This window comes from Pelodiscus sinensis, chromosome 18 (genome assembly GCF_049634645.1).
Source record: "Pelodiscus sinensis isolate JC-2024 chromosome 18, ASM4963464v1, whole genome shotgun sequence".
Lineage (NCBI taxonomy): Eukaryota > Metazoa > Chordata > Testudines > Trionychidae > Pelodiscus > Pelodiscus sinensis.
The window spans coordinates 1,905,983-1,973,912 of record NC_134728.1 but is presented as its reverse complement, the minus strand read 5'-3'; the positions used below and the strand labels follow the sequence as shown (position 1 = coordinate 1,973,912).

General features: G+C 60.1%; 3 protein-coding genes and 1 long non-coding RNA gene across 5 annotated transcripts in view; 2 read left to right on the top strand and 2 right to left on the bottom strand.

Moving 5' to 3' along the window:
• SOX12 (SRY-box transcription factor 12) overlaps nt 1-4,928 on the bottom strand; it is a 6,688-nt gene extending 1,760 nt beyond the window's left edge. Inside the window, exon 1 of the mRNA XM_075900880.1 lies at nt 1-4,928. This exon is cut by the window's left edge and continues 1,760 nt beyond it. Within this exon, the coding sequence (XP_075756995.1) occupies nt 3,439-4,428 (990 nt within the window). The 5' untranslated portion in view covers nt 4,429-4,928 and the 3' untranslated portion in view covers nt 1-3,438.
• A 21,233-nt stretch (nt 4,929-26,161) lies between these two features.
• Nucleotides 26,162-36,920, bottom strand: LOC142818816 (uncharacterized). 2 transcript variants are annotated; one of them, XR_012896463.1, is made up of 4 exons: nt 36,620-36,920; nt 35,572-35,758; nt 34,341-34,467; nt 26,162-26,299 (listed from the first exon to the last, which is right to left on the bottom strand). It is a non-coding gene; the product is annotated as an uncharacterized LOC142818816 (long non-coding RNA). The 2 variants fall into 2 exon arrangements; XR_012896464.1 differs by having other exon boundaries at nt 35,634-35,758.
• On the top strand, nt 31,620-47,517 carry C18H20orf96 (chromosome 18 C20orf96 homolog). The gene is made up of 11 exons (XM_075900879.1): nt 31,620-31,719; nt 32,564-32,637; nt 33,028-33,154; nt 33,778-33,908; nt 34,333-34,491; nt 35,666-35,765; nt 36,915-37,072; nt 37,198-37,299; nt 38,548-38,634; nt 41,769-41,887; nt 46,552-47,517. The coding sequence occupies exons 1-11, from the start codon at nt 31,644-31,646 to the stop codon at nt 46,610-46,612; spliced, it is 1,194 nt and encodes a 397-aa protein (XP_075756994.1). The 5' UTR covers nt 31,620-31,643; the 3' UTR covers nt 46,613-47,517.
• Nucleotides 47,518-49,318: 1,801 nt separating this feature from the next.
• REM1 (RRAD and GEM like GTPase 1) lies at nt 49,319-58,839 on the top strand. The gene is made up of 5 exons (XM_075900878.1): nt 49,319-49,565; nt 50,219-50,737; nt 51,461-51,543; nt 56,634-56,838; nt 57,792-58,839. Exons 2-5 carry the CDS (start codon nt 50,398-50,400, stop codon nt 58,067-58,069), a joined length of 906 nt encoding a protein of 301 aa, XP_075756993.1. The 5' UTR covers nt 49,319-49,565; nt 50,219-50,397; the 3' UTR covers nt 58,070-58,839.
• Nucleotides 58,840-67,930: the final 9,091 nt, after the last annotated feature.

Below are 67,930 nucleotides of genomic sequence, written 5' to 3'. Positions count from 1 at the left end.
ATGCTGCTGCTCTCCAGGCATTGTCGGGATCTGCCAATCAAGTCCGGGCAGCGGGGGTCCCATGTGGCCCTCCGGGTAGGAGGGCCCATCGTGAAAGTCACTGCATGCACCAGCTGGCGGGACATTCCAAACACCCAGCCTCTTTCAGTGGGGCTCTGCGGGGATACGGGGCCCTGGAAAAGCTGGCTGGATGGAGGCCTCGGAGGGCAGCGCAGCACCACCCGGCTCGGGTCCCAGGGGATGTCAGGGTCCGAGAGAGAGCAGGGTGGTGCTGGCAGCCAGGACAGGTGGCAGCAGAGCCTGACTATCAGGCACGCTCCTGACCAGTCAACGCTCCCTTGGAAAGTCGCCTGGGAAGTGTCTGATCCCTGCGCGCAAAGAGACCGATGCCCCGGGGCCTGACACACCCAGAATCTGCATCCCCTGCTCCAGAGCTAGCAGCCCGCCCTCCTGGCTCGCAGGAACAGCAGGAGCCTCCCCAGGGAGCCCCGTGCCCGCAGCCCCCGCCAGGAGCACCGGCTGGGTGCAGGGGACGTGGCTTTCTCACGCGGCTGGCTGGCTGGCCTCGCCGTGGGAGGGCTGGCCAGTGCAGCGAGGCTGTGGAGGCTGGTGGCATCTGGAAGCAGGCTGGCAGAACCAGCCCCTTAAAGGTCCAATGGAAGCCCATTTAAAACACTGGGTAAGGACCGGCCCAGCATAGGCCCCTGCGGGCAGCAGGGCACGCCCAGGGGCTGCCGCTCTTGGGCAGAGCTGAATCAGCACAGGACAAGGGGCAAATTCCAAGCCGGCGCTTGGATCCTAAAGGCTCTGGGCAGCCTAGAAAGCACCGGAGGAGACGGCCCTCCTTCAGGCAGCATGTGTGCAGGGCGAGTCAGCGGCTGGATTCCTGAGGATCAGAAGGGATGGGAAGGACTGTCTCCAGGCTGCTTAAAAGGACTGTCTCCTCTGTGTGAGGCTGAAACCCTCTGAGATCCGTGGACCTGCCAGGTGTCCTGCTGGGCACGGAAGGGGGTGGGGCTTTTCATTACAATGAGCCTGGGGGGGGGGGAAGCTGCGAGGGGGGCGGGGAAGAGCTCTGCATTAGGACCTCGGTCCCCGCCTTGCGCCACTGCAGGTGAACGGGCTGCCTGAAGCAGGGGATTCGAGAGCATCTGGAACGTGTGTGGCTTTCCCCGGGCGGCTTGGCTTGCGGAGGTCTGTTCCGAGCCGCTCTGCATTGTCCCGGCTCGCCCGCCTGGCTGGAGGAGAGGGGAAGGGAACATGCCTTCTGCTCGGTCCGGACCCCCTGCTTTGTGCATCATTTGCATTATGGTCTCAGTGCTCTTTGAACCTAATTTATAAACTGGAATCCATAGACACACACACACACAGACAAATCTATCCTATTTCCCCAGCATACCCCGGGAGCTCAGCTGGGGGAGAAGGGGGTGGGAATGTCCTTGGGAAAGGGCTTCCTGAACACGCCCACTTGTCCCCGTTCAAAGTCTAACACCTGGGCCACTGAAAACCAAAGCTGCGGAGCTCACGGCCGGGCTCGGACGCCCAGAGCCGTCTCCGGGAGGCCCTGCACTGGCCTGATGGTCAGGGGCACCCAGCAGAGGTCCGAGGTGCTCGGTGTCTCTGACGATCATGCCGGCGTGAAGCCCCCGGACGGTCGGAGCCCGCTGGCTCCTGGGGCCTGACCGGGTCCTAGTGAGAGTCTGAGTGGATCCCGCCCCCCTCCTGGCTGGGGGCAGGGGGGAATTCTCACCTAGAGTCACGGGGCCACCGTGGAGCCCGGAACAGGGGAGGCAGCGCCACTGAGAAGCGAGGGGGCAAATCCGGCCCTGACTTCTGCAGCAGCTTTCAGGGTGCTCCCTTTCCTGCAGGGGCCTGCCTCCCGGGGGGCAGACGCGGCGTCACGCCAGAGTTCCCAGGCTGGGGGGGCGTCTTCAGGGCTAAGCCCCGTCCCAAGCTGCCAACCCGTTGCCATGGCGGCCGTATGTTTCCAGGCAGCAGCGGGAGGAGGCGGTTTTGCTGCAGGAAGGAGACATGAGCAAGACAAGGAAACACCCAGCCACAGAGCCCTTCATCTAGGACACTCCCTGCCCGGAAGCTTCAGGGCATTCATCTGCAGGGAATCCTGCCCCACGGCCCAGCTCCACACAGGGATGCGGGCTCTGGGAACAGCCCCATGCAGCGGGCAGGGCAAATTTATTCTTCCTTCCATGACAGACCCAGATCAACCAGGCATCTGGCTTTGTTGCGGCTGCTCCCTTTTGGGTGGTCGCTAAAGGCAGATTTCCCTGTGGCTTCCTTCCCCAGCAAGCCCTGGATCTGCACCCTCTGCCCGCAAAGCTGCCTCCCCCGGGCACGCCCTCGGAATGGGGCCCGGGCGAGACCGGCACGGCTGGCCAAGACCAGGCAGGGCTGGCGTGGGCGAATCGCCAGCCACGCCAGAGCTCCAGGCTGGGCCGCTCCGGGCTAGAACCAGGGTGCCACGCTGAAGGCAGCAACATGTGCCCCTTTCCCCTCTGCCTTGGGCTCCCTTCCCTAGGAACGGGCTCCCCACACGGACGGTGCCGTTGCCGGCACCAGCGTCTGGAGAGAGGGACAGCAGCCTCTCGGATCCACGTGCAAATCACGTGCGTGCAACTTCGCTCTTTCCCAAAGTGAGGTGCGGGGAGCGCGTGCGCGCTGTTGCAACCGGGCAGGGACGGCGGCTTGTCCCCCCCCCCCCCCGAGTCCCTGGGTGTCGGAAGGGTGGGACGGCACGAGTCGGGCACGCTCCCTGACATCCCTCCGCGCCCAGGGACGGACGGACCCGGTGGGGCTCTCTTCCCAAGGGCTGTCGGAAGGAAGAGCAGGAAAAACGAAGGCCGGTTTGGAAATGCACTGAAATCAACGCAGAGGGAAGTGGCGCTACCCGGGCAGGCAAAGGAGCGGGAGGGAGGCGGGAACCGTGCCTGAAAATTCACCAGGAGCGAGGAGGCGGCCTCTGCTAGCAAGAGAGGGCAGGAGGAAAAAATATGGGGTAGAAGCGAGATGGAGTGGGGGAGGGTCTCTCGGCAGTGGAGGAAGGGATGGCGGCAGAGCTGAGCAGCAGCTGGAAGCAGGGGTGGGGGAAGGGGAGACGGGAGAAGAGGTTCACAATGAAAACCTGATTAGACAGTCACATTTCATGGCAAGATAAAGGCCCCCCCATCCCCCCCCAGGCTGGGGGAGCGCCAGGCGAGGACCCAGCCCAGCCCCCGCGCTGCAGTCCCGGGGCGCCCATGCGAGCGCCGGGAGAGGTGGGTGTGTGCAGCGGGGGAGGGGTGGGCAGGGGAGCGTCTGCCTTTGAATGCGTTCAAGGCAAAATACCTGATTCCTGCATGTAAACAGCTGGTTTTGTGTTTTCCTTCCTGTGGTTTTGATACGACCTGATTGTGGAAAAGAGTCACCTGCCGGGCGCGGGACTCAGTACGTAAAGACCAAGTCCGAGATGCTGGACATCAGCCAGTCCCCGGCAATCATCTCCCTCACCTCGGGGGTGCAGTAGTCCGGGAACTCAAAGTGAGAGGCCACCCCCAGGGGGAAGAGGTCAAGGTCTTTGTCGAAGACGGACCAGTCCAGGGCTCCGCAGGCCGGGCTCGGCTGGCCTTTCCCCGGCAGGACACCCAAGAACTCTTCCTCCAGCTCTTCGTCAGAGGAGGGCGGAGGGGAGGCGGTGGACATCGGGGAGGGGGACCCGCTCTCTGGGGAGCTCACCTGCTCCGGGAAGGGCTCGGCGGGGGTCTCGGGGTCCTTCGCCTGGCGGGGCTCAGCGGAGTCGCCCCTCTTGCTCCTTTTCTCCCCAGCCGCCCGCCCGGCGGGCACCAGGTGCCAGAACTCCTTGCCGGCTGCCTTGGGGCGGTCCTCGAAGGGCGTGTCCGACAGCCGCCCCTCCAGGAGGTCCTCTTCCATCTTGAGCGTGGCCTCTCCCACCGGGCAGCCGGAGTCTGCCTTGGCAGACTGCCTTCTGCTGGAGGGCACCCGGCTGAGGACGGAGGGTTTTATCTTCACGGGCAGTCTCGGCCGGGCCTTGCTGGCCCCTAGTTTGCCCTTTTTCCTGGGCCGGTACTTGTAGTCGGGGTAGTCGGCCATGTGCTTGAGCCGCAGGCGCTCCGCCTCCTTGACGAAGGGGATCTTCTCCGAGTCCTGCAGCAGCTGCCACCTCCTGCCCAGGCGCTTGGAGATCTCGGCATTGTGCATGTCCGGCCACTGGTCCATGATCTTCCGCCTCTCGTGCTGCGACCACACCATGAAGGCGTTCATGGGCCGCTTGATGTGTCCGCTGGGCGTCTTGCACCAGGCAGGCTCGCCCTTGGCGCCGGCATCCTTCAGGAGCAGCGAGTCTTTGGCGGCCAGCTGGGGACACACCTCCCTCTTGGACTCGGCGCGGCTCCTCATGCTCCTCTGCTGGACCATGCTGCGGCGGCGGCGGACGGCTGGCTCCCGGGCGCTAAAAGCCAGGCTGGGCTCCGTGCATTGTCCGCACGACGGGGCGGAAGGAGCCGTCTGCCTTGCTGCGGGCTGGGGAGGGTCTTCGGCCCGTCCGCCCCCTTCTGCGCGCCCCGCAGCCCGCGAGGCGACGCGTGGAAGCGGCGTGGCACCTCCTCTGCCCGGCCTCCCGGAGACGGGGCGCGCCGCCGGCCGGGCTGGGGGCCGTGCACACGGCAGGCTCGCTCCGGAGCCGGGGGGCTGTCCGAGGTCCCGCCCTGCAGCACGCGAGCCCCCCGGGGCAGGGGCTGGGCGCACGAGGAATCGGTCCCCGCAGCGCCCGCCTCGCTCGCCAGCTGGAGCCGCTGTCTGCGCGCCCGCCCCCTCGCTCCCTCTCTCCCCCTCCGGTGCCTTCTCCTCCGGCTCCGCCGAGCTGTCAGCTCCCCCAGACTCTCCGCCCCTCGCGTGCCGTCTGGGGGCTGCACCAGCCGCCGCCGCTCGTGTAAACACCCAGGTGCGGATTCTGTCAATGGGAGGCCCCGCCCCGGCCGGCGCGTCATTGGTTGCAGGGCAGGCAGGCCGGATTTGCATCCCCCAATAGGCGTGCGGCGAGGAAGGGGTTGCTAGAGAGAATGTCAAACTTTCTCCTGCCCCCCTCCCATCACTTACCTGGGAGCTGCACCAGCGCTGGGCTGGCCTGGGGGGGGCACCAAGCCCCAAACTCAGGGGGCCCCTGGCGAGCCAGGCCCAAGCCTCTGCTTGTACAGCGCTGTGCGCCGGGACCCTCGGGGGGAGGGGAACGGTGAAGGATGAGGCCAAGAGACTCTCCCTCGGCGTCGCTGCCCTCCTCGGAATGACCCCAACGTGGCGCCGCTCTTTGCAGAGATCGGAAGCCGGCCCAGTGCCTGCCCCAAAGAGCCTGCCTGCTGCCCCAGACAGGGACGGGGCAAGGCAGGACGGCTATCCCGAGCCACACCACTGCCCGTCAGGGTCTGCTGAAGCCCTTCGGGGGCCTGGGCCAGGAGCCGAGGGCCCAGAAGAGGAGGGCGGGGTGCGAGGTGAAGACGGGGCCTGGAGCATGCCTGGGAGAACGGCGTCGGGCTGCGCTCCCGTTCCGGTCCATGCCGGAGGCCGCTCTCGGCACAGTCAAAGCAGCAGGCACTCGCGCCTGGCGCGTGGTCAGAAGGCTCTGCGAGCGCTGACGCTGTTAGAGTCCTGGGAGAGCCCACGAGGTCGGACTGGGTCTACAGGGTGATGTCGCTGCAGCCAGCGAGTGACACCCGCGACACGTGTGGCCTGTTGTCGTTTTACAGATGGGGAAACTGAGGCACAGCAGGGCAGTGACTGGCTCGGGGTTGCACTGTGAGTCTCTGGCAGAGCAAGGGCTGGAATCCAGAATGCCTGACTCTTGATCCAGTGCTGTCACCAGGAGCAGCTGGTGCCCGTGGGGGGGGGGGTGCAGGGAGGGGCACCCCATTTGGCAATTAATATTTTGGCAGGGGCATAGGGGGGCAGTGGAGCTCCTGCATGCTACCACGAGTCACCTACGACCCCCCTACACATGATGCTCTTGCTTCTAGCTCCCCATGCATTTTCCTTCCCTGCTCCAAGGAGTCACCCCTTGCTCTTGGTCTGATCCTTTCTGGAGGAGCTGTGCTGCTCGGTCTCTGGCCGGGTGTCACGATGGCACTGCAAAGCACCGCCAGTCCCGCGCAGGAAGCGAGCGGCAGAGGTGGTAACGCGCCCCCTTTAACTGCATCCGCAGAACCCAGCTGTCTCCCGGGCCTGAGCCTCCGCGGCAGGCGTGTGATGTACAAAGAGGCCGACGCCACGGAGTCAGGATCCCTGCATGCTCCAGGAAGGGCAGTGTTGCTGTGCTGGTCTTGCATTGATAGTAGCGGTGCTCTGACCAGGCTGCAAGCCTCCTGCAGCTCCGGCTGCCCTTCTTCACCCAGGCCGGAGGCAGGCCCAGCGGGCAGCTGTGGGGTGCTACTTGCGGGCGCGGGGCGATGGATACAGGCTCAGAGGAGCCCCGACAATGTCTTGGTTTTAGGGATCTTGTTGCGAAATGATGCTCAGTCCATGTTGGGGCTTTAGGCCGCTGGAGTTTCAGGGGCCGAAAATGGGCGTAACCCGCATCGCCAGCCCCAGCTGTTCCAAAATCACGAGTCAGGCCCCAAGGCCAGGAGACTGCTCAGCCAATCTGGGACTTTGCAGTGGGTAGCCGCGGGTGGGCCTGAGTGGGCCATGGCCCACTCACTTTGCATCCAGGCCCACTCACCCATGCAGCCGCCAGCCCTCCAGCCCGGGTTGCCCACCTGCCCAAAGTCTGGCTACACCACTGGCGCTTCGGCCTCGCCTACGAGTTTCGGAGTCTTCAGGGTTAGTGTGGGCAGCCACAAAGAGTAGAAACTGACTCCTGGAAAGGAATGTCAGCCGAGCGTCTCAGGCAATCCCCCGACTCCAGGGGCTAGGACTGTCCCGAGACATGCGATAAAATCACTAGTGTTGGGCTCCCACTGTGACCCTCTGGCAGCCCAGCGATGGAGCAGCGGTGGGCCCCATGCCGCCCATCGGGGCTCTGCGCGTGGCCCGCGAGATATTTCGTTTATCGGTGCTTACCCGCAAGGTCCCCTGATTCCGTTTTTTTCCTGACTAGTGTTCCTAGAGTGACAGGCAGGTAAAGCCAGGGAAGGGGGGCTGGTAGCACACAGCACAACTGGGCGGGCTGCGTTCTTCCTCTGCAGCCAACCCCAGCGCTGCGACAGTTTAGGCAGGCCATCCCACGCATCCGAGGGACGCCAGCCCGGAGAGCAACGCTGCCCTGTCCCGGGAGACCGTCTTGGTTATGGCCTCTGAGATGAAGGAGTCCTCTCTTGCGGCCCACTCGCTAGCCTGGCTTGCCCAGCTCTGCCACAGTGCGGGAATACAGGGGGTCCACACATGGGGTCAGCAGGAATGCCTGAAAATCACACGTGCAACCGGCCGGCCACCTACGTGCGCCATGTAGCACCGCAGCTTCCATGAAATCACACGTGCAACCGGCCAGCCACCTACGTGCGCCATGTAGCACCGCAGCTTCCATGAAATCACACGTGCAACCGGCCAGCCACCTACGTGCGCCATGTAGCACCGCAGCTTCCATGAAATCACACGTGCAACCGGCCAGCCACCTACGTGCGCCATGTAGCACCGCAGCTTCCATGAAATCACACGTGCAACCGGCCAGCCACCTACGTGCGCCATGTAGCACCGCAGCTTCCATGAAATCACACGTGCAACCGGCCAGCCACCTACGTGCGCCATGTAGCACCGCAGCTTCCATGAAATCACACGTGCAACCGGCCAGCCACCTACGTGCGCCATGTAGCACCGCAGCTTCCATGAAATCACACGTGCAACCGGCCAGCCACCTACATGCGCCGGGTAGCACCGCAGTTTCCTTGCAGTTGGGCCACAGACAAGTTTAGCCCATTGCACTTGGCACAAAAATATTGCCTTTGTAGCCAGGGCGTCTCATTTACATATGTAAATTGAGTAATGCTGCTTGCCCTATGAGTACTTTACTACTGCTTATCTGCAGCCCAGTAGACAGCAGCCTGGAACTCGCAGTCCATGCAGAATGTGGCAGCCTGTTTGGCCAATGGGGTGAGCATGTAGGACTAGATCCCACCTGCTTTTCACCGTATGCAACAGAGCCACTGCTACATTTGAAAGATGTGGAGAAACTGGAGACGGTCCGGAGAAGAGCAACAAGAATGAGGAAAGGTCTAGAGAACACGAGCTGTGAGGGAAGACCGAAGGAATTGGGCTTGTTTAGTTTGGAAAGGAGACGACTGAGAGGGACCTGACAGCAGTTTTCATGTATTTAAAAGGGTGTCACAAGGAGGAGAGAGAAAAATGGTTCTTCTTGGCCTCTCAGGATAGGCCAAGAAGCAATGGGCTTAAACTGCAGCAAGGGAGGTTTAGGTTGGACCTTAGGAAAAACTTCCTGCCTGTCAGGATGGTCAAACACTGGAATCAATTGCCCGGGAGGTTGTGGAATCCCCATCTCTGGAGATATTCAAGAGCAGGTTAGATAAATGTCTAGCAGGGATGGTTTAGACCAGTGGTCCCCAATGTGGTGCCCATGGGTGCCATATGTGTGCCCGCCTAGTGACCAGGGCCGGCCCTGGCACATGTGCAGCCCCCGTCCTGGGCACATGGTGCATACACGGTGCTGCCCCCGGGCGCGCGGCACACGCACGGCCCCATCCCCGCGCAGCCTGGAAGCCCCAAAAGGTTGGGGACTACTGGTCTAGACAGTCCTGGGTCCTGCTGTGAGGGCAGGGGGGTGGACTCGATGACTCTCGGGGTCCCTTCCAGTTGTAGGATTCTATGATTCTATGCTTGGTTTGTGGGCCACGCTTACGGGGAGCAGGGGTCTGAAGGACCCTTGGGTGCTTGGTTGCTTTCCTTAACCAGTCCTTAAAGCCCTGTTTGGTGAGCCATTTTGTGTATCCACAGTGACACTCCATCCTGCTAGCGGCCCTGTTCCCTGCTGGTCTGGGAAGGAACTTGAGCGCCACGTTTCCAAGCAAGTCGTTCGGGGACCGTTGGGGACCCCCGATTGCACATGGCGGCTGTTACCCTTGCGGATTGGAAACGTGCTCTTGGACCGTTCCCTTCCTTTCCACGGGAAGTGACCGGGTCTGCACAGGCACCATAACGTCGCAGTGACAAGGGCATTGTCAATGCACGGTAGCCAGGCGGAATCCGGTGCCAATCTGGCCCGCTGTGGCCAGTGCGGTGCGGGGGTAGGTGCTGGAGGTACTGTCGGAGGGAGGGGGGCAGTTCCTTTCGGGGGTTTTATCAGCCGCTGCTTGCATCCTGTAATTGCACTTCAGCCTGGGAGGGGGTCTGATGCATATGTATTACCATTGCTATTTGCATATGGCAGCGCCGGTCGCCTTGCAAACGCAGGCTTTGTGCTGGCAGCATGGCTGCCCCATGGCCGCTTCCTCTGACACCGTCTCTCCCGAGCGCATGTCGCCGTCGTGCAAACGCGGTGTGCACAAGTCCAGGTGCTCACGGGGACTCTGGCTACCAGCGAGCACCTAACCCATCAGCTGCAGCACTCCCATCCTCCAGCGGAGAGCCTTCCGCACAGGCTCCGGGCTGTAATTGCAGCTTTTTATGGCTCTGGGAGCGTGACTGGGGTATAATGAGAAGTTGGCTCCCCCTCCCCCACCTGAGAAAGGCTAGTCAGTGATTCCAGAATTCCCGGCTCCGCGCCACGTGTGCAGAGCAGAGGAAAGGGGCCGCGTCCGGCACTGACGAAATGCAGGGCGGTGCTGGCGGCGGGGCGCTCTGCTGCACGGCTCCATGGGAGCTGGAGGCACATGGGGCGGGTTAGCTTGGTGTGGGACTAGGGCCTGGGGTTTGGGGTCCTGTGACTCTGCTGCTGGGGAGGCGGCCGTGTGCCCCCAAATCAGATGCTGCTCTAGAGCTTGAACAGGGCTGGAGGCAGGCGTGGAACATCTGCTTCTTTCCCAGCTCTGACACTGACTCAGGGTGCAGCCCTCTCTGCCTCAGTGTTTCCATCTGTAAAATGGGGATAATACGACCCGACCCCCCCCCCCCCAGGCTTTGAGAGCCTTGGGTGAGGCTGCTAGGTCCGTGCCCAATGTTTGTGATGTCTCTCAAGACAAACTGCCCACCTCGGGGCCAAAAGAAAATCAGGAAGGAGATTTTCCGGCCTTGTGGTGATTACTCGGCCTGCCTGCAAAGCCTTGACATTGGCGACAGCTGAAGCAGCCGTAGCTGCTCCTCAGGGCATCCGAACCCCTCGCTCCACTAGAGCGTGAATCATCCGCCTGCGCCGGGCTGGGTGTGTCCCGGCCCTGACCGGCGCAGGACAGCGAGGCTGTCGGTCTGTGCCATCATCCCCACAACGCCCCTGTAAGCGGGCACACGCGTCCTCTGCAGACGCGGCCCTCCACGTGAGCCTGCCATCTCCACAGCCGCCAGCAGAGCCAGCCTGCCAATCCGGCCCCCGCCCCACACACGGGCACCCACACAAAGAGCTACCCGCTGTGCGCGACGGCGAGCTAAGCCCACGCCAGCAGGCCAGCCTGCCCGGCCATGGGGAAGGCCTGCCCCGGGGACTAACACAGAGAGCGCAGGAGATCACTTCTCCCAGGCACGGGTCAGGCCGAGGGCGTGAGGACCGGGGGAGGCTTGGGGTGGCTCAGCCCGGCAGGCGAAGCACCAGCGCTCAGAGACGGAGGCCGCAGGGGTCCGGGCCGAGTTGTTGCACGGATGGGCCCCCTCTTGGGGGCTGTGGCATGGCCCCGGTGGAATTTGCGGGGGCAGAGCATGCTCGGGCTGGCCCCGGCACAGGGATCTCTGATGCAAGGCGAGGCAAACGTCGAGCGGGCCCGGCTGGGGCCAGGCTTCCTGCGCGCGATGTCGGCCCAGGCTGATGGCGGAGAGACGCAAACCAGCATCCAGAGCTTGTGCGGGAGCTGCTGAGCCATTTCAATGAGGAGGCAAGCCAAGAGGGGTGGGGGATGGGCAGGGGGGCAGAGAGGGGAGCGTGGCTCTTAAAGGCACAGGAGCCTACATCTGGCGCTTACTGCAAGAGGGGACTAGACAGAGGGCAGGACGGAGGCTGTGACCTTGGCGTGGCCAGCGGCAGCCTGGGAGGCTCCTCAGGGCTCACTGTCCAGCCGTGGGAATTCAGTGTGTGAAGGGAAGGAGGTAGGATGGATGGCGGGTGCATAAATGGCAGATGAGCCCAGCCAACATCAGCTGTCTCTGGGATAGTCTGGCATCTCTCCCCCTCCGATTTCCAGAGCCACTCCAGACTGACACCAGCGAAACTAGAGTGGAATGTGGCCCCGCCTCTCTGGCACGGGCCCATTTATATGGTATATCCTCAAGCCAGTGCCCTGCAGGTTCACGAGGCGTTGACATGCTTCTAACCAGGGGATCCCCATACCCAGAGAGCGAGCTGCCCGACTGACATCCTCAGCCTCCATTTGGACATGGAGGGGTGGAATTTTGCACGCACACGCACGCGTGCGCACACAAACACACCCGTGTGCACATGCCGGATTGCAGGCCTCGGTTTACCGGCTGTGTTTGGAAGCGTAGCCTGAGACGCGCACAGGGATCCTCGAAATGTAATCCGTTGTTTTAAAACTCGTGTTTGGAACTTTGCGATCACAGGGCTCATGTTTCAAAAACGCTCTGTGCTCTGCGGCGGGGTGTGCTAAAAACCCCACCCCGCACGAAGCCCTCCAGAGCCAGCCGCCTGGAAGCAGTGGAAGAATGCACAAAGTGCTGTCAAATGCACAAAATAAACACAGAGGAGGGGAAAAAACAGAGCAAAAAGATCTTTGTCGCTAATCTCTTTCAGTTCTAGCAATCGCAGGTGTTTCTTATAGCAACCGTAGGTAAACCGTTTCCAGAAGGAAATGCGATTTATGAATTGACTGTGTCCCTTTAATATTTCATAAGCTAACAATAGCGCTTCTGTGTGGAAAACGGAGAGCTTCTAGCCTATGGGCCTCATCCAAAGCTCACTGAAATCGATGGAAACCTTCCTATTGACTTCAGCCGGCCTTCGGATCAGAAAACAGAGCAACCTGATGTTAAACACCCAGGGGCAGGAAGCAGTTCAGGAAATGAAGACCCAGAATAAAACTAATCCCAGTCTTTGAGGAACGGCTTGTCTGTATTCTCGTGGGATCCTGGAATCCTGTTCCGTGTGCTTTGTAACCGCTCTGAGTACCAGAGCGCGGGTGGGATATGAAAATCAAATAGAATTTTATAGTGTGACGTATGACACTGGAAAATGCAAATGCCAAAGCTCTTTGAAATGTACAAACACCTTCGAGGATGCCAGGCGTATGGAAATACGATTCTCTATCAAATTTAAAATTCTCACGAAAAGATCCCATCTATGGACAATTGTGTCTTTGTGTGTAAAATTGATTTTCCCAGGATCCCAGGGCTAGTGCTGGTAAAATGTTACTTTAACTCTTGTTTTATGATGTATTTTATTAGACTTAGAACTTATAGTGCCGTTCATCAAGGGATGTCAAACTCAAGCACTTGGGAGGAGGATGGGCTAGTGGTTACAGCTCAAGACTCCCGGACTCTATTCCTGGCTCTGCCACATATCATAGGACCTTGAGTAACGATGTGCCTCAGTTTCCCTACCTACAAATTGGGTTAACTATGCCCCTTGCCTCGTGGGCGTGCTGCGAGGCTGAAATCACTCTCTAAAGCCTCTTGACATTCTTGAACTGGAACCAGACAACACCTGCTGGGGACTGTTACGCCAGCCACAGGGACTGTTGGTCGGTGGCCTTGCCCCGGGCATCATGTAGTGACGATCCCAGATCTGGCTCAGTCTTGTAAATGAATGAATCCCTGGGGTGGCCCCCGGGCAGGTCCGGATATGTACCCTTCACCCCTGGGTGGAGATGCTGAGAGGGGGTCTTCAAAGGACAGCCAAGGCTACATGTACGACTGTCCCTTTCACAAATGCAGGCTCCCGGGGGGAAACAGGCGACTCGCTGACACCTGGAGCCGGGTACAAAAGCCAGGAGTTCTGATTGCCAGTTCTCTGCTGTAACCACTTGGTCCACCTGCCCCCCATGTAATGAGTGCACCTGTTCTCAGCACGGAGCACACAGCCCCGGGGTTACTTCGGACAATGCTCCAGCTGGGGCATTGCCCACCGCCTCGGAGACCTAGTCCCTTCCAGTTTATTTCCAGCCGGCTCAGAGGGCTCAGGTAGCCGCAGCGTGCAGTCGGCGCTGGGGAAGAGGGCGCCGAGCTGGCAGCCGGGCCGGGGTGCAGAGATGCCGGTGCGCCCCGGGGAAAGGACGCTGGCTCGGCGTGTGGAAGAGGGGTGGGTGGCATCACTCCAGGTGAAGGGGCACAGTGACCATCACAGAGCCGGGCTAGGCTGGGCTGGTTAAAACGGGCCGATCAACCTGCCGGGATGCACCTGGCGGAGAACCAGGGCCTGGGAAGATGGGCAGGGTGGGTAGATCCCACTGGCTTCCGGACACGTAGATGTTTTTCCTACCAGCCTTCCCAAAGTGACAGGCAGGGAAAGCCGGGGCTTGGGAAGGGGGGGGCTGACCGCACACAGCACAGACCGGGCAGGCTGGGCGCCCCCCCTGCACCCAATCCCAGCCCTGCGACGGCTCAATCCGCCCAGCCCGTGCCTTCCGGGAACACAAGCGTAGTTGGCAAAACTGTCCTATCCTGGGATTGTGCCCATCTTCCAGTGCACTGAGAGGTAGGGGCCCCCCTGTGGCCCACTCAGCAGCCTAGGCTGCCCCTGGCTGCTCTCAAGAGAAAGAGATGGCTGGGGCAAGGAGGGGCGGGAGGGGGGCAGAAAGCCCTGGGCTGCTGCTCTGTAGAGTCTAGCAAGGAGGCAGGGGAGAGGAGCCATCGGAAGGCAGGCAGCTCAGTGGCCCACAGAGGGGTGAGGTAGCAAGGAGCCCAGGGTCAGAGTGAGCAGAGCAGCGTCTCCCGGCCTGGAGTCTGGGGCAGCCGGCTGCTACCAGCCACGGGGAAAGCGGCACTGGGCTGGGCTGGGACCGGACGACTGCCTGCCAGGCACAGGGGCTCTTGGGAGGATTGACTAGTGACCCCAGGAGGGAGCGCCTGCGTCCCAGCAAGAGACACCAGGCGGGTTAATGGCAGCCCGGGTGAGGAGGAGAGGCCGTGGAGGGAAAGGAGGAGAGGCCGGGCGAGGAGGACAGGCCGTGGAGGGAAAGGAGGAGAGGCCGGGCGAGGAGGAGAGGCTGTGGAGGGAAAGGAGTTGCCACCAGTGTTGGGGCAGAGGGTGCGGGAGACTGGCTACGTCCCCCGAAGGTCGGTCAGAAGGGGGCACGCATTACATGCCACCTGGGCACTTCTGCCAGGTTTTCTCTGCAACGAGACCCTTGGCCATCCCAGGGCTGCCCAGCCTGCCCGGCCCTGCCTCCCCGTGGGCACGGGGCTGGGGTAGAAACTTCCAGGCATTTTTCAGGGAGAGAAACAAATTTGTAGAAAGAAGGGGGGGGCCTTCGCAAGAGAGGCCGTTGTCCCCCCCACATCCCCATTGCGGTGCAGTCTGAGAAGGGGAAACTTTCCTGCCGCACGTGTCGCTGTCTGCCTGGCTCCCTGGGGCGCTCGGGGCTCAGCGCTGGAGGGGAGCGGCCGGTCTCCCTCGGGTAGTTCTCTCTGCGGGCCGGGAGCCCTCTAATAAGTGTCTCCCAGGCCATGAGCCCGGAGACATCCCTGCCCGGGCCAGCTCCGAGGGCAGGGGGGTGGGAAGGGTTAACCGCCCCGCGGTGACAAGCAGGGAGGCATGGAAACAGGGCAGCTTTTTTGAACCCAGCTCCCGTGCGCAGGGAGACGCCAGCAGGAGCTTAGGGCAGCGCGCAGACAGGCCCGACAGATGTCGGCGCTAATCGCCCCGCGCTGCCCCTGGGCTCTGCTGCACCGGGCGCAGGCCGGGCCCGCCGGTTGCCCCAGTGACACGGCTTCCCCAGGCAGGTGACGTGCCCATTGGTCGCCCGCGCGCCTGAGAGACGCAGGGAGCGCGGCCCCGGCCATTGGCTGCCTCGCTGACTGACGGGTTATCAGAGCATCCTAGCCAGGCAGCTAGTTGCCGTAGCAACAACAGCGGTACAGGGAAACCAGGGGCCTGCTGCCCTCCCGGCACAGGCGGCTGCAGACCTGCCAAGGGTCCGGGGGTTCCTGGGACTGTCTCGCTCTGACCCCCCTGTCCTGGGGGACCATTTCCTCCATGCAGGCCTGCCCAGACGCCAGGGGAGAGGGGCAGATCAAAACCAGCTCCCAGCCCCCAGCATGGCCATCCCCACTGCTAAATGATCTGCAGGTATACTTTGCATTATTTTAATTCACGCGCTAATTAGCATGTTCTAAGCCTTGCGCACAGGGCTGGGTGCAAAGTCATCCCTCGTTAGAGTAAATAACCCAGCACATCGTCAGGGCAGGGCAGGCCCGGGTTCAGAGTGGGGCTTTACAGAGTGCGGGCTCAGCAGGGGCCTCCGGAGTACGCAGTGTAAACGCAAGCTCTCCACTGGCACCTGGGATGCCGGACACTTGATGCCCGCCAGCGCCATGTCCAGTTTTAAACATGGAAGGGCTGCTGATCAGTGGTCCCTCTAAGCTGAGCACTTGGACGGCCAGCCGGAAGAGATTCAAATGCCACCCAGCTGATTAGCAGGGCGCCCAGGGCCGGCAGCTGGTGTTTCTACTGGTGGTGCACTTCCACGCATGTCCTGGTGCACTGAACAAAATTTATTCTGCACACGGGTGGAAAAATGAGAGGGAACCTTGCTGCGGAGGGAGGTGGCAGCAGGTCACTGCAATCTCTTTCCTCTCCCAGGCTGCAGGCCGGGGGGGTGAGGGGGCTGCAGCGATGGAGCCGTCACCCAGAGCCAACCGGCACCTCCCGCTCCTGGGGTTGCAAAACTGGAGCCGTTGTTGTGGGTTCGGTGGAAGTCCTGTTCTCCAGCCTGGGGCCAACCTGCCTGAACCTCCTAGGGAAATGAACAGCATGTTACCTAGATGGCGCTGCCAGATCCAAGCCTGCGGGGGAGCCTTCGCCCAGGTGCACAGAGCTGCGTGGCTGGGATGGGGCTGCCATGCTCTGGGATTCTCACCCTCCCGCCTGCACGGGTGTTTCAGCAAAGCAGGTGGGCATGGCCCTGCAGTTTGGTGGTGTAGATGCCTGCCTGCATGGGCCCAGACCAGAGCCCTGCCTCTCCAACAGCCTGCAGGGACCTGCCAGCTGCTCCTGGCCTACACTGGAGCTGAACAGTTAAAACTACAACTGCTCATTAACACCCCTGGGGCCCTTCCCTTCCTTCACTGCCCCCTTTGCATCCTGACCTTCCCAGGAAGGCAGCCCCCGGTGGACTCGCTCCGTGCTCTTGGGAGCCCGCCTCCGTGAGAAAGCAGCTTCTCCCCCAAGGGGCACCCCCTCTATGTTGGGAAAGCGAGCTGCCCCCAAACTAGAGCAGAAGTGGCAGCCGGCTGGAGGGAGCCTGTCTCCGGATGCCCACCGGCAGCTCCGAAGTCAGAAGCCACTGGCCACTGTCGGAAGTCAGGACGCTGGGCTAGATGGGCCATTGGTCGGACCCCTGCACGGCTGTTCTCGTGTGTTCACAGTCCCCCAGCCGGGTGAGGCAGGAGAGCCAGCTGCTGGGGTGACACAGGTGCCAGCCAAGCTCTCCCCGCCAGATTGCAGGACCCATAGCACCAGTGGGTTTTTAGGACACGCAGACTCCCAGGGCAGAACCAGCCATCTTGATCTGAGCCACGCAGAACCCGACCCGAGCCCTCAAGAGCAGACCCAACCCAAACAGAACCTGAGCAGTGTCTTTTGCCCCCAGGTATGGGCGGGGGGGGGTGGCGGGGTGTGTGTGTGTGAATGAGCCGCCATGGGCTTTGTGGAGCCAGGCTAATTCTCAAGTTACTCTGTAAGAATGGCCATACTGGGTCAGGCCAAAGGCCAATGCCAGGTGCCCCAGAAGGAGTGAACCGAACAGGTAATGATCAAGCGATCTCTCTCCTGCCATCCATCTCCACCCTCTGACAAACAGAGGCTAGGGACACCGTTCCTTACCCAGCCTGGCTAATAGCCTTTGATGGACTTAACCTCCATGAATGTATCTAGTTCTCTTTTAAACCCTGTTATAGTCCTAGCCTTCACAGCCTCCTCAGGCAAGGAGTTCCACAGGTTAACTATGTGCCATGTGAAGAAGGACTTCCTTTTATTTGTTTTAAACCTGCTGCCCATTAGTTTCATTTGGTGGCCCCTAGTTCTTATATTATGGGAACAGCAGGACTCCTGGTTCCTTTCCCAGGTCTGCCCCAGGTTCACCGCCTGACCCTGGAAGAGCCTGCCGCCGAGTCGCTCTGTCTGCTGGTGTTTCTGTCTATAGCACGGCCCCAGCTCCCAGAGGGTCAATTACTGGCAGGGAGGTGCAGGGAGAGGAGGTTCTGCCGTGGCCCCGAGGACTCGCAGCACTTTGTAAACAAGCCAGTGGCTGCCGGTGGGTCACTTGCTAGCAGGGCGGCCCGACGTTTGAAGCGAGAGTTCCCCCACGCTGGCTCTCCTCGCACCAGGGACAGCGGCACCGGCCCCCACTCCAGGCCAGAAGAGCAGGTCTTGGCTGGGAATTTTGTTCACGAGGTAGACTAGAATCCAGCATGCGCCTTCCTGCCTGGATCAGCCCGGTGGAGACGCCAGGGGTTACACTGCAGTCGGGCCAGTGGGTTCAGCTATCCGGGCTCAGGGCAAGGGCAGGAGCAGCTACCTGGGGGCAGTGCGTTCCATGGGGCTTGTTTACACAGCGCCTGGAACAAGAGGGGGCTGGTTTTGCAGCCCTTTTTCTGAGTATGACTGTCCCTTTAAGGTACCTTCTTGGGGAGTGGGGAGCACAGAGCAGGCAAAGGGGAGTCAAGGGGTGGGGCCTGGGTACCCTCAGGCTGCTGAGTGACACCACCGCCAGCCAATCAGAGCATTGCAATGGTGCCCTGGCTTCAAAAGCCTGGCGAGCAGGTGTCTCCACAGGGCTCTCCCCACCCCTGCGCAGGGGCAGCACACAGCGCCTCGTTGCCAGACTCCCATCAGGGCTGCGTTGCATCCAGCTGTGCCAGCGGCAGCAGGCTCTTGTGCGTTCACACGCACATGGGAGCGGCTCCCCTGCTCTGAATAAACCCTGTGGGTTCTAGACCCCGCGGCTGCGGGTTGTTCTTGTGATCTGCTAGGACAGGGGTCTCCAACCTTTTGACACCCAAGATCACTTTTTAAATGACAGACCAAGCCAAGAGCTACTGCCCCGCCCCTTCCTTGAAGCCCCGCCCTCTCTCTCCTCCTCCTCTCCATCACTTGCTATCCCCAATCCTTATACTGCTACTTTAAAAAAAAATTCCCACCGTTCCTTGCAGCTACTCACCTGTGCTGTTGCTCGGTGAGTAGCTGCTCCTCAAATGAGGAAATCTAATGTAAATGTGCTGCGCAGGCGCACAGTTCAGAGAGGGCTCAAGAGCTACTCTTAGAGCCGCCGAGATCTACCGGTAGATCGCGATCTACTGGTTGGTGACCACGGTGCTAGGAGCACCACACGCTGCCTTCCCCTCCAGGGAAAACATCCCCCCCTCCTGCTCCTGAGGACGCCAGTCCCCCCCCAGCTGCCAGGACCCTTCCCAGAGGTCCAGGAAGTCCATCCCCCTGGCTTCTAGAACCCCCCCTCACACCTCAAGCAGGCCCAGCCTCCCAGCTCACCCGACCAGCCCCAGGGCTGGGACCGAGTGCTCAGGCTAGCGAGGCGAAACAGCAGAGTCCCCAGGAACACGGGGCTGCGGTTCCAGCCAGCTGTGTCTGCTCACCTGAGACCACGCCCGCCTGTGGGCAGGCTGGAGATGCAAGCAGGGCTGTGCCCAGACAGGGACGGCTGGCAGATGCCGGGCACCGGGGAGGCAGGCACTGCAGGGCACCTGGTTTTGGTGAGAGGCAAGGCAGAGAAGGGTGGCACTGGAGGATGGACGTGACAGAGGCATCCCAGAGGCCAGAGGGCAGGAGCCATGCAGAGCCCAGGCCAGCAGGAGTGTGGAGGGACGGCTTGCTGGGGCATCGCTCGGACCTAGGCACCCTTCCTGCCTGTGGATTTGTTCTGAGTAGGCAGAGGACTCCGGTGCTGGGTTTCTCCATTCTGAACAGAGGACACCACCTCCCGCCTGGCCCTCCGCCTTCACCTCATTCACAGGGGGCAGGGCCAGGAGCGGTCTGAGGTGGGCTGCTCTGCTGGCGTCCCAGGTGGAATGCGTGATCGGCGCCCCTGCCCGCACGGCCGTCAATGGAGTGACATCATCGGGCGCCTTGTGACGTCATCATTAGGCACCCCGTGACATCATCACCGGGCACCCCGGGCGCCCTGTTGAAGGCAGCATCCTATGCGACAGCCAAGTCAGCCTATAGTACGGGCCGCCCCTGGGCAGGGCCCATTCCTGAAACTGCCCCAGCCACGCACACTGGGGGGAGTGGGGAGAGGGATGTGCTGTTCCACCATTCACCCAAGCCCCCCATCCATCTAACTAGCAGCTGCAGGAATGGCACAAACTTTAAGGTCGGTGCCAGGGAAGATAATGGAGCAAGTAATTAAGGAAGTCATCTGCAAACACCTGGAAGATAATGAGGTGATAGGGAACAGCCAGCATGGATTTGTAAAGAACACATCCTGACAAACCAACCTGATCGCTTCTTTGATAGGATAAGGAGTCTTGTGGATAAGGGAGAAGCGGTGGATGTGGTATACCTAGACTTTAGTAAGGCATTTGACACGGTCTCCCATGACCTTCTTATCAATAAACTAGGGAAATGCAACCTAGATGGGGCTAGTAAAAGGTTCTCAGAGCGTAGCTATTAATGGTTCACAGTCATGCTGGAAGGGCATAACCAACAGGGTTCTGCGGGGATCTGTTTTGGGGCCGGTTCTGTTCAATATATTAATTAGTGATTTAGCTATTGGCATAGAGTGCGCTTATTAAGCTTGCAGATGATACCAAGCTGGGAGGGGTTGCAAGTGCTCTGGAGGATAGGGTCATCATTCAAAATGATCTGGACAAACTAGAGAAATGGTCTGAAGTAAACAGGATGACGTTTAATAAGGACAAATGCAAAGTGCTCCATTTAGGAAGGAACAAATACAGAATGAGAAGTGATTGTTTAGGAAGGCGTACTGATCTAGGGGTCATAATAATAATTAATGGAGATTGCCTATCTCCTAGAACTGGAAGGGACTTTGAAAGGTCATCGAGTCCAGTCCCCTGCCTTCTTAGCAGGACCAAGTACCATCCCTGACGAGGAGTCATTCTTCTGCTCTACTCTGCGCTGGTGAGGCCTCAGTTGGAGTATTGTGTCCAGTTCTGGGCACTGCATTTCAAGAAAGATGTGGAGAAATTGGAGACGGTACGGAGAAGAGCAACAAGAATGATGAAAGATCTAGAGAACATGAGCTATGAGGGAAGACTGAAGGAATTGGGCTTATTTAGTGTGGAAAAGAGAAGACTGAGAGGGGACATGAGAGCAGTTTTCAAGTGCCTAAAAGGGTGTTACAAGGAGGAGGGAGAAAAATTGTTCTCCTTGGCTCTGATGATAGGACAAGAAGGAACGGGCTTAAATTGCAGTAGGAGAGGTTTAGGCTGGACATTAGGAAAAGCTGCCTACCTGTCAGGATGGTTAAACACTGGGATAAATTGCCTGGGGAGGTTGTGGAATCTCTGTCTCTGGAGATATTGAAGAGCAGGTTAGAGACATCTGTCAGGGATGGTAGACGGTGCTTGGTCCTACCGTGAGTGCAGGGGACTGGACTCAATGACCTCTCGAGGTCCCTTCCAGTCCTGGTGTTCTATGATTCTATCCCACCCTGGGCCGTACCTGGTACGGGCAGTGGGTGAAGGCTTGGACTGGGGAGGCAAAACCAACCCCGTCCCTTCCGTGCCCACCAGAGTCCAGCCCCCATTATAACTGCTGCCCCTGACCTGCACCCCCAGTCCCCACTGTTACAGCTGCTGCTGGCCCCCGCCCCCAGCCCCAGGCTAGCACACCACCACCCCAGTGCCAGGCAGCCTCGCGGCTTTGGCCCCAGCTCTGGCCCGGGGAGCAGCCGGGCAGCTGCACCACAGCCCCATCCTTCCCAGCCCACCAGAGCGTGGTGGGTGGGGCCACCCCAGTCTTTCTGGGAAGGCAATGCCTCTATTACCTGCTGCCCATGCCTGTCAGGCAGCGTCAACCTGGGGAGAGCTCTCCATGCCCGGCAGGCTGGGGTACACGGCACCAGGCTGGGGTACACGGTACCTGGTGCTCTGAAGAGCAGCGTTTCTAAGGCTTGGGCACCTATCCGGGGCTTGTCGTCTAGGGTTTGGGGTGCACCCATTAGAGCGCCCTCTGCAGTCCAAAGGGAGTGGTACGTGCGTTGCGGGACGGGGTGCAGCTGCCATTCTCCATCGCCCTAGGGAGCTGAGGTGCCCTGTTCAGTTAACGACTGGGAACGGAGCATGCAACCTCCCCACACAGCTCCAGAGAACCAGCTCCCGGAAGCCGCAGCCACACCGTGCGTCAGCGCCAGGGTCAGGAAGGGACTCCAGCCCCCGCAGTGCCCTGACCACGGGTCGTCTCCAGCGGAGGGACCACACCAGCCTCGGCGGCCTGGGCGAGGGGCCCAGCACAGGCCATGCCTGCCTCGGGAGGGGTCCTGCCGGCCTCCCTCTGTCCCCCGAGCCTCCCGATGCCAGGAAGGGGGCTGACCGTCCCGGAGACCCAAGTGCTGTGAGCCAGTTAGCCAGGGCAGAGCCGGGTTGCTTCCAAGCAGAAGCTAGTCGGGTGGGGGGGACCCATAGGAGGCCCAGAGAGACCCACCTTCCAAAGCCCAGAAGAAGGGAGGCTTTCCAGGATGACAAGGAGGGGTTAAACACAATGGGAAGCCGACAGGCAGCCCACGAAGCCCCCTCGCCAGCCAGCCAGCCGCAGCCGCCCCTTGCTCGGGCAAGGCACGCAACCCCGGTGCTAGGCTGGGAGGCTGACGACGGGCAGAACCGCCCTGCTGGGAGATTATAGCAGCCTGACCCCAATTGCAGGCCGGCTGCATGGCAGGGGTCCCTCCTGCGTGGCAGGCGCGGGGGCCTCAAGCCGCTGCACCGTCATGCAGCCTGGCAGCCGCATGCACAGTCCTCGCACCCGGCCGCGAAGGCCCCGCAACCAAACGTGCCGCGGCCACGAATCTCGATCTGTCACTGCTCCTTATGCGCCCGCTGCCACCCATTGCCCAGCCTGCCAACGGCCACAGGCCCCCCCCCCCCCCATGGCACAAGCCCCTTGGCCGGAAGCCGAGCCCTCCCTCTGCCGGGGAAGACCCTGCGGTGTTGTCTCCTTGATTCGTTCCATGCCAGTGAGAAGGGGGGACCAAAGGCCAACGCTGCCCCCCAGCCCCAGCAGGCGAGGGGCACCTGCCCCTGGGGTCCTGGGTGTGGTTCCCACCCACTAGCAGAGGGGCATGCGCATGGGGACTGCCTGAAATCCCACCCAGCGCCCTGGCCCCAGCTTGCTCCTGCTCCGACGGTCGGACAGCCAGAGCGGTCGGTAAGCTTCGGAATGAAGGTCCCATGGAGATGTGCAGGGACGGCTTCCTCTTCTCCTCCCCCACAGCGCTCCCCACCTGCCTGCAGAGCTGGGATGCCAGTGCCACACTGGGCCCTGCTCACCCCATTTGCACCAGTACCACTGGGGCCCGGAGTTGGAGGCAGGGAGAGCAGGAAAGAGCCGGCACGGCTTAGCCAGGGGTGCCAGCTTCTCCCAGCCCTGGAGGGGTCCCTAGCATGCTCCCCAACATGCCCCTAGCTCCACTGTGAATGGGAGGCTGGCCTGGGCCACTCGCGCATCCCCGGACACCCTGTCCGTGGGCAGCTCTGGGGTGTCTGTGCCTCCTCCAGCCCACATGTGCATGCCTTGATCGAGACACGCAGTGTTCCCTGGAAGCTGGGCACCCAGGAGAGATTCCAATGCCACCCAGCTGGTAGGAGAGCGTCCACAGCCAGCAGCATGTGTTTCCACTGTGGTGCACATCCCTTGGTGCATGTAACAAAAATTATTCTGCACACAGATGGGAAAAAAATAGAGGGAACACTGGTCCTGATCTCTCTGCCCTGGCCAATCTGTGCATCCCATCCCAGCTGTGTCTTCCCCAGCCCCATTCTGCCCTGAATTATGCTCCTCCAGCTGCTGAGCCCCCTCCTGGCTGCTTCTCTCACCCCCATCCTTCAGTCCGTCATCTCCAACTGCTATCCCCACCTCTGGGACCTGACCCCACACTCCCCCTTCACTGCCCCCGGCATCACTACTGCTGGGCTCGCCTGCCTTCCCCCGCCCTGCCGCGTTACTGCTGGGGAGGGACGTGCTTGGGCGAGCCGGGGTACAGGGACTTGGGAGAAAGCCGGGCAGCCTGGGCAGTGGGGAAGAGCAGAGTTGGCAGAATGGGGGGGTCTCATGTAATGGACATTTGGAGGCTGCTGGGGAGCTGCAGCTTCCCTGCTGTGCCAGGAGCCCCCTGGAGGCTGGGTGTCTCCAGCCCACCCCTCACCGCCTCGGGGAACCCCTCTCTGGAGAGACAGGCTTCCCCTGGAAGGGAATTCCACTGCTCCTGGGCTCCTGCCTGAGAGCCCATCCCCACTGCGCCCGCTGGGCCAGGTCAGTCCCCGCATCCTCGTCCGGCTGCTGCCCCTGGCAGCTGTCTGAGCCCTATCAGCTTGGGCTGGCTGGGACCTTTCCGGACCCCATGGGCAGTGGGTGGACACCCAGCTGGGGAAGGCAACACAGCCCCACCCCTTCCTCCCAAAGCTCCGCCCCCCACAACCTCCCCCACGTGCAGCCAAGCCCAGCCCCCACCCCAGGTTATGGCCCTATCTCCCCGACATCCCACCACCCCCTAGTCTCACCCCTGCCACCCTTCCCAACCAGCCGAAGAGCTGGGAAGCTGCCCGGCTGGGGAGAGCGTGGGCAGGATGGGAGAGGCAAGGCTTTCCCTTGCCTACATAACCCGGCACCAGGCCAGCCCGGGACCCCTAGCCAGGAGCTTGGCCCGGCAGACAGGCGCGAAGGGCGGAATGTGGGGCCATTCCTAGCGGGAAGCCGGACAGCGGAAGGGGGCAGTGCCCAGCCCCACTCTGCTCCCAGCCCCGCCTTCTCCCTGCTGCAGGGACCCCCACAGCGCCCGCCATGGAGATGTGGTGCCGAGCCGCATCCGAATTCTCCCAGCTGCCTGGGCCTGGGGCCTGGCTTTGAAGCCGTGGCCAGCTACCAGGTTCCGCTCCAGGCCCAAACTTCCTCAGTGTTTGGGGCCGCGGGGCTTGGGCGGTGCCCGCCCCAGGGCCAGCTCGTTCCGGCAGCAGGCCAGCGCTGGCGCGGGAGCTGCACGCTGTCCCTGGGACGCAGCCGGCGGTTTTGCTGCTCGTCTGAAGCCCAGGGTAGCAGAGCCCTGGTCTGACTCTCCCTTTGCTGTGTAAACTCCCCAGGCCCGGGGAAAGCCAGCAAGCACCCTGAGGGTGTGTATGGGGGGGGAGGCCCGCTGGTTTTGTACCCGGGCTTTGCTGCCTTATGGCCAGAGCTGGTACCTGGAGCTCTCCAACTGGATCCCATTTCACACCCCTCGCCAGCAGCAGAGCCGGGTGCATGGTGCCCTCTCCTGGCTGGACCCGGGTTCACACCTCGAGAGCGAGGGGGCGTGGGACCTGTCTGGGCCGTGTGAGCAGGGGCTGCAGAGAGGTCACTGTCCCAAAGCATCCCAGGCTGGAGAGACGCCAGCGCCCAGTGTGCGAGGGGCTCCGAGATGAAGCCGGGCTGTTCCCCCGCGCCAGACCCAGCCGGCCCATTCCGCCCTCGCTCCTGGAGTTTTACCCGCCCCGGCTGGAGCAAGGACTTGGGGGTGTGGCCCAGAGCGAGGCGTGAGCAGTCACCGGCCTAGAAACCGCGAGCTTCTGGGTCCTTCCCCGGGCTGCGGCGCGAGCCTTGGGCCAGGCCAGTGCTGGATGCTGTTTTTGGAGGCCCGTCAGCAGCTCGGCCAGACAGATTCCTCGCCTGTCTGAGCCAGTGGCAGATTAGGCCTGGGGGGGGGGCCTAGAAAAATAGACCCTCCTGCGCCCCAACCCACTCCGCATGCCCGCCCAGTGCTCCTGCCGAGGGCTTGCCCAGGGCTCCTGCACCAAAGGCTCTGACCAGAAATTGCAGGGGTGCTCGGCATATGGATGATCGCAGGCTATATTGCAGGGACAGCAGACATCCTGGAGGCCTCTGCGGACCCTTTCACCCTTTTCCCCAGTCTTGGCCTGCTCTGAGCGGGGTAGGCAGAAGGTGGGGGTGAGAGCGCCAGCGCCCTGCCTGTGCTCATGCCAGTGACCGATCTGCCCGCCGACGCTCCTGCAGACACAGCCAGTGAGTTATTCTGGGGGGACGAAGCGTGCGAGCTCAGCCGGAAATCCTGGGTAAATACAGGAGGCGGCGCAGGGAGCAGAGAGGGTGTGAAAGTGATGTCAGAGCCACGCACTGAAATCCGGCTGAGTTATTTTTCTTCCTACTTTGCTTTTCTGAGACAAAGCCCAGGATGAAATGCTGCCCCAGCAAGCTTGGGTCGGAAAAGGGCACGGCAGCCAGCCTAAAAGGAAAGATCATCTCCTTGGAGGTTAGTCCGCGTGGGCAGCACAGGAAATGGCATCGTGGGAGGTCGAAGACATCAAAACAGAACAGCTGGCCTCGGGCTGAGAAGGTGTGTTTGTTTGTGAGAAAGTCTCCAGATCCCCAGAGACAGAGGGACCCTGTTGGGACCCCAAGGCAGAGAACGTCTCCCGATCTGGAGGGAGAGCGAGACCTGGATTCTCTGCTAACGATTCGTCTTCTGCATTCCCTCATCTCAGTCCCTGGCTCTCGGGTTTCCCAGGGCGGTGGCAGGGACACCGAGATCCCCCCTTGCAGCCCCAAACAAATCAGCAAGACATGGAAAATGCAAGCCTTCCTTCTGAGGTTTTTCTGATCACGCTCTCCTGCCCCAGCTCGGACCCGACATGCAGCAAGTCCTAGTGACGCCGGGTGCCTATTACGTGTCTGGATACATGTGTCCTTCAGAGGCAGGCCAGCCCCGGCAGACCTCCACAGGAAAGGAAATCAATCATTTGTCCAGAGATGGCTAGCTGGAAGAGAAGCGACCCAGGTGCATCGTTTGCCCTCTGACTTTGGCGTGCCTGTCCCGACCGCAGTGACATCACCAGAGACCCGAAAGGTGACTCCCTGCAAGGAGAAAGGATCCTCACAGCAGGCGCGTTGCCAATGTTAGGCACAAAGACAGCCACCCAATATTTTCCCGGCAGCCTTTAGACAAGGTGGAGCCCAAAGAACTCCTGCTACAGCACTGAGACAAGACCGGCCACCCAATCGGCCCTATGACGCCTTTATCAGGGCACAGTTGAAAGAAGCAATTTCCTGCCCCCTAAGGGTGTGTCTAAACTACATGGCTCCATTCATGGAGCCATGTAGATTAGGCTGATCGGCCGAACAAACAAATTTACATGGCTCTGTCAAAGGAGCCATGTAGTTTAGACGTACCCCAACTGAGTTAAAGCGGTGCAATTTGTATGTAGATGCTCTTCAGTTGTTGCCAACCTTAAAAACTAGTCCATTTGGGGCTTGCCTACATGGCACCTGGCACTGAACAAAGTAAGTGGGTTACAAGTCACACCATTACCAATTTCAGCAGAAGGCTGCGTGTGGACACCTGTTGGAGTAAGAGCACGTGTTCGTAAAATATAGATTTGAACCGAGGTGTGAATTGTCGCACTCCCATCTCTGTGTCCATTTTCCTTTATGTCTTTCTTTTTCTTTTCTGCATCTGAGGAAGTGAGCTGAAGCTTATGAAAGCGTATGCCCTCAAATCCTTAAACATTCGGTAAGTTTTTAAAGTGCCACCAGACTCCTTGTTTTTTGCTGAAACAGATTAACGCGGCTACCTCTCTGACACAACGCATTTTGTTAGTTCGGTGCTATTTATCACAAAGACAAGGTTTTATAGGGGTTGGCTTTTCCAATATAACCTGTTTGGATCTCATGTAAAGGTGCCCACACAGGGGTACATACTGGTTCAACTAAACTCATGCAGATTTGTGTGTAGACAAGCCAGGATGGGCAGGGATCGTGTCCCTAGCCTCAGTCAGAAGCTGGGAATGTATTAAAGGTTAAAGTATTAACCTGGGAAGGCTAAAGTATTGGGTGAAGTTCTCTGTCATAGGTAAGAGGACAGACTTGATAATCATGATCCTTTTGGGCCTTAAAAACCCACGAATCCTCCAGTCGTAAACAAGCCGGACACTCAGGAACGGTTTGGGGGTCTCACAATGATCTAACATGACCCGTACACCCGCCTGTAGAAATGAATGGCTTTGCAACTACAGCACGGTATGTACAGGAGCGGTGAATGGGAGCAGCTCGCGGGTCTCCAAGCCCCATGGGTTTTTCCCAGCAGGAATCACTGCTGAGAATGGTGACACTGTATTGGCTTTGGGAAAACTCCCAGCACCCCCAGGAGCCAGCCACCCTCCTGGGCCCCCCCAGCACCCCAGAGAGGCAGACACCCTCCTGCTCCCCAGCACCCCAGAGAGGCAGACAGCCACTGTGCCCCCCAGCACTCCAGGGAGGCAGGCACCCCCTGTGCCCCCCAGCACCCCAGAGAGGCAGGCACCCTCTGTGCCCTCAGCACCCCAGAGAGGCAGACACCCCACTGTGCCTTCCAGCACCCCAGAGAGGCAGACACTCCTGGGCCCCCCCAGCACCCCAGAGAGGCAGACACCCCCTGTGCCCCCCCAATCACCCCAGAGAGGCAGATACCCCTCTGTGCCCCCCCAAGCACCCCAGAGAGGCAGACACCCCCCCAGACCCCCCAGCACCCCAGAGAGGCAGACACCCCCCCGGACCCCCCAGCACCCCAGAGAGGCAGATACCCCTCTGTGCCCCCCCAAGCACCCCAGAGAGGCAGACACCCCCCTGTGCCCCCCCCAATCACCCCAGAGAGGCAGATACCCCTCTGTGCCCCCCCAAGCACCCCAGAGAGGCAGACACCCCCCCAGACCCCCCAGCACCCCAGAGAGGCAGACACCCCCCCAGACCCCCAGCACCCCAGAGAGGCAGATACCCCTCTGTGCCCCCCCAAGCACCCCAGAGAGGCAGACACCCCCCCGTGTCCCCCCAGCACCCCAGAGAGGCAGACACCCTGTGTCCCCAGCACTCCAGAGAGGCAGACACCCCCCTGGGCCCCCCCAGCACCCCAGAGAGGCAGATACCCCCCCGGGCTCCCCCAGCACCCCAGAGAGGCAGACACCCCCTGTACCCCCCAGCACCCCAGAGAGGCAGACACCCCCGTGCCCCCCCAGCACCCCAGAGAGGCAGATACCCCCCGGGCCCCCCCAGCACCCCAGAGAGGCAGATACCCCTCTGTGCCCCCCCAAGCACCCCAGAGAGGCAGACACCCCCCGGACCCCCCCAGCACCCCAGAGAGGCAGATACCCCTCTGTGCCCCCCCAGCACCCCAGAGAGGCAGATACCCCTCTGTACCCCCCCAAGGAACCCAGAGAGGCAGACACCCCCCCCGAGCCTCTCCAGCACCCCAGAGAGGCAGACACCCCCCTGGGCCCCCCCAGCACCCCAGAGAGGCAGACACCCCCCGGATCCCTCCAGCACCCCAGAGAGGCAGACACCCTTCTGTGCCCCCCCAGCACCCCAGAGAGGCAGACACCCCCCTGTGCCCCCCAGCACCCCAGAGAGGCAGAAACCCCTGTGCCACCCCAGCACCCCAGAGAGGCAGACACCCCCGTGCCCCCCCAGCACCCCAGAGAGGCAGATACCCCCCCGGGCCCCCCCAGCACCCCAGAGAGGCAGATACCCCTCTGTGCCCCGCCAAGCACCCCAGAGAGGCAGACACCCCCCCGGACCCCCCCAGCACCCCAGAGAGGCAGATACCCCTCTGTGCCCCCCCAAGCACCCCAGAGAGGCAGACACCCCCCCCGGCCCCCCCAGCACCCCAGAGAGGCAGACACCCCCGTGCCCCCCCAGCACCCCAGAGAGGCAGATACCCCCCGGGCCCCCCCAGCACCCCAGAGAGGCAGATACCCCTCTGTGCCCCCCCAAGCACCCCAGAGAGGCAGACACCCCCCGGGCCCCCCCAGCACCCCAGAGAGGCAGATACCCCTCTGTGCCCCCCCAGCACCCCAGAGAGGCAGATACCCCTCTGTACCCCCCCAAGCAACCCAGAGAGGCAGACACCCCCCCGGGCCCCCCCAGCACCCCAGAGAGGCAGACACCCCCCTGGGCCCCCCCAGCACCCCAGAGAGGCAGACACCCCCCCGGACCCCTCCAGCACCCCAGAGAGGCAGATACCCCTCTGTGCCCCCCCAGCACCCCAGAGAGGCAGACACCCCCCTGTGCCCCCCAGCACCCCAGAGAGGCAGAAACCCCTGTGCCACCCCAGCACCCCAGAGAGGCAGACACCCCCGTGCCCCCCCAGCACCCCAGAGAGGCAGATACCCCCCCGGGCCCCCCCAGCACCCCAGAGAGGCAGACACCCCCCTGTGCCCCCCAGCACCCCAGAGAGGCAGAAACCCCTGTGCCACCCCAGCACCCCAGAGAGGCAGACACCCCCGTGCCCCCCCAGCACCCCAGAGAGGCAGATACCCCCCCGGGCCCCCCCAGCACCCCAGAGAGGCAGACACCCCCCCGGACCCCCCCAGCACCCCAGAGAGGCAGATACCCCTCTGTGCCCCCCCAAGCACCCCAGAGAGGCAGACACCCCCCGGGCCCCCCCAGCACCCCAGAGAGGCAGATACCCCATCTGTGCCCCCCCCAGCACCCCAGAGAGGCAGATACCCCTCTGTACCCCCCCAAGCAACCCAGAGAGGCAGACACCCCCCCCGAGCCTCTCCAGCACCCCAGAGAGGCAGACACCCCCCTGGGCCCCCCCAGCACCCCAGAGAGGCAGACACCCCCCGGACCCCTCCAGCACCCCAGAGAGGCAGACACCCTTCTGTGCCCCCCCAGCACCCCAGAGAGGCAGACACCCCCCTGTGCCCCCCAGCACCCCAGAGAGGCAGAAACCCCTGTGCCACCCCAGCACCCCAGAGAGGCAGACACCCCCGTGCCCCCCCAGCACCCCAGAGAGGCAGATACCCCCCCGGGCCCCCCCAGCACCCCAGAGAGGCAGATACCCCTCTGTGCCCCGCCAAGCACCCCAGAGAGGCAGACACCCCCCCGGACCCCCCCAGCACCCCAGAGAGGCAGATACCCCTCTGTGCCCCCCCAAGCACCCCAGAGAGGCAGACACCCCCCCCGGCCCCCCCCAGCACCCCAGAGAGGCAGACACCCCCGTGCCCCCCCAGCACCCCAGAGAGGCAGATACCCCTCCGGGCCCCCCCAGCACCCCAGAGAGGCAGATACCCCTCTGTGCCCCCCAAGCACCCCAGAGAGGCAGACACCCCCCGGGCCCCCCCAGCACCCCAGAGAGGCAGATACCCCTCTGTGCCCCCCCAAGCACCCCAGAGAGGCAGACACCCCTCTGGGCCCCCCCAGCACCCCAGAGAGGCAGATACCCCTCTGTGCCCTGCCAAGCACCCCAGAGAGGCAGACATCCCCCCGGGCCCCCCCAGCACCCCAGAGAGGCAGACACCCCCGTGCCCCCCCAGCACCCCAGAGAGGCAGATACCCCTCTGTGCCCCCCCAAGCACCCCAGAGAGGCAGACACCCCTCCGGGCCCCCCCAGCACCCCAGAGAGGCAGATACCCCCCTGGGCCCCCCCAGCACCCCAGAGAGGCAGACACCCCTCTGTGCCCCCCAGCACCCCAGAGATGCAGACACCCCCCTGGGCCCCCCCAGCACCCCAGGGAGGCAGACACCCCCGGGCCCCCCCAGCACTCCAGGGAGGCAGACACCCCTGTGTCCCCCCAGCACCCCAGAGAGGCAGACACCCCCCCGGGCCCCTCCAGCACCCCAGGGAGGCAGATACCCTCCTTTGCCCCCCCAGCACCCCAGAGAGGCAGACACCCCCCTGTGCCCCCAGCACCCCAGAGAGGCAGACACCCCCCTGTGCCCCCAGCACCCCAGAGAGGCAGACACCCCCCGGATCCCCACAGCACCCCAGAGAGGCAGACACCCACTGTGCCCCCCAGCACCCCAGAGAGGCAGACACCCCTGTGCCCCCCAGAGAGGCAGGCACCCCCCTGTGCCCCCCCAGCACCCCAGAGAAGCAGACACCCCCCTGCGCCCCCCCAGCACCCCAGGGAGGCAGACACCCCTGTGCCCCCCCAGCACCCCAGGGAGGCAGACACCCCTGTGCCCCCAGCAATAGCTACGGGAACATTCACTGTCTATGGGGCTGTCCCGTCCAAGGCCAGCGCACGGGGCAGGGGGTTTCTGGAGCCCATGTCACCCCGCCCGGGGCTGCTGCAGCCTTTGGGGCCGGTCCCAGCTCTGCCGCGCTCGGGCGGTGCCGGCTGGGGCCGCCAGGGGGCGCTGCAGAGCACCGCGGCGGGGGAGGAGCGAGGGCGCCCCCGCCGCGCCCCCAGCCGGCTTCCGTACGCTGCCCCATCCCGTTGCCATGGAAACCCGCCGCGCCGAGCCGCAGAAGCCCCGAGGAGGAGCCAGCCGGGAGGGGCCTCCGGGGGCGAGGGCAGGCACGGAGGGGGCTGGGGGGAGGGTGTCTGGCTCGGGGGGGCTGGGGGGGAGGGTGTCTGGCTCGGGGGGAGGCTGGGGGGAGGGTGTCTGGCTCGGGGGGGCTGGGGGGGAGGGTGTCTGGCTCGGGGGGGCTGGGGGGAGGGTGGTTGGCTCGGGGGGGCTGGGGGGGAGGGTGGTTGGCTTGGGGGGGTGGGGGAAGGGTGTCTGGCTCGGGGAGGCTGGGGGGGAGGGTGGTTGGCTTGGGGGGGTGGGGGAAGGGTGGCTGGCTCGGGGGGAGGCTGGGGGGGAGGGTGGTTGGCTTGGGGGGGTGGGGGAAGGGTGGCTGGCTCGGGGGGAGGCTGGGGGGGAGGGTGGTTGGCTTGGGGGGGTGGGGGAAGGGTGGCTGGCTGGGGGGGAGGGTGTCTGGCTCGGGGGGAGGCTGGGGGGAGGGTGTCTGGCTCGGGGGGGCTGGGGGGGAGGGTGGTTGGCTTGGGGGGGTGGGGGAAGGGTGGCTGGCTGGGGGGGAGGGTGTCTGGCTCGGGGGGAGGCTGGGGGGAGGGTGTCTGGCTCGGGGGGGCTGGGGGGGAGGGTGGTTGGCTTGGGGGGGTGGGGGAAGGGTGGCTGGCTCAGGGGGAGGCTGTGGGGGAGGGTGGCTGGCTCCCTGGGCCTGGGAGTTTCCCCAAAGCCAATTCAGTGTCACCATTCTCGGAGTGACTCCTGCTGGGGAAAATATGCGGGGCCTGGAGACCCGCGAGCTGCTCACATTCAGCGCCCCAATACCTGGAGTTACTTCCCTGGGTCTGCAGTAATTATAAACTCCCTGTGGGTCGGCTACCTGGCTAGTGTCTCCCATGTTTCTTCCAGAGCCGCCCCCAGAGATGTTTGCAAATGTCCTGAACTCCCTGGCCCAAAACACAACTGATAAATGCGGAGCAGTAGTAAGTTACCCTAATGGCACTTTAACTGAACTCCTCTGGGGCCTGGTGCAGGAATGGATACCACGGTGAAGTGGGCTTTAGAAGTGCAGAGATAGACACTATCTAGAGCCTCTCCTCATGCTTCCTGTGGTGAAAGAAGTGAGGGGCTGGGAAGTGGATACCTGCGGTGTGATGTAAGCGCATGTTTGACTAGCTCTATCAGACTTACTAGCAAACCATCACTCGTAGAAGGCCAGAAGCAAGCATTGTCCAAGTGTGCTCAGCTCTCTGGCACCATGGACAGTTTCCTAGACGCCCTTAAGCAATAGGATGGGGACGTTAGAATTGTAATGAAGACTGCCCATTGATCTACGACACCAGCATCTTGTTTTTGCCTTTTGCTGAGTTTAGGATTACAGCAAATGGCAGAGGGTAGAAGCAAAAAAGAAGAAACCTGCTTTGCCACCAATCACATCGCCGAGTGAGGACCGGAAAAGCGAAGGGAGCACCGCTAGCTGGCCGAAAAAAAAACAGTCAGGTAGGCAGAGACTCTATTTCTGTTCTGTATAGTGTGTCACTGTCCACCAGTGCCCCTTCCTGCCATCTCAGCAGTGCTTCCTGCTGGGAGACCTTGGGCACAGAGGAGCTGGGAGTCCCCCCCAAAGCCAGTAAAGTGTCACTGTTCTCTGCAGTGTCTCTTGCTGGGGAAGGCTGAGAATAAAGATGCCAGGTCTGGAGACCAGTGAGCTGCTCACATTCAGCGTTTCTTGTATTTACGTCCCCAGGAGCTGCAGTAATTATAAGGGGCTGGCATTCCTAAATGTCCCTCAGCCACACACATGAACATAAGAGCAGCCAGACTGGGTCAGACCAAAGGTCCATTTAGCCCAGTATCCTGTCTGCCAACAGTGGCCAATGCCAAGCGCCCCAGAAGGCGTGAACAGAGCAGAGAATCATTAAGTGATCCCTCTCCTGTCTCCTCCTCTGGGAAACATAGGCTAGGGACACAATTCCTGCCCATCCCGGCTAATAGCCATTGATGGACCTAGCCTCCGTGAATTTATCTAGTTCTTTCTTGAACCCATGGCAAGTGTGTTCAATTTCTGTCCTGTATTAAATCTGAATAGGACAATAAGTGCAGAGCATTTTCTCTTTTACCAGTTACATTCAGTCCCAGTTCATCCTTGCCTTTGAAGACAGCATCCTCTCTGAATACCAGATTTGTTCAACAGAAAACCTCAGCAAAGGAGACTGAGCTAACTAAAAGCGCGGAGAACATCAAAATTATTAAAGTACGTGAAGCAAATGTGCAGGGCTGTGATTTATAGGGTGGCTGGCGCAACTCACATCGTTATTCAGGTTTGTCCCAAGACAGAAAAAAAGCCTAGTGGACTGATAATCTCCCTTACCCTCATGCAAAGTGGATGTCAGATGCTGCTGTTCGGATTGGAGGTGTGCGCCAGTTTTACACATCCCTTGCGCTCTTGCAGATGATTCCACAAGGTGCTAAGCAATGGAGAATCAGGCCAGCGAGGAAGGTGGATGCAGGGATGTAATGTGGGAATTGGAGTGATGTAGCCAAAAGTTTTGGTTTTATGGGGTGGGTTTATGGTGCCGAGATAACTCAAGGTCAGTATTGTTTACCAGTGAACAGGAATGTCACTGGGATGGCAGGGGGAACGCATTTGTAAATCTTTCATTCATAAATTCTTTCAGAAACTGACCAAATCAAAGAGAAAGTCCCTAGATGAGCTGAAGCATCACAGCGCCACCCTTGTAGAGAGCAACAGGAGGCTGGCCCAGGACATTCAGGAGACAGACGCCACTACTGCCAAGCATGCCAGGGACCTGCTGCAGCAGTACGAGATGTTTGGGGTGAGGCTCAAGTGTGGCCAGTGTTGTCAGATGAGCAGAATCCCTATGGAATCCCAGCTCCTTCTAATCTCACCTGAGTAGTTCCAAAGCTGGAGTTGTGACTGGGATGTCAACGTGTAGTCAACTAAATGATTAACCACATGCATTTCCCCCCACACACACCTTGCTGCCTCTGTATCAGAGGGGGAAGCAGGAGCTGGTGCTTAAAAGCGGGTTCCCCCCCAGCACCAGCTCTGTGGTGCCATCTGCCTCCACTCTCTGCTGCCTCTGTCAGCAGAGCGGGGGGCAGGGGAGGCTGCTTCACCTCCCACAGAGCAGCCTCTGTTCATGGAGAGCTCAGACCCTCACAGACAGAGGCTGCTGCCACTCCAGGCTGCTGCCTCTGTATCAGAGACAGCAGCATGGGGTAGCAGACAGCTGGTTTGCACAGTGAGCTGGTTTGCACTGGCTCCCCTCGCAGACCAGCTCCCATCTGGCACCCTGTGCTGCTGCCTCTATACAGCAGTGTAGAGTGCCAGGGGGCTCCACGGGAGTGGGGCCAGAGCGCACTGGCTGCCAGCCACACCCATGGGGACTATCAAATAGTTGTGTGATTGATAAGAATTCGTGCAGTTACACACTATTCAATTACCCAATATCTAACGTCACTAGTGGTAAGAGGGGACAGTCCTGGCCCCGAAGTGCCTCTGCAGCAGGCTCTTTTACACAGTTTGTATACCTCTGGGCTCTGCCCCACAGCAGCCAAAGATGCTCCAGCCACCTGCATCCTGCTGCCTCCTCTTTAAGTATCCCTTCTAGTGCAGATGTGGCCCTGGAATGTGTGGAGCAGCCACCAGCCATGCCCAGAAGCAATGCAGCTGCAAGATGTTCTGATGAGGAAGTGATAGTGTAGCAAGTGACAACTGTCACCCTCTCCTAGTAGCTTGAACATGTCCCCTCCATGCAGTGCGTGAACTCAACTGGCTCATGAGGTGGGAAACACAGAGTCGCTCCCAAGAGCAGCTCTCCTGTGCTTGCAGCTGTGCTGCCATGGCACCATGGAGTTCACACCATCAGGCCATTAGTGAGATCAATAAATACCATGGTGAGAGGTGCATTAGGAGGCCTGCAGCTAGACACTTCACAGCCGGCCAATAACATACAGCAGTCAGTGACTGTATCTCCCTCTCCACAGACAGTCATCTCGACCCTTCGGGGCTCCAGTCAGAATCAAGTTGGCATAGCAAGAGCCGAACTCCAGGAAACCGAAAAAATGGTGGAAAAGAACCTGAAGAGTAAGAATGGGTAGTTTACATCAAGCTAATATGCAGTACGTGCAACCCTACTGTCCTTCACTCCTCATTGCATTAGGTTACAAATGCCAGATTGTTGTTGCAAATGTCAAATATGGTTCCTAAAGAGAATCAGTTAGTTTTGGTGTCTGGGGACTGTCAGAGTTTCATCTGTAAACCTACTCCTCCTCTCCCCCTCCCCCTCCCATGGTCCACTTGGAACATTCCCAACCAGGTCTCAGGACTTCAGCTATGATCTGTCTCTGGCCAGGAACTTTTGTCCCACTCCCTTCTCACTGTGGTTCTAAGGCTGCACAGCTCCCTGCCTTACTCTGTGGTATTCCCAGCAGGCCAGGCCGCAGACAGCTGGGGCTTTGGCGTTGCGTTCTCTCCATGCGCTATGAACAGGATGTTGCCTGCAGTTACAAGTTACTATCCAGCTCCTCATAAACAAGCAGAGTGAACTAATTTACAGAGTAAACATCAAACCAATCGATAGACTTGAACTCACATTAAATGTTCCAGAGGTCATCCATTTGTCTTGTGATGTCCTTGTTAGTCAGAGGCTTTCCTAACTCCATAAGGGCTATGCCCCACTTGGAAAGAGGGTCAAGTCAGTTTTTAAAGTTTTTTTCATACCCAAATCCCCTTCTTTGTCTGATCTCTGGAAAATCTAGTTTGAACCAGTATGGGCAAGCCCCCCTGAGGTGAAAGTTTTGACAACAGGAGTGATTCATCTTAATCATCCCGCTCACCTCCATTCTTAATTCCTGGGAGAGCCAAAAGCAACCCCCTTCCCTACCAGAGTTGCCACGATTCCTGGCCCACAGTAATACACAAAGCAATCGTACACTTACCACAACATGGGTTACTGCATGCAGTTGCAAAATCTGTCACGGGGCAGACCGTCACATTCAGTGCTGGCCACTCTCAGAGACAAGGTAGTGGACTTGATGGCTCACGGGTCTGATTCAGGCTGGCAGTTACTGTGTTTCTGACCCTGGCCACTAGACCAATTAGTTAATCATTGTGAAGAGAATGCTCTATTTCAGAAGAACAAACGGTTCCTTGGCTTCACTGAACAAGAGACTCAGGAGAGAGGGAGTTTGGGAGCCTCTGTGGCTTAATTTTCTATGTTGGCCTTGTAATCAGAACTGAAACAACAGATGGATCACATGAACACCAAGATCCAAGTGCTCCAGGAAGAGCTCAATGTTTTGCGAACATACATGGACAAGGAATTCCCGGTGAAAGTCGTCCAGATAGCCTTTATCCTGCGCAAGGTCCGGAACCTGAAGGAAGAACAGCAGGTAAAGAGACTTCTCCTACCCTATGGTATTCCTGTGTGAAAAGAGAAGGGATGGGGATCAAGGCAGTCAGTGTCTCTGGCTTAATAATCCTGTGGTTCACTGCCACCCGTCCCTGTCATTCTCAGGATGAACTGGAAGAAATGGAAGAGCTGGCAAAAATAGGAATGCAGCAACTGGAAAAGAAGGTGCAAGATGAGAAGGAGAAGATATTACAGGCTGTTGCGGAGGTTAGTGGATTGTGTCTGTCCTTGCATGCTGGAAGATCAGAGAGAAAGATACAGGAGCACCCTGCCAAATAGACTACTTCAGAGAGCTGCCAGACAGAGCTATGGTTTCCAGATTTGGCCCACCAGTCACAGTGTGGCACAGAGGACACGCAGAGGTGCAGCAGTGCACTACTGACATGGTACAAGGAGGTTTTCTTCAGAGTAGCAGGGAGCTGTAGGTGAAGAGCTGTATTTTGCACTAATGATGCAAATGTAGCTTTGCATGGGTATTTGCATGCACAATTAGAGTGAATTAAATTGAAACAATATTATTATTTAGATAGATGTGTAAGTAGTCATTTGTGTGTGCAGTTACTGAGATGCCACACACATTTGCAGTAACTGCACGAGCACACTAAGCACACAAATACACACAACACTGAAAATATGAGCCCTGATTGTCCCTTCAGAAGATATAGGGAACTTCTAGTGTATAACTGCTGTTTGAGGTAATACTTAAAACTTCTGTGCAAACATTAAAGAACCCTCACCACAACCTGGCAAGGTGGAAAAGCAGCATTATTCCCATTTCACAGATGAATCTGTAAACAGAGGTGATGTGATGTGAGCAAGGGCCTGTAGCAAGTCTGTGTCGGCAGCTGGCATTAGAACACCAGTGTTCCTGACTCTCACTCCTATATTCAGCACAATGTGATCTCCTTGGGTAGTGAGGAATGGTCCCCAGAATTTGTCCCACCATGCAATCCTTAAAGGAGTTCCCCTCTTACGGCAAATACTACTGCATCAACCCTGCGTTCTGCAAGTGGCAGGGTTCATAGCTGTTGCTGTGGGTTATATTGTAGAAATAATTTACACCCAGTCAGCTGTAAAGTACAGAATCTCCATCCCTAGAGGTTTTTAAGTCTCGGCTTGACAGAGCCCTGGCTGGGATGGTTTAGTTGGGATTGGTCCTGCCTTGGGCAGGGGGCGGGACTTGACTCCTGAGGTCTCTTCCAGCCCTAGGATTCTATGAATCTACAGGGTTTCGAACAGCCAAACCCTGAGAGACAGCATCCCTTTTTCCTCCCACGGAAGCTGGGAGCCCGTTCTGCTGAGCCTATTCGTTCCAAGACAGCCATGGAAAACACTCATGTTTGTGATTGCTATGGCTTTCCCTGCCTATTTTTTGCTTCTCTTCTGGTCCAGATGCATATTGGGATTTATTGTCTGGTCTTTACTTCAGCTGGTTTCCTTTCTCTGTCTGTGCAGGACAAGGGGTTTCTCTATAAGGCCGGGCTGCAGCAGATGGCTGTCAACAATCAGATCCTCAGGGATGAAATCCAAATGCAAAAGAAGGTGAGTAGGTTTGGGAGGAAGTAGCATGGAGCAGCAGGTGTGTGGGCCAAGTGAGTATTAACCCTTTTGTTGCTGATCCTGCAGTCCAATGGCTGTGCCATTCAGTTCCCAATGGAACCAGTGGACTCTTAGGGCATACCTAGAATGCTGAGGAAGGCAGCAAGTATTCCTGGCTCACTGCACTGTGGGAGATGCTCCAGCTCGGCTCCATTCTCACAAAGCAGATCTCCTGGCAATTCTTCTCTAGCTCCTCTGATGTTTGTAATTCCCAGTACCTTTGTGCTCTCTTTGGGTACATTTACACTGCAACACTAGAGTCACACTGAGGCTGTCCCGTCTGGTCCAGCCCGAGATTTTATGGCTACCATGATGACCCTAACACTATCCCAAGAAATAACTGTTCCAACGCATGTTGCTGGTCATACGCTTGATCTGGTCTCTTGGACTAGGAGTTCTTGGGATAAGGGATGTGGCTACACTCCCTTTGTCATGGGCTGATCACTACCTGGTCAAGTTTAGACTATCTGCTGATCTTCCCCTCCACAGAGGCGGGGGACCAATTAAGATGATCCGCCCTCAGAGTCTGATGGATCGGAGGGCTTCCTGAAGTCCCTGAGGGATTGTTCAGCCGTTATGGCAAATGGTCCTGTTGATGCCCTAGTCGATATATGGAACATGATTGTTCCTAGGCGCTCTCTTCGGGCTAGTCGAGCCAAGTTTGCTCCCTGGTTTTCTGGGGAGTTGATGGCAGCAAAACGGTCTGTGCGACGGCTAGAACGTCACTGGAGGAGAACTAGAGCTGAGTCCGATTGACTCTGAGTTAGAGCTCAATTGCAAGCTTACTCTGTGGCCGTGCTGACAGTGACAAAAAGTTACTTCTCCACCCGTATCGCATCCGCACAATGCCGCCCAGCAGAACTATTCCGAGCGATGCTGGGCCTCTTACACTCTGGCACTCCTGACGAAACGGAGGAGCTCTTGGCTCCCCACTGTGATCTGTTCACGAAGCACTTTGCAGATAAGTTCGCTCACATCCAACCTGATTTGGATTTGGCTGTGAGTAAGTGGGGCACAGAACGTGTTGAGCGCACCGCCCAGTCGTTTCTCTTTGGAACCGTTTCAAATGTTGCAGACTGAGGATGTGGACAAGGTGCTTGGCGACCCACCACGTGCTCGCTCGACCCCTGCCCTTCATGGCTCATTAAATCTAGCTGGGAAAGGATGAGTGGCTGCGTCCAGGGGATTATTCATGTGTCTTTTAGATCTGGTATGGTTCCTGCCACCTTGAAAGAGGCAGTGATAAAACCACTACTTAAGAAGCCTTCCCTGGACCCACATGATTTGAATAATTATCAGCCAGTTGCTAATATTCCCTTCTTAGGCAAGGTACTCGAGCAGGCGGTGGCATTGCAACTCCAAGCGCTCTTGGAAGAAACATTATTTAGATCCATTTCAGTCTGGCTTTAGGCTGCGTTTTGGAATTGAAACTGCCCCGGTAGACGGCCTATGCTGGGAGATAGACGGGGGAGTGCATCCCTGTTGATTTTCTTGGACCTCTCAATGGCTTTTGATACCATCGACCACGGTATCCTTCTGGAGCGCCTGGTGGAGTTGGGTATTGGAGGCACTGTTCTGCAGTGGATCCATTCTTACCTGTTGGGACACTGTCAGAAGGTGGAGCTAGGGGGATGCTATTTGACCCCATGGTGATTGTGCTACGGGGTCCTGCAAAGTTCCATCTTGTCCCCTATGCTGTTTAACATCTACATACATGAAGCTGCTGGGAGAGGTCATAAGGAGTTTTGGAGGACGGTGCCATCAATATGCAGATGACACCGAACTCTATTTCCCTGTGACATCAGAACCAGGTGTGGCGGTGACTGATCTGAGGCGGTGATGGTTTGGATGAAGTCAAACAAGCTGAAGCTGAATCCAGATAAGACTGAGGTCCTGTGGATCAGGAGGCCATCTGTTTGGGAAAGTGGTGTGGTACCTATTCTAGACAGGGTTACTCTCCCCCTGAAAGAACAGGTACGCAGCTTAGGAGTCCTCCTGTACCATTTAACATTTGAGAACTGGATTTCTTCGGTGGCCAGGAGTGCTTTTGAGCAGCTTCATCTGATCTGATCTGCCAGCTGAGACCCTTCCTGAACAAGCATGACTTGGCCACAGCGATTCATGCTCTTGTTGCATCCCGATTGGATTATTGCAATGCGCTTTATGTGGGGCTGCCTCTAAAGAGCCTTCGGAAACTTCAACTGGACCAGAATGTGGCTGCTTGAGTTCTAACTAACACTTGTTACATGGAGCACGTTATGCCAGTGCTCCGGCAGCTGCACTGGCTTCCTGTATGTTTCCGGGCACAACTTAAGGTCTTGGTTATAACCTATAAAGCCCTAAATGGGTCCAGGGTATTTGAAGGGCTGTCTTCTCCCGTATGAACCTGCCCAGGGATTGAGATCAGCTGGAGAGGCTCCGCTCAGTGTTCTCCCACTTAAGGAGATAATATTAACATCTACGTGGAGCAGGGCCTTCTCAGCTTTTGCTCCCAGGCTGTGGAATTCTCTCCCCTGGGATATTCGCCTGGTGCCAACATTAACATTGCTTCAGCGTCAGGCTAAACCCTCCCTTTTTACTCATGCTTTTTATTGGTGTTTAAGTCTGCATGTGTGTTCCTCCTCTCGAGACGTTTTTAGCAGGTTTTATGTCCCTCTGGGGTCTCATGTTTTAATTGTTTAGGTATATTTGTATTGTGTGTTAAAACATTTTGTAAGCTGCCTCAAATATTTTAAATAGAAAGGTTGGGTAAAATTATTGTACATAAATAAATAATAAATAACACCACAGTCCGTGTCTACACAGAAAGCAGTTATTTTGAAATAGTGTCAAAATACTGTCAAGCTGGAGGACGTCTTACTCTGACTCCTGTAACCCTAGTGGTGAGAGGAGTAAGGGGAGTCGGAGGAAGAGTGCTCTGTTTCGAAATAAGTGCTGCGTAGACGCTCCCTATTTCGAAATAAGATACGCAATTGACATCGCTCAATTTGCAGAGCTGATTTCGAGTTGAGCCCTGCCGTGTGGATGCCCCCTTTGTGTGTTTGTAAAGAAAAGTCTGACAGGTTGACTTCTTTCAGATCATTCGCAGTCTGCTGGAAGAAATCACAGAGCTGCGAGCGAGCATTATGAGGCTTCGCTGGAGCGTGAGGGACCCCCGAGAGGTGATCTTCGCTGACGTCCTGCTCCGCAGGCCCAAGTAGGTCCTTGTGCCCGTGTCCTAAGCAATAGAGTTAATTGAAGAATGCGCCACAGGCCCTTCTGAAACCAGCTTCAGCGTGGCCTTTCATAGGTCACTCTCAGCTGGGTGCGTTGGGGAGCTAATCTCCACTCAGAATGTCTTTGTAGCGTGTATCAGGAGACTCAAGCCAGCTAGTTGCGCAGTCGTCAAAGGTAAACTATGCCCCTCGGCATAAAATGTCAACCTAATTGTAATATTGGCTCCAGTTGGGGAATGGTGGTGCCTGGCCTGATGGCCGAACACAGGGGCAGGAACTAGAAAGAGCTCGCCCTGGTTTGATTTATTGTCAACCTTGGGCGAGTCACTTTCCTTTACTGTTCCTCAGTTTCCCAACTAGGGTATTGTGAGGATTCATAAAGCTTGACAAGCCTCCTGTGATGCACAGTTAGGAAGTGCTCTGTTCTCAGCTTGCAGTTGTGAAAACTAAAGCTCCAAGGGGCCAACGGGCCTTCCCAAAAGACTCTCTGTATACAGCGTATTCTTAGCTGGGGTGGTCCCAAAAGACTTCTTTCAGAGCATGCAGTGCTCATCTATAGAGACTTTCCAATCAACCACAGTAAATGCCCCCCAAAAAACAAAACCAGTGGGTGGAAAAAGATGTCAGCCATTTTCCTACTATGTTTAAGAGTGGAGAGCTGCAAAAAAAGCCAAACCTCATTTCTCCCCTTTGCTTCCTTCCTATCTGTAATTCCCTGCTAGCTGATTGCTTTCCGTGTGTCAGTGGAAATCCTGCCAGCTCCTTCATGGAAATCCTGGTTTTTAAATGCTGGGAACAATCAAAAAGGTTTGGCAAAGATTGTGGGCTCATAACATAAACCAAAGAGAGATGCACTAACCCACCCTGAAACTACTCACACCCATACCCACTGGGGTGCAGTTGGTCCAAAGAGCAACTGTGATAACACTGCAGATTGCACACCAAATACACAAAGCTTCACAATATCTGAAGGAAACTTAATGCAATTTAAAATAGAAACTTGATTAACAAGTGCCAAGTGACGTTACACCTGGCCATCAGCTTTGATCGGTTAGGGTATGTCTACACTGCCATCCTAGTACAAACTAGGGTGGCTAATGTAGGCATTTGAAGTTGCAAATGAAGCCCGGGATTTAAATATCCCAGGCTTCATTTGCATCTTGCCGGGCGCCGCCATTTTTAAATCCCCGTTTGTGCGGACTCCATGCCCGCGGCTACACGTGGCATGGAGTAGGTAGTTCGAATTAGAGAGCCTAATTCAAACTACCTACTCTGTGCCGCGTGTAGCCACGGGCACGGAGTCCGCACTAACGGAGATTTAAAAATGGCGGTGCCCGGCAAGATGCAAATGAAGACCGGGATATTTAAATCCCGGGCTTCATTTGCAACTTCGAATGCCTACATTAGCCACCCTAGTTTGTACTAGGGTGGCAGGGTAGACATACCCTTATTGACTTCAGGTGGGTTGTGTCTAGACTGGCCAGTTTTTCCGGAAAATCAGCCGCTTTTCCGGAAAAACTTGCCAGCTGTCAACACTGGCCACTTGAATTTCCGCAAAAGCACTGACGATCTCATGTAAGATCATCAGGGCTTTTGCGGAAATACTATGCTGCTCCCGTTTGGGCAAAAGTCTTTTTCTGAAAAACTTTTGCGCAAAAGGGCCAGTGTAGACAGCAGAGATTTGTTTTCCGCAAAAAAAACTCCGATCGCAAAAATGGCGATCGGGGCTTTTTTGCGGAAAAGCGCGTCTAGATTGGCCACAGACGCTTTTCCGTAAAAAGTGCTTTTGCGGAAAAGTGTCCTGCCAATCTAGACAGGCTTTTCCGAAAATGCTTTTAACGGAAAACTTTTCCGTTAAAAGCATTTCCGGAAAATCATGCCAGTGGAGACGTAGCCTTAGGGTGTAAGCCAGGCCCACGTCTGGCTCAAAAAGGTGTGTATACAAAATGCATGTGCAATTGTATTCCGTGTGCCTGTGCATTTATAACAATTGTGTGTGCAAAGTGAATGTGTATATAATCTGCAAACTACCCTGATTTTTCACCTCTAGCTTCTCCATTTTTGCACATAAGGTAGTTTCATGGGCAAATTAGACCTGCAGTTTATCCATATTTTGCATACATAGATTGGTGACATGAACTGTATGAATACCAGGTCCTCCCTGATTTCCATAAGCCCAGGCCATGAGTCTGTGACAGAGCCAATAACAGGAACAGAGCTCCTGGCTCCAAGTCTGTGTTTCAACCACAAGACTATTGCTTGGCCTGGTCTAACTGCAGAAGTGTGGAGGCCCAATGTGTAGCCGCAGAAAAGCTTGCAAGATGTCAGGAAGTTGGGGAGAGTTGAACAGTCTCGTGATCTATCAATGTAACTTCATTGTTTCAGAGAACAGAAGGATTACAAGGAGCATTAATTAGTGCTGACGGATGGTGGAGATGGGGCGACTGCGTGTGACTGGGGAAAGGTTTCAAAATAGAAGAAAGGCCAAGTGGGAAAGTTTCTGTAGCATCATAAGTCAGGCATCTGGTGATTACAGAGCCCTGGCAGGCCGGCGCCTTTGCCAGGACCGTCACTGCCGTGTCCTCCACCGACATCCATCCGACAGTTCCCACTGGCCTCCCTCGCGCTTGTCACACGGCTTCACGGCATGCTCGTTTTCTCAGCTTATCCCAGTGCTTTCCAGACACTGAAGGAACAAAGTTGTGTTCAGCCCAGGGTGAGCTGAGGAGCGAACGGGGTGGAGATGCTCAGGCTCCCCTCCCTGTATCCAGAGCCGGATTAAGGCATGGGCTAGCTGGGCAGCTGCCCGGGGCACCGGCCTATGGGGGGTGCCTGATGGCAGTTGTAAGGGGCGATAGCTGCCATCAGGTGCCGCGTGCCCGGCTCCCGGATTGCGGGCTGCAGCAGCTCCCACGGCCACTCTGCAGCGGCAGCCCGGGGCGGGGGCCGTGTTAACCCCCGCAGAGCCAGCCAGCAGTGCCCTTCCCCCCGCAGCCACGGAGCCCTGCACAGCCAGGCTCAGCCATCACTGGGCAGCCCTGGGCTGCACGCCAGCAGCAGTAGCCGGCCTGGGTCGGGCACGTGCATCCTGCCACTGCCAGCTCCGCACGCCCTCCCCCACGCGCCAGGCAGGGGTGGGGCCGCGCATGCGCCCTCCCCCAACCCGGGGTGCAATTAAACTGTCTGCCCAGGGTGCCGGAATGGCTCGGTCCAGCCCTACCTGTACCAGGCCTGGAGTTTTGAAGGACATGAGCTCTGGGATGCCAGGGGGCGGGAGGGGATTCCTCCCTTTCCATACACATCTTTGTTTCATTGTTTGCTGCATGGCCAAAGCAGCAAAACCCATTTCTTCCCCTCCCCTCCCGTCCCTGCCTCACTTTGCCGAAATCCTGCAGGTCCCCCTTTTGCACAGAATGGGTACTGCAGCCTTGCCAGCAAGGAAGGGGCAAGATCGCTTGTTGTCAGAAGACTCTGCTAGTCCGGGCTCTGCGTATGATATTTGGCAAGCCACGAGGGGCCTGATTTCTCAGTGTGGCAAGTCTGTGGGCACTGTGGCCTTCTGGAAATCGAGCAATTTATTTCTCTGTACTTCGGTTTCCCCTCTTTTTAAAAAATGTATCTTGTCTGAGTGCCATGGAGTGTAATTCACTGAGCTTTGTCCCGCTGTTCCAGCAGCCCGGATTGAAGGTGTTGTGGGAGCAGAATTAATGAAGAATTTGATACACAAACTAGTGGTCAAATTTCAACTTGCTGCATTTCTCCCACTGTCTGCTGGCAAGTGGAGGTAGCTCATAAGCAGAGCTCCCTGTAAGCTTGGGCGGCCACCTAGAAGAGATTTAAATACCACTTAGCTGATTAGGAGAGCACCCACAGCTCTCAGTGTTGTTTTACTGTTGGTGCACAACTGCTCATGCCTGGATGTGCATAACAAATTTATTCCGCACATGGATGGAAGAAATTCGAGGGAACACTGCTGCCGTGAAACGTTTTTCCTCTGTGTTTGTCTGTTGGGGCTGAGGGAGAGCCTCAGTTAAATACGCTATTTTGTTTTTGTAAACTCACTGCCGGACTGCTGGCCTCTGAGTCTGCAGAGAGACAGTGTTTCTAGCCCCTTTGGCACAGGGCTCGGGTAACCTGTACGGCAGTCTAGGCAACAGGGCTCAGGCTTTAATTTACAATGTGTGAGCTTCCCATGGGAAGGGTGGAGATGGCCAATCTGCTTGATGGCCGGAAGGGGCTCTTTGCGGTGAGTCAGGGCTAATGTAGAATGCTGCCTGGGCAACGGTGCTGCGGGATGCGTAGCCTGCCTGGGCGCTGGCTCATGCTGAACTTGTGCCATGCACAAGAACCCGCTATGGCTTTGAGAGGCTGCTGTTCTATGAGCAGGCCTAGCGCTCTGGCCCTCCCCCACCTCCCGCCCTCTAATAACAAAGAATTTATTGGACAAGGGATGTCCAGGCCTTTGAGCTATTGCTTTGGCTGCACAGTGAGTCTGAGAAGTTTCATGCATTTCTGGCCTTGATTGTACCAGGATTTCTCTTCCCTACCACCTCACTCCAAAGATTCACTTGCTCTGAATTGGCCAAGTTGCTGCTTTGCTTGTGGCTTCACTTTCTCCCGATTGCTCTCTCCTCTCTCTGCTCAGATGCCTGCCGGACACAGAGATTGTTCTCAATATCCCCTTAGAGGAGGAGTTTTTCCTTTAGGCCCAGAAGCTTTGGATGGGCCAAGCACACAGACTGGGGAGAACATGGAACACAGCCGGACCAAGAACAGGAGGGGGAGCTGAACCACAAACCAACCCTCTCTTCATGGACAAGTTCTCCAAACCCATCCCAGTTCTCCGAGAGTTCCACTCTGCGCGGCGTCTGTTTGGCGAGGACAAACCAGCCACATCTCAGAAAGTGTGCAGGGATCGTTGTGAGCTTCGTGCTGGACCCAGAGTGGGGTGTTCTGGGGGAAAGCCACACCACTGCCATCTTGCTAGAAGGAATATGGTGCAAAATTCTATTAAAGCAGCCAGTCTTATCCAAGAGCATGGACCGCTGATGAGGGGTCAGTGTGGGGAGGGGCTGCTAACCAATCTCACATTATTGGTGTCAGCCAACTACCAATACACTGCCAGGCAGTTACCGTCGGGCAGATTCATTCTTGGTGTAATTCTACTAAAGCCCAGGGGAGTCTTGTCACAAATGAATTTAGCTAGGGAAGCTGCTTTGTACCAGTATTTGTATCAGTGTTTGGATTTTGAGGAGCTGGATCCTAGATCCAGAACAACGTCTTCAGTAATGGACCAGTGAGGAGCTGTCGCTGAGTGTGCTCCAGTAGCCGCCTGTCAGAACAATCGCAGCCCCATCAGCCAGAGCGGCGGTAAATTCAGGGGCACAGAATGGTGACAGTGGATCAGGATCCACCACTTACAGTGTTCTACCCAAAGGCGTGCGGGTCCTAGCCGCAGGTGTCGCCTGCTCCGTGACAGTATTCCCTCGCCTTGGCTCTGCCAGCGGTCAGTCTGGGAAGTCTAGCACTTGGCGGATAACTGTGGAGCATGTTTAACCTGCAATGTTCAATCTGCATTTTGAAATAAAGATGAGAGGTCTTTCCTTTGTAAGCCAAGTTCCATCCTGTCAGAATCCGTCTCCAGACACCCGTTGTTGTTTGCCACAGATACCGGCACGTTTTGCTTCAGCAGAATGCTTCACGCAGGGGTCTCAAAGTGCTCGCCAGACATGCGTAAATGTAACCTCCCAGCCGCGCTGACACAGAGCCAGACTAGCTGGCTGGATGCGCCTGCCCCCCTGCCTGCCTCGCTTCCCGGAATGCCATTGCATACGCACCTCGGAAAAGCTCGCTCCTGGCTGCGGGCGGGTAGCATTTGACAAGGCGAGGCCAGTGATACCGTCTCTTTCCCCTGAAGTGCTCTGTGATTGGTGGAGGAAAAGTGCTATAAAAGTGCAAAGTCGTAGCACGCTGAGTCCCGCTCCCTTACTTGGTGAAATAGCAGCAGCTGTTGTAGTTCTCCGGGCTGCGGCTAGGGGGAGCGTGGCAGCAGCTCCGCAGATGGCTTAGAGCAGCGGGGTTCAAACTTTTTTCCTCGTGACCCAGTTGAAGAAAATCGTTGATGCCACGACCCACCATCATGTGACTGGAGTGTGGGCTCCAGCGTGGGGCTGAGGTTGGGAGCTTTGGGGTGCAGGAAGGGGCTCCAGCTTTGAGGGGGAGTCAGAGCTAGGGCAGGAGGGGCTTAGCTTGTGCAGGTCCCAGCCAGAGGTGCAGCGGCGGGGCTAAGGCAGCTTCCTGCCTGTCCTGGCCCTGCAGACCATGCTGCCCCCAGAAGCCGCCAGCAGCAGGTTCCCAGCCAGGGGGAGTGTGGGGCTAGTGCTCGGGGCAGGGGCAGTACACGGAGCCCTGTGCTCCCCCCACTTAGGAGCCGGGCCTGCCGTCGGCCACTGCTGGGTGCAGCGCAGTCTGTGGGGCCAGGCCAGGCAGGGAGCTGCCTTAGCCTCCCCCCCCCCCCCACGGCTCACCTGATCCCCCTGCAGCAGCGACACTCAGTGCTGGGGTGTGAGCCGTTGTTTGAAAACCCCTGGCTTAGATCAAAGATGAATATCTGGTAAAACGGTGGAGGAGAGGGTGGTCAAATGATTAATAGAAAACTCAGAGTCAAGTGCTGGGGAAAGGGGTTTCCCTGCTGACTAAGGGACACGGCGGAGGCCTGGTTAGCAGCCCTGCTCTGAAGGAAAGTCCCCCCTCCTATATGTGGGCGGTCTCACCCAGGGAAGTGGGGAGTGCGTCTGAGAGGGGATGGGGCAGGGCAGTGCGCGGATCCCTAGGAGCCGGGCCTAAAGCAGAACCCTGGGGCTTGGTGCTGCTCCGTTTTCCTCATGCCTGGAGAGAGAATCCCCAACGCCCGGGAAGAACCAGACCCACAGTAGGAAGTGGCTGCCCACCCCAAGCACAGCCACTGCGGGGCCCTGACACAGCTTTGTCCCTGGGTTCCACCGCGGGCTCACGGGCAAGGCCACGCAGCCCCGAGGTCCGGGTGCCAGGAACAGGTGAGGCCTGGCACCCGGCAGCCCTCCAAGGATCTTTATCCTCTCTGGCCACCTCTTCTGCTGCTCACTTCTTGCCCCCTCGGGCTGCAGGGGGCACCTCGGGAGATACCCGGCTCTAGAGCTGGATGGAGGGCCAGGCTGTGTGACAGGGTGGGGGGTGGAGGTGAGCTCCCACCCTCCCATGGGGTGGCGTGTCTGGGATGATGCCCTGGGGTTGTTTGTCCATGTGGTGCCCACTGCCAGGTGCCAGTGATCCCAGGTGGGGCAGGCACGCAGATCCAGCGGGGGAGAGGGCAGACCCTTGGGCATTGAACTCAGCCGGGGCAGACCGGTCAGGGGCTGGCCGGGGCTGAGGCTCCGGGTCACTGAGCTGAGAGCTGAGCCCAGACCCCCTGCTCCCCGGACGCGGGGCTGCACCCTGCGAGCCATGGGGCGGGGCGCTGTGCCGGGCGGGAGGCGGATTCCCGGGGGCTGGGCACCAGCGCCCCGCCCTGACCGGCCGGGCTAGGGAGGGTCCCGGGGCCGGCCGCAGGGGCCTCCGCCTCTCCGCGTGTAAAGCCCCGCGCTCCGGGCTGCGCCTGGCTCCGCGGGGCGCCCGGACACGGTGAGCGGGGCCAGGCCGAGTGCCGCGAAGAAACTTTCCGGGGCGGGGGCGGGGGCGCAGCGGCTGGGAGAGCCCGCCGGGGAGGAGCGGGGCGCAGGCTGGGTTCTGCCCCGTCCGCCAGTGGATCCGGAGCGGGACCCGGGCTCCTCGGGGGAGCCACGAACGCGTCGAGGGGCGCTGGGTCTGTCGGGGTCTCCCCTTCGGCAGCCCGGCCCCGCCCCGTCCAATGGCCCCGCCCTCCACTTGGGGGGTTTGTGCGGGCCGGGGGCTCTCGGGGTCCTGGTGCCAGCCTGCAAGGCAGGGGCGTGGGGCAGCGCTTCCTGCCTGCCTTCCCCGGGGGAGGGTCTCATGGCCCAAGGATGAGCTGGCCCCGCTGGGCGCCCCCTGACCGCAGGGGAGCAGGAATGTTTCCAGCCCCTCTTCTCCCTTTTTCCTTTTCCCCCGCCTGACGAGGGCCCCTCCTGCCTGCACACACTGTCCCAGTGCCAGCTGAGGGAAAGGGCCCGGGGGGGAAGCAGAGCCCCCCCCCCCCCCCCCGCCTCCCGCCCTTGGCTCCCGTCTCTTTCCCAGTCTCCGTTGTGTGGCGGGGGCGGCCGGGGAGCGCGCTAGGAGCCGGGGTGATTTACGTTTGTTTCCTCTGGGCCTGCCTCCAGTGGGGAGACGACTGAGAAACCCGCCTGGCGCGAAGGGGAACGTAGCCCAGGGCTGGGGGCTCCGGAGATTCCCAGCCAGAGCCGGACGCGGAAAAGCAGACGGGGCCTCCGGCTCCCGGGCCCAGCGCTTCCCTCCAGACGCTCCCAGGCCCTCGCTCGGCCTTTCCCTCTTGCGGACCATGACTCTGAACACGCAGCCAGGGGGCAAGAGCCCTGTGCGGAGACGGGCCAGCACCCCGGTCCCGCTCTGCCACCAGGCCCGGCCAGGGTCGCGGGGGCCCAAGCCAACCCCCATTGAGTCCAACCCCCCTCCGCTTGGCTACACCGCGGCCTTGGGCCCTGGCGCCAAAGCGCCCGTCGGGCCGTGCAGCAGCTGCTCCTCCAACTCCGCCGACTCTGACAGCTCCTGGGAGTCGTCCTACCGGGTGGTGCTGCTGGGGGACCCCGGCGTAGGCAAGACCAGCTTGGTGAACCTCTTCGCCGGGCTCCAGGACAGGGACCTGCCGGAACAGCGCAGAGGTAGGGAAAGCAGCGGGGGCGTCGTTCCTGGGCACTGCGGGGCCAAGGCTGAGCGGTGGGCAGCGGGCACGGCCTGCAGACGCCCTGTGGAAACCCAACCAAAGGGGCCCAGCAGAGAGGCCGCCCGGACTGCTTGGGGGCCGGGCAGAGCTGTTTCTTAGCAGTGAGTGCACCCCCCCGAGCCCTGGGGAGCTGCGCCCAGGTAGCTCAGTGGCTGGGCAGGGAGGAGTTAGCAGGACCCAGTGGTTCCCGCAAGTCAGCTGAGAACCACCCCTTAGCAGTGGATTTCAGTGGCCGTGAGATGGAAACGTTGCAGGACGTGGGACTGACGTGCCTGGGTCCAGCTGCTCGCTGGCGCCTCGGTGCCTTTTAGCCTCCCCACCAGTCGAAAAACAGCCTGCCAGAGTGGAGCGGGCCAGCCCTGAACCAGGGAAGTGCCATGAGAAACCCCAGTGCCCTCCCCCTCCTTCCGAGTGCCCGAGGCAGGAGAGCAGCCAGGCTCCCGCCAGGGCAGCTGGGCCTCGTCTCTTCCCCACCCCTTTCCCTGGAGGCGGCTGGTTTGTGGCTTTAATGCCTTGTGTTTGCCCTGCCCTGCGTTTAATCCCACCGGGGGGGCAGCCGGCAGACTCTGCCCCGGTGGGGCTCAGCCCCCCTGGGCCCGGGCTGGCAGCCCCTCTGGGCATGTGGCGTCTGGCTGACCAGGGGACATCTGGCTTGTTTCAGAGGTGGTGTATGAACGCACCCTGTCGGTGGACGGGGAGGAGACCACGCTGCTGGTGATGGACCCCTGGGAAACGGAGAAGCGGGTAGGGGGGCGTGCGTGGGGCATGGGGACCCACGGACTTGGGGAGGGGGAGGCACCTGGCTGTTGTGGGCGTGCTCCGGAGGGCATCAGAAACGCCCGTAGGTGGCCGGAGATGGGAGGCTGCTAGAAAGGGGGGAAGAGGGGGACTTCCCCTCTGAAGAGCTGCCTGGCTCCCTGCACTGGGGCCCGATTCGCTCCCGTTCCCTCTGGCGGAGGCAGCGCAGCCGGAGCGGAGGGCTGTGCGGGCGGAAGCGCGGCCGTGAGAGCCAGGCCGTGAAAGCTCTCCGGAGAAGGGAGGAGATGAGGCCGCTCTGCGGGGCTGTGTGCGCAGCTGGGGCCGGCTTTGCGTGTTTCCCGCCCGCACCAGTGGTGGGGAACGTGCAGGAGCCGATGGAGCAAAGGCTGGGCCAGGACGTGCGGCGATTCCAGGGCGCGTTGCAGCCGTTGTGGTGCCCGGCAGCATCTCTGCCCGGCCGCCCCTGCTCCTGGGCGACTGGAAGAGACACCGCTCTTCCCTCCCCAGCCTGGGCTTCGCTCTCCATGCCCAGCCGGGCATCGTGCTGGAGGCGACAAGAGGGCGCTGAGCGCTGCCTGCTGCTGGGACCCGCCTGCCCTTCACCCACCCATCTTCCACAAGTCCGTCTGGGCTCCTGTGCCTTGTGGCCAAGGACTCCGAGGATTCACTGAGCTCATGGCCACGCCACCCGCCTGGCGTGGTCCAAGCCAGGCACGGCCCTCCCCTCTTCCCCCGCCCGCTCTGCCCAGAACACTGCCCACAGATGCCCCTTGGCATCCTGCCCTTCCAAGCCAGGAGGGTCTGGGGGAGTGGCTGGCCCGGGGCAGGGAGACAGAGCAAGTAACCTGTGGCCTGGAGCGTGAGGCAGTGCCTCCCCCCCACCCCCGAGTGAGCTGTTGGAAGTGGCGTCTAAGAGGAAGAATGAGAGAGCCTGGCCGAGGTGGGGGAGGGGAAGAGCCAGGGGTTCAGGGGACCCCCCTTGCCGGGCCCGTCTGGGCCTGCTGGCCGAGGCTACGGCCCGGCTTTCCTGAGCGCTTTGGCGCTGTACGCGGGTGATGGAGCAATGCGTGTTCTTTCAGCACTGTGGTGATGGGGACAAACAAAGGGTTAATCCCTGATCGGCGGGTCCTGGCCCCAGAGCTGTGGGGGGGGGGGGTTGGGCCGCCCCTTTTTGCTCCCGGTTCATATGGGCTTGGCCTCTTGCTAAGCGCAACGGCAAACTCGCCCCGAGGTGCAAGGTCTTGGGATCCAGACCCAGCCAGCACTTGCCCTGGCCCACCTGAGCCCTGCACCAGCCCTGCTTTGGCTGGTGGCTGGTCTGCAGAGGGGAACCACCCGGGAGGCTTGGACCAGGGGCTGGTTGGCCCCAGAGCCCTGCGGTGGCTGGAGCTGAGGGTTTGCAAACCCGAGAAGAGTTGCCTCGTTTGGGGGTTTGCACGGGGTCTCGCTCGGCTCGCGGCAGGGCTGCGGCACCAGCAGCTTGTCCCCACGGGCGGGCGATACGTGAGCACTGGCTGGAAGAGCCGCAGTGCCCCATGAGAAACACCTGGGTCCTCCGCATTGGCTCTGCACGGGTATAACTGGCTCTGCGGCCCTGAGGCTGTTAGTCTCGGCAAGATTGGATCCTGCTTGGAAATCTTTATTAGTAGCAGGTTTAAAACTAATACAAGAAAGTTCTTCTTCACACAGCGTGTAGTCAACCTGTGGAACTCCTTGCCAGAGGAGGCTGTGAAGGCTAGGACTGTAACCGAGTTTAAAGAGAAGCTAGATAAATTCATGGAGGTTAGGACCATAAAAGGCTATTAGCCAGGGCATAGAAATGGTATAAGAACATAAGAACGGCCGTACTGGGTCAGACCAAAGGTCCATCTAGCCCAGTAGCCTGTCTGCCGACAGTGGCCAATGCCAGGTGCCCCAGAGAGGGTGGACCAAAGACAATGATCAAGCGATTTGTCTCCTTCCATCCTTCTCCAGCCTCTGACAAACAGAGGCCAGGGACACCATTTTATCCCCTGGCTAATAGCCTTTTATGGACCTAACCTCCATGAAATTATCTAGCTTCTCTTTAAACTCTATTATAGTTCTAGTCTCTGTTTGTCAGAGGCTGGAGAAGGATGGCAGGAGACAAATCGCTTGATCATTGTCTTCGGGCCACCTTCTCTGGGGCACCTGGTGCTGGCTACTGTCGGCAGACAGGCTACTGGGCTAGATGGACCTTTGGTCTGACCCAGTCCGGCCGTTCTTAGGTTCTTATGTTCTCCTGGCCCGGGATCTCTGCTCTCTAGGTACATCTACCCTGCACTGTTATTTCGGAATAAGCTATTCTGGAATAGTTACGTCTGCACTGCAGGGAAGCCTCAAAATGAGTCCGAGGCAGGCTCCCTAATTTGGAGGGGCTATCTTGATTTAGAGCCCCAGGAGGAATAACATAGAATGGCCCCAGTGCAGGCTATTTTGAAATAGCAGCTGTGGAGCGTCCACACACACCTTATTTCGAAATAGCTATTTTGGAATGGGCGTTATTCTTCCTAGAATGAGGTTTACAGAAGTTGGAATAAGCTGACTGGTATTTCGAAATTATTTCAAATAACGGATTTGCTGCGCAGATGCTTGCATAGTTACTTTGGAATAACACCCCCTGAGGTTTGCTCCCTTGGGTGTGAAGATGGCTGCTGTTCCCAGCACTAGGAATAGCAAGCCGGTGTGGTGGAGGAGGTAGGACCACAGCTGCAATCAAACTGTGGGTGGCTTAGCCTGCCTGGTCTGTCCAGCCAGTCACGGGAATTGTGCGTGCCAATTAGGTGCACACTTGGCACAGTTGTGCATCTAACCTGTCCGAAAATCTGGTCTCAGCATTCTAAAGTCTTTATTTCCATTCTCCCGGAGTTGCATTTTTTTTCTACCCGCTGCCTTTTCCCCTTGCGGGAGGAAACCCATCGTCAAATGAATTTGTCAAGGAAAAACATTTTGGCAGTGGTGGGTCCCCCGCCTGGAATCTGCTCCTTCCCCCACATCCTTCCCACTTTAAACCCCCCCCCCCCCCCAACAGCTCCCAGGGGCTCTGGCCAGAATGCAGTGTTCCTAGCTCTCCTCAGTCCCTCTCAAAGCATGTCACGACCGCTGATGTGTTCATCCCCACAGCTAGGGTTGTTAAAACAGCTAACTGGTTACCTGTTTTAACTCGGGCCCTGCCACCCGGCCCACCGTTCCCTCTGCCGGCAGAGCTCACCAGCCAGGGCCGGTTTACCAGTAAGCCTAGCGGTAAGCCTCATGTTTACTGGCACGCTAACCGGGCAACCCCCCCGCCCCCAGCCTCCCGGTGCGCAGGTGGGACACTGAGTTGGCACGTGACTTGCCCAGGGTCGCACAGGAAGTCTGTGGCAGAGCAGGGGTCTGAAGCCACTGGCCCACCCTTCAGCCCTTTCCCTCCCAGGCTCCCCCCTCTTGCTGGCTCTTTGCAGTTGGAAAGCGGCGTCCGTCTCCTGAGCCCAGCCCCATAGCGCTCTGGCCACGGTTTGGGGCTGTACAAATGCCCTGCTGATGGTGTTCCCTACCCGGTGTCACAGCCAGTGGTATAGCTGTGAGCCCTTGCAAGCCCCCTCCTTCTCTGCAGTGGGAGGGTGGGTCCCTCAGCCCCTGGGGTGTCATGGGCAGCTGTCCCCGCCCGAGCGGAGGCCCCCCAAGCCAGATGCTTCGAATTGGCGCATTATTGACTGAGCCCCGTGACTGCGGCGGGCGCGGGAGCCTAGGCTGCTGTTGGAGGGGGGCTGGCCAACGCTGAGTGGCGCAGACAGAGATGGGGCTGTGTCGCTGAGCCGGCCCCAGGCCCCCTGCCCCACTCGCAGCCCCCCGGCCACAGAGGAGCAGGGGTGTGGGGGGCAGAGCGTCCCCGCTGGCTGGCGCAGCCCCACCCCCGCAGGGAGCCGCGCAGACTGGTGTTCTCGCACCAGCCGGCATTGCTGCTGGGACCCGGGTTCTAACGCAGCCCCCTGGCTTGTGCCCTGCTCGCCCGGGGCCTGGGGTCCTCTGGAGCCCACAAGGCCACCTGGACGCTGGGGAGGGCTCTTACTGTCCGAGCTGCCAGGCCCTTTCCTGAGCGAAGGGCCGCGTGGACGCGCGTGTGGCGAGGAGGCCAAGGCCAGGGCATGTCCTGCCAACCTGCTGGCCCCCGAGAGACTCCATCGCGCCCCCACCTGGGCCAGGAGCCTGCTGCTAGCTGCCCCCCCCCCCTGCGAGCCTGACGGGGGGTGGGCCCGGTGCAGGCGGAGGGAGAGGGCGGGTCTCAGGGAAGCCCTGCCCTTCCCAGTGCGATTTGCCCCGTGGGGAGCAGAATTCCCGGAGCCTTGTCTCTGGCTGAATGGGGGGGGGGGCAGCTGGGTTCTAGCAGGGCTGGCTGGTGCTAATGGGCTCTCCCCCCCATGCAGGGGGGCACCTGGGGTCCCCGCTGCGCATGGCTGGCTGCTGAAGCCAGTGCCACCGCAGCTACACGGCTCTTCAGCAACGCCAGCCCCACTCAGAGTGCAATGGAGATGCATCCTAAATGAGGGAGGGAACCTAAGACCCGGGGGCCAGATGAGGCCCCTGGCTTGCCTGGATCCAGCCCCCAAGGCTCAGGGTGCCCCCAGAATTGGGGAGCCTGTGCTGGCGCTCCAGCCCCTCCCCCTGCCATCTCCCCAGCAGGGCTGGAGGATGCACAATCTACTAGTCTGGGCCCCAGGCTCTGGTGTGTGCAGGGAGTGTGGGCCCAGTCGGGGCCACGTCGGTGAGGGCTTGGGGGGTTTTCTGCTTTTCACGTGTGAGCGGCCCCCAACTGATTTTTCCTGCGGCTCAGCAGCCCCCGGCCCAGAAAAGGTTCCCTGCCCCCGCCTGAAGTGCACCTGAGCATTCACAGCAGAGGCCGGAAGAGCCGGGTTTGCAAGGGAGGCTGCTAGCCGGGGGGTCAGACGGCGCGCGATAGAGTAGCCCCGACCTTGGCTTTGCCTGGCGCGGGGGGGTCTGAGCCTGGGCAGCGTGGCCACCACGTTGTGGACTGTGGCCGTGCACCTCCGTAATGCCGCTTTCCCTGCTCGGGCCAGGAGGAGGAGAGCCAGCCCGGCGGTTCCTGCCTGCAGGTGGGGAACGCCTACGTCCTCGTCTACTCCGTCACCGACCGGGACAGTTTCGAGAGCGCCTCGGAGCTGAGAATCCAGCTGCGCCGGGTCCGGCAGGCCGAGAACATCCCCATCATCCTGGTGGGGAACAAGACGGACCTGGTGCGGTGCCGGGAGGTCTCGGTGGAAGGTGAGCGGGCAGGAGCCGGTTCCCAGCCAGCTGTCTGGAGGAGGGGGAGGCGCCAGTGTGAGATGGCTCTGGTACCCACTGGTCTGTCTGGTCCCCTGCCGGCCCATCCGTCTGTGCGCCTGGTCCCCTGCCGGCCCATCCGTCTGTGCGCCTGATCCCCTGCCGGCCCATCCGTCTGTGCGTCTGGTCCCCTGCCGGCCCATCCGTCTGTGCGTCTGGTCCCCTGCCGACGCATCCGACTGTGCGTCTGGTCCCCTGCCGACGCATCCGACTGTGCGTCTGGTCCCCTGCCGACGCATCCGACTGTGCGTCTGGTCCCCTGCCGACGCATCCGACTGTGTGTCTGGTCCCCTGCCGACCCATCCGTCTGTGTGTCTGGTCCCCTGCCGGCCCATCCGACTGTGCGTCTGGTCCCCTGCCGATCCATCCGACTGTGCGTCTGGTCCCCTGCCGGCCCATCCGACTGTGTGTCTGGTCCCCTGCCGGCCCATCCGTCTGTGCGTCTGGTCCCCTGCCGGCCCATCCGACTGTGTGTCTGGTCCCCTGCCGATCCATCCGTCTGTGTGTCTGGTCCCCTGCCAGCCCATCCGACTGTGTGTCTGGTCCCCTGCCGGCCCATCCGTCTGTGTGTCTGGTCTCCTGCCGACCCATCCGACTGTGTGTCTGGTCCCCTGCCGGCCCATCCGTCTCTCTGTCTAATCCCCTGCCGGCCGGCTGTCCTACCACTACACCGCCCTGCCTGCTTCCTGCTAGCAACCCATCCCGTCCCCTCCATCTGTGCCCTTCCTAATCTCTGCCCGCCATCCAGCCTCTCCCTGCAGCCACTGGCTACGGCCCGGAGCGGGCCCTCCGCTGGCCCGACACTGCTCGCATCCCCAGTGCCGTGTGCTCAACACACTGCCTGGGAGCCCGTTTGGTCCTGGCGCCCGACCCCAGAACCCTTCTCTCCCCAGAGGGCCGGGCCTGCGCCATGGTCTTCGACTGCAAGTTCATCGAGACGTCCGCCGCCCTGCAGCACAACGTGGCGGAGCTCTTCGAGGGCGTGGTGCGCCAGCTCCGCCTGCGCCGGGACGGCACGGAGGCCAGCGCCCGGCGCCAGGCCGCCTACAAGCGCCAGGAGAGCCTGGCCAAGCGGGCCCGGCACTTCCTGGACAGGCTGGCGGCCAGGAACAGCAAGAAGGTGGCTCTGAAAGTTCGCTCCAAGTCCTGCCACGACTTGTCCGTGCTGTGAGAGCTGCTGCTCGAGGCGGGGACCTTCCCCTGCGCAAGGGGACGTGGCCTCGTGGACCCCCCCTCCCCTCCGAGGCGTTGGGCCACATACGCAGGGGGGTTGTGAACCTTCTTCCCGTCTTGGCCTGTGGGCAGGGCCCTGCGGGGAAGCGCCGAGGCTCGTCTGGAGCAAGAAGCCAGGAGACGGAGCGACTGTCCTCCCCCGAGACGCAGGCCTAAGGGGACACCAGCAGCCAGGACATCCCATAGGGAGGGACCCTCACATTGACTCAATGCCCTGCTCCCGGTAGCGCCGCCTGCCGCTTGCCTGGGACCCTGTGAGAGGAGGCAGCAGGGAGACGCTAGGGCAGGTCTCCGGGGCGCCAGCTGGTGGCACGGAGGAGGCTGCTCCAGAGGGAGGCGGGGGCCTGGGGGGAAGGTGGGGGACTCGTGGTGCCTAGAGGTAACGCAAGGCTGCCTGCCTGCCCCAGGGCTGGGTTTACACAGGCTCGGGGAGCAAGGGCAGTCCGGCCAGCGGCGCCTGCTGGGGTCCACAAAGCCAGCACCCAGGCTGGAAGCTGCCTTCGAAGGCCGCTGGGAGGCAGGGGTGTCGCTGGCCCATGACCCCCTGCAGACGGGAAGCGAGCTGGGGAGCGGTGGGGGCAGGGCCGGGGGATGGGTGCAGCGGGGCTGTGTCACCTCTCTTTTGTACACTGGCTTTGGGGTGAGGTTTCCTGGGCCTGGCTGCGGTGCCGACCCACCCACTGGCGGAATAAACCCAATCTGGACAGACGCCCGTGAGCGCCTGGCTTGCAGCCCCGCTCCCCAAGCAACGCCCCCTCCACTCGAGCTGGGAGCCGGACCCGGGGCTCGGCTGCACCTGCCCAAACCAGGGAGGGCCTGGGTTTCTGGTGGGGGGCTGCCAGGGGCCCTGCCTGATGGTTTTGATTTTCAGCGGGAGCCTGACGTGGCAGCCCCGGGGGGCGGTTCCAGCGAGGCGCCTGGCTCACGCGTGTTGTGCGCCGGGCGCCAGGGCATCCCACGGCCGCACCAGGAGGCTCAGAGACGGGTTCCCCGCTCTGCCGGCGCCGCTTCACGCTGCTGGCGCAGTTCAGCGTGAGCAGCCCCCTGCTGGACATGCCGGCGGTGGGGGCGGGGGAGGGCAGGCACTGTGTGACAGGGGAGAGCTCCCTGCCGCGGCTGTAGCCAGGCAGCCAGGGCACCCTGGCCCAGCTGGGGGCTGCATTTCTCTGACCATCACCCTTGCTGCTGAGTCTGCCCCTGCGCCAGTGCCCCCAGCACCCTGGGGAAGGAGCGGGGAGCTCGGGGGGGCAGCAGGCAGGGGGCAGCCCAGCCCGGCTTCCCCTCCAGTCAGGTGTCCAGCGCACATGGCGTGAGGCTCGGAAGCCGAGTTCCAGCCCTGCCTGGTGCAAAAGGGAATGTGGGGCCCGCTACACGGGTGAGCTGGGCTCTTTGATGCGGGGGTGAGGGAGGAGCAGAGCCGGGCCTGAGGCCAGCACTGACCTGGGCCCGGCCCGTCGAAGCAGGATTCTAGAACTGCCCCGACGAGACCAGCGCCGCTATCCCGGGTTTGTGCTGAACGCTGTGCGTGCGGCGAGGGAGCCGGGGAGCGGCAGGACCATGGGAAACCCCTGGGCACCCGCAGCGACGCTCGAGGCCACGGTGGCTCAGGGCCAGGGCTTGGGAGCCACAACGAGCCAGCTCTGCTTCCTAGCGGAGAGTGGACGGACACTGGGCCCTCAGGGTCTGGGGGAGGCCCCAGGGCAGAATGGGGGGGAGGGGAGTCTGTGGGAAGAGAGGGGTGTGGGACGGGGCTAGAACGGTGTATGGGGGAGGATGTCTGACTGTCGGGATCCTGTGAGAGGAGGGGAGGTGCGGAGCGGGCATAGAACGGTGTATGGGGGACAGTGTCTGACTGTCGGGGGTCCTATGAGAAGCAGAGAGGTGCAGAGCGGGCATAGAACGGTGTATGGGGGACAGTGTCTGACTGTCGGGGTCCTATGAGAAGCAGAGAGGTGCAGAGCGGGGATAGAACGGTGTATGGGGGACAGTGTCTGACTGTCGGGGGTCCCATGAGAAGCAGAGAGGTGCGGAGCGGGCATAGAATGGCGTATGGAGGACAGTGTCTGACTGTCGGGGGGCCTATGAGAAGCAGAGAGGTGCGGAGCGGGGATAGGACTGTGTATGGGGGACAGTGTCTGACTGTCGGGGGCCTATGAGAAGCAGAGAGGTGCAGAGCGGGGATAGAACGGTGTATGGGGGACAGTGTCTGACTGTCGGGGGTCCTATGAGAAGCAGAGAGGTGCGGAGCGGGGATAGAACGGTGTATGGGGGACAGTGTCTGACTGTCGGGGGTCCTATGAGAAGCAGAGAGGTGCGGAGCGGGCATAGAATGGCGTATGGAGGACAGTGTCTGACTGTCGGGGGTCCTATGAGAAGCAGAGAGGTGCGGAGCGGGGATAGAACGGTGTATGGGGGACAGTGTCTGACTGTCGGGGGCCTATGAGAAGCAGAGAGGTGCGGAGCGGGCATAGAACGGTGTATGGGGGACAGTGTCTGACTGTCGGGGGGCCTATGAGAAGCAGAGAGGTGCGGAGCGGGCATAGAACGGTGTATGGGGGACAGTGTCTGACTGTCGGGGGGCCTATGAGAAGCAGAGAGGTGCGGAGCGGGGATAGAACGGTGTATGGGGGACAGTGTCTGACTGTCGGGGGCCTATGAGAAGCAGAGAGGTGCGGAGCGGGCATAGAATGGTGTATGGGGGACAGTGTCTGACTGTCGGGGGCCTATGAGAAGCAGAGAGGTGCGGAGCGGGCATAGAACGGTGTATGGGGGACAGTGTCTGACTGTCGGCGGTCCTATGAGAAGCAGAGAGGTGCGGAGCGGGCATAGAATGGTGTATGGGGGACAGTGTCTGACTGTCGGGGGTCCTATGAGAAGCAGAGAGGTGCGGAGCGGGCATAGAATGGTGTATGGGGGACAGTGTCTGACTGTCGGGGGTCCTATGAGAAGCAGAGAGGTGCGGAGCGGGCATAGAACGGTGTATGGGGGACGGTGTCTGACTGTCGGGGGCCTATGAGAAGCAGAGAGGTGCGGAGCGGGGATAGAACGGTGTATGGGGGACAGTGTCTGACTGTCGGGGGTCCTATGAGAAGCAGAGAGGTGCGGAGCGGGCATAGAACGGCGTATGGGGGACAGTGTCTGACTGTCGGGGGCCTATGAGAAGCAGAGAGGTGCGGAGCGGGGATAGAACGGTGTATGGGGGACAGTGTCAGACTGTCGGGGGGCCTATGAGAAGCAGAGAGGTGCGGAGCGGGGATAGAACGGTGTATGGGGGACGGTGTCTGTCGGGTCCCGTAAAAGGGCTGTGCCCAGGAGGAGTGTCTGGGTGCCCATGCTGGTGTGGGAAGCTGGACCCAGCAGTGACCAGCCCGCAGGTGACAATCCATCCACTCTCGTACCAATGCCCTGGACTCGGCAACGAAAGCGGAGCTCTGCCCAGAGAAGGATCACAGAACCAGGGGGATCCTGCTGGGTCTGGAGCTCTTGGCCAGGAGCCGAGTAGGCCCCTGTGATCGGGGAGCAAGAGCAGCTTGAGCCTGCGAGCAGCTCCTGGCATGAGAAACCACCCAGGGCTCCCTGCCCAGCACCCCGGGCAATGAAATTCCCAGTTGGACGCTGCTGCCGGGGCCAGGGGGCCCAGCATTGCTGCGCCACTGGGTGTCAGTACCAACTGCCAGGGGAAGAGAAGGGCTGGCGGGCAACTGGCCTGGCCAGCAAGTGGAGGGGGCTTACCAGGTGAGTTCACAGCCCGGAGGGCCCAGCTCCGAGGGGGGTCTTATGCGCCAGGCCCTGTATGTGCCCAGAGCTCCTCAAGCAGCTGCCTCAGCTGAGCAGTCCTGAAAGGTGGCTCACGGGGGAGGGGAAAGGGCTTGCCTAGGTCTGCCCCACACCGGGGGGCCCTTGAACCCTGCCTGAGCTGTGGCTGCCTGCATAGGCTTCCGGCCACCAGGTTGGCCATGTGAGCCGGCACGGAGCCCCATCAGCACACAACCCTTAGTACTGGGCCTGTGACCTAGCTCTGGAGAGCTCCCTTCCCCCAGCAGCCCTTCACCCCCCCATCTCCCCAAAGCCCCTCTCCGACGCTGCCTAGGGCCGCCCCACCGGCCTCCTGGCAACACAGCTTGGTCTGAGGCCTGCACTGCCCTGCAGGGCCTAAAGATCCCAGCTCTGGCTGCTCCTGGGCAATCCAGGAAGGACCCATCTGTGCCTCAGGCCCTGCTGTGGTCCTCCAACTCACCCGCCTGCAGGGCCGCGGGGAGGTTAATCCCTGGTAGACGTTAGGGCAGCGGACGGCGGCGCAGGCGAGCGGGGCTGGGAGAGGGTTCACGCCCGCGGGAGGCAAGCACAGCTGAGCTGTGGGTGAGGGGCACAGAAACCTGCCCTTGGAATCCCAGACACTAGTGCTGGACAGGCCCTCCAGAGTCAGAGTCCAGGCCCTCCTGGGTCATCCCTAGCAGGAGTCTAACCTGCTCTGAAATGCCACCCTGACCGGACTGTTCCCTATTGTCCAACCTCACCCCCGGCTGTGTCTAGATTGGCAAGATTTGACGCAAATACTCATTAACACAGGAGTTTTTGTGGTAGAGTATTTGCGCAAGAGAGCGTCTACACTGGCATGTGCCTGTGCGCAAGAGCATCCTGCCAGTGCAGACGCTCTCCTGCGCATGAAAGCTCCGGTGGCCATTTTAACCATCGGGCTTTCTTGCGCAAGAAATTGATGTTGCCTGTCTGCACTGGCCTCTTGCGCAAGAAATTGACGTTGCCTGTCTACACTGGCCTCTTGCGCAAGAAATTGACGTTGCCTGTCTACACTGGCCTCTTGCGCAAGAAATTGACGTTGCCTGTCTACACTGGCCTCTTGCGCAAGAACAGTTGCACAAAAGGGCTTATCCCTGAGCGGGAGCGTCAGAGTATTTGCGCAAGAAGCCCTGATTTCCTACATTAGAAGGTCCCTGTTCTCGCTCAAGTACGGCCAGTGTAGACAGGTGGCAAGATTTTGCACAAACTCTTGCCAATATAGAGGTAGCCAGGACTGAAGCCCATTGCTGCTTGTCCTGTCCTCAGAGGCCAAGGGGAACAACCCTCCCCCCCCCCCCCGCCTTGTGACACCCTTTTAGATCCTGGACAGCTGCTCTCCCGTCTCCTCCCAGTCTGCTCTTTTCCAGACCAAACAAGCCCCGGTCTTTCCGCCTCCCCGCATTGGGCTTGTTTTCCAGCCCTGCCCAGCGCTCCCCGGGGCCTGAGCCCGCAGCTGGCTTCCCGGGACCCCCAGGGGCCACATGAGCGCCCCTGGGAGAGCAGCCCCCTTGCCCGGAGGAAGCCGGGAAGGAGCCCGGGCCCCCCGCGGCTGGAAGAACCTCCGAGCGGCTCAGGGTGGCAGCTCGCGCCGAAGCCCCGGGCCCCGGGCCAGAGAGGAGCTGGCGACCCGCCCCCGGCCTGGGTCAGGTCGGGAGTTTCCACTCGCCTTGCGCTTGCGCGTCTGGCGCTGGCGGGGGCGGCTCGGCAGCTCAATCAGGCGGCTGCGGGGGGGGGCAAACTAGAGACCACACGGGGCGGCTCTTGGCACCGGGGCCGTTCCGCCGGCGGGCTCAGAATCCGCCCGGGCCGCTGCGCCGGTCGCTCTCCAACCCCCAACTCCGCCGGCGCTGAGCGAGCCGGTCCCGGGCACGGGCCTGGGGCTGCCGGCTGCTCCCTGGGGTCCGGCAGCCTCCCGGGCCCAGCACAGGTGGCGGCGGCCCGTGGGCCGCTGGAAGGACGCTCGCAGCGCTGGATCCCCGTTGGCGGGGGAAGAGCGGGGCCAGGAGGGAGCTGGCACCGGACTCGCCAGGCCCCTTGGGCCCAGCGCTGGCGGGCCGGGCGGCACCGCGCCAAAGCGCCGGGGAAACGCGTCTCGGAGCTGCCGGCCCCGTTGTGGCTGTTGAAATCAGCGCCCGCCCCGCCGCCCCCTTCCCCGGCCCGGCCCGGCCCGGCGCGCCCCGCTGGCCGCCGTGCGCAAAGAGCTGAGCGGCGCGGGGCGCGCCTGGAAAGTTGGCAGGAGGCTGCGGGCGGCGAGTGGAAACGATGAGACCAAACCCAGAGAAATGCGGCGCTGACGGAGGCCGGGGGGGGGAGCGCTGGGAAGGGAAGGGAAGGGGGGCTGGGGTTTGGCCAGCGGCCTGCTGGGCCCGGCACGGGGCGCGGGTAGGGAAAGCGGGGGGCTCGGCCGCCGGCTTGCGTCTCCCCCCACTTCCCGAGCCGCTCTGCCCGCCCCTCGCAGCAAGGCCACGGGGAGCGCCTCCCTCGGGGACAGGGCTCAAAGCAAGATGGAGCTATTGGAAGAGGTGGGACCCTCCCCCCCCCCCTCCCGGTGCTGGTCCCGGACTACGGAGTTTGCCGACCTGGGGAGGTCAAGGCTCCCCTCCCTGGCGCCTGGGTGCCAGCCCTGGCTGCTGGGGCTACGCTCCGCAGCCTGGGACCGGGGCTGCTCTCCCCGCCGCCAGCCCAGCCCGTGAACCCGGCCAGCGGGGCTCCGGGGTCCTGCCAGACCGTGGCTGTGGCCGGACCAGAGATGCCCATATTTTAGAGATTCTCCCTGTAGCTCGCTCCTAGGGATTCCCGTGGGGCTGTCCGTGGGCCCGTTACTAGGAAGTCCCATGGGGTGATCACAATGGTCCCGTCTGGTCCTGGCACGGGGTGATGCTACAAGTGCCTGGAGGATGCATCTGCGGGGAGCAGGCCAGGGGTCTCTTAGTACCTGCTACTTCTGGGCTTGCTCCTCCCTGCGGCCCTTGCCTGTTTCTGCTGCGCACGCGGGCTCCAGCACCCTGGGCCGCCGCGCACCCCACACACGGCGCGTCCACACCACTGCCATTCTGAGCGGCAGTGCTGACCTAGTGCAAAGCAGCGAAGGACCAGGTCTGGGCACTCTGCCCCTGCATCCGCCTGCCTGACAGTACTGCTGGGCTGCTGGCCAGGAGCTGCCTAGGTAAGCAACTCCCAGCCACAGCCTGCCCCTGGCACCCCACCCCTCACACCCCAACTTCCTGTCCCAGGTCACCACCCAAACCCTCTGCGTCCTCCCCCTACCCCAGGTCACAGCTCCCTCCAGACCCTGCACCCCATCCTATACCCCTCCCCCAGGCCAGAATCCTCTCCTGCACCCCACTCCCTTGCTCTAAGTCCCTTCTGCACCCCTCTAGAAAAGTGCAGCCCTCAATCACTTACCACAAACTTCGACTAGCGCCCCCCCCTAAAAAATTATTGCCCACTGTGACGGTGCAGTCGGGGTTCCCCTGATCCTGCACCCCCGTAGCAGCAAGAACAGACTCCGCCAGCAGTAAAATAGAAGGGGTTTACTTCTTCTCCAGGATACAGCACAGACCTGGGGTGATTCCAGGATTCGGGGCCAGGATGCCTCAGACCCCTTGGGTTAGGGGTCTGTCACCCCTAGCCCCAGCGACCTCAGTCTGTCTCCCTCATGGTCCCAGCCCCAGACTGCCCCTTCCCCCAGCACACACGTCCAGAGTAACACGGCTACATTTCTATCACTTCCTTTGTCCAGCCTCTTCCCTTAAAGTCCAACTGGTTTTAGCCACTGCCCTGGGGCGGTAGGGCACCCCCTGCTGGGCCGTGCTACAGACAGCTGCCCAAGCACAGCAACCAGCAAGGTACTAACACTGCCCCACATCTCTCCCCCCCTCCGAGAGGGAACTGAGCAGGGTCACTGCCTGTGGCCTGGGGACGTTCGGGCCCCCCACTATGGGACATCCACCCCCGCGTATAAGCTCAAACTGAGCAATCTGCGTGTGCCTTTTGTCAGTGCCGACTGTGACGACGCAGTCAGGCGTCCCCCGATCCTGCACCCCCGTAGCAGCAAGAACAGACTCCGCCAGCCGTAGACTAGAGAGGGGCTCATCGTTCCTGCAGGATACAGCACGGCACAGATGTGATGTGGCTATAGGGCCCAGGGCCAGGATGCCTCAGACCCTAGGGTGGGGGCCCATCGCCCCTAGGCCCCCCTGCTTAGCCTCTTCTCTCCGTGCTTCCCAGACAGCCACTGCCCCCCTCCCCGGCCCTGCCCCCCAGCCAGGTTCTGGTCTGTGCCTTCCTTCCTTTGTCTCTCTCCCTGGGAGGCTGAGCCCGGGTGTCTGGGTTAATCCACATGTGGGTGAGTCAGTGAGAATCTCCCATCCCAGCGCAGGGGGACCCCGGGTTACAGAGCAGCCAGCCCCCCACTACGCCACACCGACCTTAGGGTGGATGGGCCCTACGCAGTTCTGTTAAACTGGTGTCCCTATGCCCGGCGGCAGCCAAGGGGGCAACAATGTTACAGAGCTGGGATTTTACAAGCTCCAGCCACGCACTAATGAAAGAGTTTTAAAGCCAACGTTAAACTCCAGCCCTGTGGACCAACAGCCCACTCAGAAAGGGACCGTACAGCCCTGGGGCTGGCACATGCCTGTGAAAGGGCTCCCTGCCCACAGGAATGGCTCCTTCCCAGGTCCAGCTAGTAACTGGCAGGCTTTTCCCTTGTACGTGGACTAGCTCCTCTCCGGAGGATGCCGAGCCACAGACCAGGGCTAGGAAGAGGCATGGGGAGGGGAGCCATTAACACCCAGTGGTGCCCCAGATTTTCATAGAATCCTAGAACCATAGAGCTGGAAGAGACCTCAGAAGGTCAAGTCCAGCCCCTGCTCTAGGCAGGACCAATCCCAACTCAATCAACCCAGCCAGGGCTTTGTCAAACTGCATATTCTGTGCATGGGTAAAGACAGTCCTGGCCTGTGTGAACGTTTAGTTCACCGAGACCGATCTGCTGGCTGCCTTGAGGTAAGTCCCTGCACCCGAGTCAAAATTCGTCACTTGCTACCCACTGATCGCTACTGACCTCTGGGCCCTTCGCGCGAACTAATCCCTCCCCTTTCCGGCAGACCAACAGACTCCTTGCTTTGTCCCCAAACCTGCCAGCTAACCAATGGGAACCAGCAGGCGCCAGGAGCCGGCTTACAGCTGGAATTCCCTCTCTGGGCCTGCTGCCCTCTCGTTGGGGCGATAGCCGCAGGTGTCACCGTGTGCGTCTCCAGCCATTGGCTGACTCGGCAGGACGTGAACTGAAACTCCTGCTGCTGATCCGGCTCCCCAGGAAGCCAAGAGGCTGTTTGCCAATATTCCACTGGGAGCAGGTTCTCGGCGAGAAGCGTCCCACTGGGGCAGAAAATGATGAGGCAGATTCTGCTCCTAATTCCAGCTGCCGAGCCCTGGAGTGTTCCAGGGACACGGCTGTAAAGGCAGAGGAGTGAGTGCAAGAGGTTAGAGATGGCGCAGCTTTCGGGGCGTAGCTGAGCGGGAGGCCCTGCAGGAAAGGGGAGGCCAAGAAACTCTAGAGGCCAGGAAAGAAACATGCAAAGAGCTTCTCTAGAGGGCAGGAGCAGATGGCAAGTTCCAATGTAAAGTTGAGCCGCTCCCGGCAGTCAGCTGGGGACCGAAAGCTGTTGCCATTCGCTGGCTGTTGGGTGGCCTCCGGTGGAAGACGTTGGTTGGGTTTTCATCCAGCTTCCAACGGAAAAGGGTCCCCATCTCCGAACACGCCACCCCAACTGGCACCGATGGGCCTTGGGTTTGGTAGAAAGGGCCAGTGAGCGGGCCACGGGGACAGAACTAGTTGTACTTTGATTTATTTAGCTCTTTTACAAGGCAATGGTTGGGAGGTATCTAAGCAACATACAATAAAAACCAAGCCCAAAGACACAACCAGTCAAACACAGGACACAGCCAGACAGTGTAAAAAACCAGCTGGCATGGAGACACATCGGGCAAACCG

Coding starts and splice junctions, on each gene's coding strand:
- REM1 (XM_075900878.1), top strand. CDS start 50,398: ATGACTCTGAACACGCAGCCAGGGGGCAAGAGCCCTGTGCGGAGACGG. Junction 51,544..56,633: donor CCTGGGAAACGGAGAAGCGG/GTAGGGGGGCGT, acceptor TGCTCGGGCCAG/GAGGAGGAGAGCCAGCCCGG. Junction 56,839..57,791: donor CCGGGAGGTCTCGGTGGAAG/GTGAGCGGGCAG, acceptor TTCTCTCCCCAG/AGGGCCGGGCCTGCGCCATG.
- C18H20orf96 (XM_075900879.1), top strand. CDS start 31,644: ATGGAAACCCGCCGCGCCGAGCCGCAGAAGCCCCGAGGAGGAGCCAGC. Junction 37,073..37,197: donor ACCTGAAGGAAGAACAGCAG/GTAAAGAGACTT, acceptor TGTCATTCTCAG/GATGAACTGGAAGAAATGGA. Junction 41,888..46,551: donor GTCCTGCTCCGCAGGCCCAA/GTAGGTCCTTGT, acceptor CTCTCTGCTCAG/ATGCCTGCCGGACACAGAGA.